Source organism: Miscanthus floridulus, chromosome 11 (assembly GCF_019320115.1).
Source record: "Miscanthus floridulus cultivar M001 chromosome 11, ASM1932011v1, whole genome shotgun sequence".
Taxonomy (NCBI): Eukaryota; Viridiplantae; Streptophyta; class Magnoliopsida; order Poales; family Poaceae; genus Miscanthus; species Miscanthus floridulus.
In genome coordinates this window covers 89,490,292-89,561,552 of record NC_089590.1, presented here as the reverse complement: position 1 = coordinate 89,561,552, position 71,261 = coordinate 89,490,292, and the positions used below count along the sequence as shown (strand labels likewise).

The 71,261-nt window shown below is 46.8% G+C and overlaps 4 protein-coding genes and 3 pseudogenes across 5 annotated transcripts; 4 read left to right on the top strand and 3 right to left on the bottom strand.

Annotated features, from left to right (window-relative positions):
- Positions 1-7,393: 7,393 nt before the first annotated feature.
- LOC136492419 (peroxidase 55-like) lies at positions 7,394-7,708 on the bottom strand. The gene is made up of 2 exons (XM_066488437.1): positions 7,562-7,708; positions 7,394-7,504 (listed from the first exon to the last, which is right to left on the bottom strand). Exons 1-2 carry the CDS (start codon positions 7,706-7,708, stop codon positions 7,394-7,396), a joined length of 258 nt encoding a protein of 85 aa, XP_066344534.1.
- A 483-nt stretch (positions 7,709-8,191) lies between these two features.
- LOC136492095 (protein MIZU-KUSSEI 1-like) lies at positions 8,192-9,560 on the bottom strand. Its single transcript, XM_066488233.1, has one exon. It carries the CDS (start codon positions 9,375-9,377, stop codon positions 8,379-8,381), a length of 999 nt encoding a protein of 332 aa, XP_066344330.1. The 5' UTR covers positions 9,378-9,560; the 3' UTR covers positions 8,192-8,378.
- Positions 9,561-14,246: 4,686 nt separating this feature from the next.
- LOC136492097 (uncharacterized) lies at positions 14,247-15,592 on the top strand. Its single transcript, XM_066488236.1, has 2 exons — positions 14,247-14,898; positions 14,999-15,592. The coding sequence occupies exons 1-2, from the start codon at positions 14,455-14,457 to the stop codon at positions 15,092-15,094; spliced, it is 540 nt and encodes a 179-aa protein (XP_066344333.1). The 5' UTR covers positions 14,247-14,454; the 3' UTR covers positions 15,095-15,592.
- A 13,259-nt stretch (positions 15,593-28,851) lies between these two features.
- Positions 28,852-30,416, top strand: LOC136492096 (uncharacterized). 2 transcript variants are annotated; one of them, XM_066488234.1, is made up of 2 exons: positions 28,852-29,410; positions 29,493-30,416. In XM_066488234.1, exons 1-2 carry the CDS (start codon positions 29,021-29,023, stop codon positions 29,592-29,594), a joined length of 492 nt encoding a protein of 163 aa, XP_066344331.1. In that variant the 5' UTR covers positions 28,852-29,020; the 3' UTR covers positions 29,595-30,416. The 2 variants fall into 2 exon arrangements, with proteins under 2 accessions (XP_066344331.1, XP_066344332.1); XM_066488235.1 differs by having other exon boundaries at positions 29,508-30,410.
- A 3,245-nt stretch (positions 30,417-33,661) lies between these two features.
- LOC136492092 (glutamyl-tRNA reductase, chloroplastic-like) lies at positions 33,662-37,009 on the top strand (annotated as a pseudogene).
- A 29,150-nt stretch (positions 37,010-66,159) lies between these two features.
- On the top strand, positions 66,160-66,945 carry LOC136492098 (uncharacterized; annotated as a pseudogene).
- A 4,251-nt stretch (positions 66,946-71,196) lies between these two features.
- Positions 71,197-71,261, bottom strand: part of LOC136492099 (anthocyanin 5-aromatic acyltransferase-like) — a 1,631-nt pseudogene continuing 1,566 nt past the window's right edge.

The window sequence follows — 71,261 nt, the reverse complement described above, 5'->3', positions numbered from 1 at the left end:
GTCGCCGCCCTACTATGTGCGCGCGTGGTCTCCGCGCCACGGACGCCCGCAGGCATAGAAGACGAGGGCAGTAGGTGATGTAGACTAGGCTCGATCTTCCGAAAGGTATGATAGCATCGATTGGTGGAGACTCGACGTTCATGATCTAGGCTTCGAACCAAGACTGATTTGGACCCTCGCAACCGTTACACCACTGCTCCATTGGTTATCAACCACACAAACACGATTGACCTCGCCGAGAAGGCTTTCCTGCAAGAGAATCGAGAACACAAGCAAGAACGGGATGAACGCAATCTGAAATTGTAAATAATTATGAGGCTTATGATAGCAAGGAGTTCAAGTTTTTATTTGAAAGGACTAATCGCCACAGGCGAACAAGATCAAGAACTAGGGCCCTGGTTCCCAGCAAGCAGCCTTGCGGCACAGTTGCAGTAAAACGATGCCTGTTTCACGAGGAAATCAAGAACTACACAAAATCCAAACCCTAAGAGAGTGACGGCTGCTATTTATAGAGTCTTGGGCGTCAACCCCCTGGAAGCGCCCACTAATGGGCCCAAACATGATACACGGTCCAACGGACCAAAAGACGGTGTCGTAGCACCCTAGCAGATTCTGGATGCCGACTTGTTTCGATGATTCCTGTTGATTCTAAAGGTATTTTGATGTGAGACTACTTGGATTGGCTTCCTTATCAAATTAGTTTTCCAACCATATATGGATCGTCAAAAACGGAGTCCAGATGCGTCTTGGATGATTGGTTTAAGACAGACTGGTCCTGCAGGCCGAGACAGACTCGAACTTGAGTTGCTTTGGGCCTCCACCTCGGGGACTCGAACCGAATTAGCCTCAGACCTCCTTCTTGACTTGGACACCCTTGTTGGCCTCCTACCCCTCCATACCATGTGCCAAACATGGTCATATGCATGGATGTCATGTCCTCATCATCCTCCCCTTCTTGACGAAAAGCCATCATCGGCGTCGATTGTGCTTGAAACTGATCCTGCACAACATAAAGGAGAACGGGGTTGCGAAAACAAAGGAAACTAAAATAATTGTGAGAAGAAACATGACCATGTTTCCAAGTTTGTAGCATGTCATCTCGCATAAAAATTTCAGCAAGCGTGTAGACTCCATGATCCGAATGCACACGATGTATGTCAATACTATCCTACAAAAGATTAAAACTAACCAAAGACAATGTAGGAATAGATGGTCTAGCAGACATAGGTAGCAACCAATAATGCTCCCATTTTTTGAAGTGAACTTGTTTCTTTGAGGAACATGAGAAAATGTTTGTATTATTATGGCTACCCTCTAAATGGTCATAATCTTGTACAACAAAAGAAAAATTCATATTACTACGAATGTATACTCGATGTATCATATATTATCCCTTGTTATTATATTTGCCAATAACATGATATGTGTGTTTAGAAAACCAAGGCAAATCAGCATATTTAAAAAGACTCTTCTCCAAACAATCAAGGTTACACAAAATATCAAATTCAATGTAACCCAAAGTATGTAAAGAAGACAACAATTTGAACTCGTCAGTTTGAGTAGCAATACGAATAACATGTTTATTTTTAGCACGAGTGACTAGTTCCAAAACATGTAAAACTGAAGCATCATCAACCAATGCATCTTTATCACAAGGAACATCAAGCAAATTATCATAGGATAAAGATAAATCAAAAAAGGGTTTCACTAACAATTGCTCTATGATAGCATGGTTTGTGAAAAAATTTAGTATATTAAGACAATTTTCACCTTCCGTGAGTGTAGCAACATGGGCATTGCCTGTGTTTTCAGCAGGAGTAATAGGTGCATTGTGAAGTGATGGTTCTGAATTTGCATATGAGGTTGTGAGCTCATTTTCTTCCATGTCATCCTGTCGCTTATGTACATTATCCTGCAGAAGGTTAGTCATAGCAAGAGGAATAACAATAGACTCTTCCTCTAAATGGTGCACCTCATCATATGAAGTCAAAATAGGAGGTGGATTAACAAAGGTTTCTCGCATAAGAAGTTTCATATCATTCCAAGTTTGAGGTTTATCAGAAGGATCTAAAAACTCCACCGAGATAAAGCAGAATGTCGCAAAACACTAGCTGCATTTTTACCTTCCTCCTTGGACACATAAAGCGAGTAGCAAAAATGTTATCGATGGCAATTTCCTACTCTATGTACTCATCAGCACCTATACCATCATAAGTCGGTGGTTACGAACAACCTGTCATTGTTAGAAGACTGCAAAAGACAACACAAAATGTATTATCCCTATCAACTACTTAGGTTGTCGACAAGGAAAACCAAGGCACTCAACTCTCAAGCGTCTTACTACGGTCTTACAAGTGTTCTTACCAAAGCAATAGGCGGTGTAATCGGTCGGTGACTGTAATACCGTTGTAGCTTGAGTGTAACAGTTGCAAGGCGAACCTGTACTTGGTTAGAAGAAAGTGCAACTTGGACAGGCACAATATAGTAGCAAGGTATAGTAAAATTCAGAACTGAATAGCAAAGCTGAATAAGTATCCTAAGTACTTGTCTTAGTTGCTGGTCTACTCACGTTCCAAGTACTAGATGTATCAAGTGATGTGAACAACTGGAATATGATTAGGAACAAGGCAAAAATCAGCACACGCAAACATAGCTCAAATGGCGCTCTCTATGTGCTCCTCTGGATATTGTTCCACTTTTGCCCCTATCTTTTTTCTCTATTTTTTATTGTCGTTATTTTTTTGGGATTCTTTGACTTTTGCTTTTTATTTTTTTAATATTTTTTCTTCACTTAGGAGCACAAAAGAAGTAACCACAGAAAATATGAGCTTAAACAAGTGAAATGTGTGGCCTGTGGAAATTTCAGAAGACGTGCTCAAAATCGACAAAAAGCTTGTGACCATGAAAAGAGGATCTTGTGACCAGTTTTTGACCAAAATAAAAATCTCTGACCTCGACAAAACAAGGGATGGATGGATTCGAAATTCTTTTCTGATCGATTTTGATATATGGAAGGTCAAAATCTGAGTTCGTATGCGAAAACTAGACCAGTTTTACGAACTGACTTCGAATTAGAGGACGAAACATGAACAATGCGCACAAAATTGGCCACGACAATAAGAATTTGATGGAAACAGTGAAGACAAGTATAACAAATTAGATGGCGTGGACTAGGGTTTGATGGATATAAAGGAAACACAGCAAAACTTGAAAGTGTTCACGGATTATGATGAAAAACAAAGGAAAAACACAAACTGGACTAAAAAACGATCTAAAACCAGCAACCAGAGCTTGACCTAGGGCACAAACTCAACCACGCGACACAGAGACGAAATTGCACGGCACAATGAGGCTATAGGACAGAGAATATGTGGTGGTGTATTTTTGGCTTTTTGTGGACTATAGGTAATGCAAAAACAGTAACAATCTAAAGGGAAAAATAAAGTTATACCTAACGGGCAATAAAGTCTCTAATACCACTTGATGTAGACTAGGCCCGATCTTCCGAAAGGTATGATAGCGTCGATTGGTGGAGACTCGACGTTCACGATCTAGGCTTCGAACCAAGACTGATTTGGACCCCCGCAACCGTTACACCACTGCTCCGTTGGTTATCAACCACACGAACGCGATTGACCTCGTCGAGAAGGCTTTCCTGCAAGCGAATCGAGAACACAAGCAAGAACGGGATGAACGCAATCTAAAATTGCAAATAAATATGAGGCTTATGATAGCAAGAAGGAGTTCAAGTGTTTATTCGAAAGGACTAATTGCCGCAGGCGAACAAGAACAAGAACTGGGGCCCTGGTTCACAGTAAGTAGACTTGGCGGCACAGTTACAGCAAAACGATGTCTGTTTCATAAGAAAATCAAGAACTAAACAAAATCCAATCCTTAAGGAGAGTGACAGCTGCTATTTATAGAGTCTTGGGTGTCACCCCCCTAGACGCGCCCCTAATGGGCCCAAACACGATGCACGGTCCAACGGACCAAAAGACGGTGTCGTAGCACCCTGGCAGATTTTGGAAACTGACTTATTTCGATGATTTCTATTGATTTCGAAGGTCTTTTGATGTGAGACCACTTGGATTGGCTTCCTTATCAAATTAGATTTTCAACCATATGTGGATCGTCGAAAACGGAGTCCGGATGCGTCCTGGGTGACCAGTTTAAGGCAGATTGGTTCTGGAGACCGAGACAGAGTCGAACTTGAGTTGTTTTGGGCCTCCACCTCGGGGACTCGAACCGAATTAGCCTCGGACCTCCTTCTTGACTTAGACACCCTTACTGGCCTCCTACCCCTCCATAACATGTGCCAAACATGGTCATATGCATGGGTGTCATGTCCTCATCAGTAGGTCCATATATAGAAGTCGCTTATTTTCCTAGTGAAGTAGTTTAATATGTCTATTAATGTTACTTTGAATATATATATGTGCTTTCATATTATGTTCGTATTGCATAACAAGCAGTTCAAATTATGCAATGATACATAATGCTAATTTGAATATTGTTAATTTGAATACTCTAACCCTTTGTTTATACATTTGTAACAGGATGGCCCCTCCCACGTAGCACCAGTTGTACCCCTTCTTGAGGTGGAGTACGACGAGCCATACCGAGCACACTTCTTGACTGACACCGACGCAGAGGTGCCCTTGCCTCCTTTGAGGCCTCGCACGCACACCAGGGCACACCAGTGGGACGAGCGTTATGCGCCGTACATACGGCGTGCTGGCTTCATCGAGCTTGTCCGTATTGTCAACTACGGTCTTCCACCCCTTGACCCAGCACTACTTACTGTAGCTGTAGACATGTGCGAGTGCCTTCATTGTACGTAAACATTCTTATAACAAATTTGAGGTAACTAACAGTCGTTCTATTCTTATAACAGGTGGAGGCCTGAGACCCACACGTTCCACCTACCTTACGGTGAGATGACCTTGACCATGCAGGACGTGAAGGCTATCTTTGGCCTTCAGTTGGGGAGACTTCCAGTGACAGGTATAGTTGACAATGATCACTGGAGGGAGCTGGTGGCTCAGTTCACTGGCTTTCTTCCACCAGATGACGAGGTTTCCAAGAAAAATAAGTGAGCAATTCAAGCCTATTTAATACTTGCATTGCTTTCCTGCAGCCATCGGGTCTCATTTTCTTTGGTGGATTTTAGGAAAAGTTCTGGTGTTTTGTTGTCGTGGATCACAGAGCGCTTTGATTACTTGGACCCATAGGCTGATGAGGCTCAGATCGATAGGTTCGCTAGAGTGTGGCTCTGGCACTTCCTTGGTGCTTTCCTTTTCCTAGATGCCTCGGGCAACACTATCAGCTGGATCTTCCTTGACATACTACTCCAGCCGTGGGATAATATAGCGGCATACAGCTAGGGCAGCGCAGTCCTGGCATGGACGTATCGACAGCTATACGTTGCCTGCTGTCGCACCTCAGGGTATGCGAACCTTTGGGGTTGCTCCTACCTACTCTAGGTTTGGTGTTGGGAACAATAGCCCGTTGGGAGGTCCCTTGTTACTGGTTTACCGGTAAGTACTTCAGTTCACTATATTCTTCGAGGCAGTTACATATGATGAAATTATTAATGGCTAACTCATTATCGTGTTTAATGCAGCATTGGAACGGGCAGGATACACTCCCTACAACTCTGTATATCTGGACACAAGCAGAGTTAGTTAGAGGGAATGCGAGGCGCAAGTATAGGGAGTACATGGACTGTCTCGACGTCCTGACACAACACTAGGTTATGCTCTCTTTACTATCATACATGTGTCTTGTTCGACGTACACTATATCACAACCTAACTCAATTACAAAATGTTCAGGTGCATTGGTGTCCTTAGGATGCTCCGGAGCTTGAGTACTATCTGAGTCCTGTCACTAGGGATAAGTCAGGCGAGTGTCGCTGTAACATCCCTCTTATTTTCTTTCACGTGGTCGAGATTCAGTTGCCCATCAGGGTTTGCAAGCAGTTTGGAAGAATGAAAGGCTACCCACCACAGTTTTACTCCGCCAACCAAGAATTACACGGGTGCGTTATCGATTAATAACAAAGCTACAATTCAGATGTGTTTATGGTACAACTAACAATCGTTTTGTTGCAGGTATGACCGCAGGAAGAGGTACAAGACCAAGGATTGGCGCATGACACATAATGTGTACATCCAGTTGTGGTAGAACAGGGACCGACAGTCGGTCGATGCGGGTCCCCCACACAACCAGCACACCTTTCGATGAGTACCTATGGTGGCTTCACAGCTCTATGAGGACACATATCAAACCCCCATACACTGAGAAGACGATTGACAAGGACGACGAGGAAGATGTGATCGAAGATGTGTACGACGTTGCCACTAGGGACAACACACAACTACAGAGACCCCCACTTCAAAGATACGTGGTAAGATACTCGAATGGTATAATTTGTTATCCATTTGGTATTAAGTATGTGTACTAAAACTGTACAACCGCGTTTCTGTACCCAGGCGACACAATTGTCAAGGATGTCCAGCGAAGCAGCGTTTCGGCTTCACGAGTCTAGAGGGCAGGGGCCATGCATTCTCAAGGCTTTTGTGGAGGTAAACATAAACTTATCCGTTCCAAAAATGTTTCTTTAGTGTATATGCGTTTGAAAAATACACTAACTTTAATGTCTATTTATACAGAATGTGAAGCGGAGCTGCAGGAAGCTAGCTCAGAAGTTGAGTTGCATGGACACTCCTTGGGTGGAACCCGATTACCCAGCGTGGTCGGGTGGCACATCTTCTGGCTCTTTGAGGACACTAGTCGGCTCTTCTCAGGCGGTGACATGTGCCGCTTCCGTATTGCGTACACCACCACATCATAGCACTAGGAAGGCCCCTGCAAATGAGGACGACGAGGACGACGATGATGATGACGACAACCCCCTGGGCTTTCGCATACAACACCACCAGTGGAACGATTGGCAGCAGGACGAGATCAGCATGTCTCAGCTAGGTGGTGCCCTGCTTGGTACCCAAAGAGCCTCACGGATAGTGACAAAGGTAGTTTCTTTAAATACGTAGGCTCGATGAACTAACGATTATAAGTAATCGTGCATATCATATACCTGCAGGGTACGAGCCGTACGCACCGGCAACGCGACCACACCAATGTTGGCTACACTCTGAATGTGTTGCCTACATATCCAAAGAGAGAGGCATACGAGGGATCCTTACACTCCTAGGAATTAGTTGGTTATGTCGAACTTATGTCGAATAAATATAGTCGTCCGAAACTTGCAGACTCATGAACCAATGAAAATATTATGTGACAACTTGTCAACTTGTGCATTTACTCTATTTATTTGCTTCATATTCATTTCAATGCGTCGCGGCAGCACTGCCGGCGAGATTAACTAGCAACTAGTTCGAAAACTGGCAGTCCTGGCGTATCTCGCCGCCGATGGCCGGCATCTTGACCCCGATCCTCCCGAGCTTGGTCATCGCCGCCACGAAATCACCGAAGAAGGCACCCTAGTTGGACGTGTAGTAATCGACCGTGCTGCGCGACCTCATGTCGGAGTAAAACACCTGGTCGGAGCCCAGGAGGCCGTTGCCGACCTGCAGGTTCCTGTAGAAGGCGTTGTCGAAGCCCACCGGCGAGGGGTCGAGGAAGGCGAAGGCATTGGGGTCGGAGCTGCAGGTGCTGTTCAGCTGCGACGCGAAGTCGGGGTCCATGGTCGCATCGCTGCCGATCCTCACCGACAGCGGCTCCCGTTCAATTGCAATAGAGGCTGGTCTTCTGTCTGCGTCCAGGTCTTGCCATGCCGTGGGCCTGAGCGCGTCAGCGCCGCGCCGTGGGCCTGAGCACGTCAGTGCCGCGCCGTGGTCTATGGCGCGGCAGATCCTGCCACGTCATCGGTCAGCGGCCCGATCGTCGCCATGTCACCCCTCTCGTCGTGCCACCATGCATAGCGCGGCACAGGCATTTCGCCGCGCCATGACAATAGACACGGTCAAAAGGGTTAGTTTTGAGAAAAAAAAATTAAATAGTATTATATGTAAAATTAGTCTAAAAAAGTGTTAAAAAAATCCGCAGGGAGCAGGCGACTGCTAGTGCTAGCCGATGGCCCCTGCTGCGGTATGCAGTGCTGCTGCGCTCTGCAGGTTACATGTATGTCCGTGGTGGTCGATCGACGACGTGACCTGTCATACCAGCGATGAACGTCCAGATTCATTCGTGTTCTGTTTTTTGCGTGATACAGTAATCTTTTGATGGGGCAATGAATATTTCTGACGACGCTAGCTGCGGCTGAACAACGAACGAGACCAGACGAGAGAAAGAGAGAGAGATTAGACACCACGAGCGCGACGTGTACACTATAGTTCGTTCGTTCGTTTGGTTCATTCATAGCCTAACGAAGAAGATGGCGAGCTCCGGGCAGTCGCCGCCGGGCGGTCCGACCATGTAGAGCGACTCCGAGTCCCGGGACCCGACGGTGTGCTCGAAGCTCCCGCGCATGTACGCCATCTCGCCGTCGGGGCCGTCCACGTCCGACCTGCCGGGGAGCACGCCGCCGCCCATGGTGACGGCCCACAGCGTCTCCAACACGGCGATGTCCTCCTCGGTGGGCTCCCGCCGCACCGCGTACCCCACCCTCTTGCCGTTGCAGAACATGGTCCACATGAGCTCCTCCAGCACCCACCCGTCGTCGTGGCTGTGCCTGAAGCCGTTGGCGCCGCCGCCCTCGCAGACGACGGCGATGGCCTCGTTGCCGTCGAGGGCGCCGGAGGCGCCGTCGGCCTCACCGCTCTGCTCCGCGCGCTTCTCGACCTCCAGCACGATGCGAGCGCCCGCGTGGGCGCCGAGCTCGCGGAGCAGCGCGTGCGTCGGGAGCGCCAGCTCCACGATCAGCGTGGGCTGGCACCGCGCGTTCTGCTGCAGCGACAGCGACACGCGGCCGTCGCGGTAGCCGAAGAGCGTGCCCGTGAGCCGGTGCCGGGACGACGCGGCTCCGCCGAAGGAGGAATGCGCGATGAGCTGCGACAGCAGCGAGCTCGAGTCCGACGACTGCGCGGTGGCGGGCCGCGACGACGACGGCGGCGCGATCCGGCACGCACCGGGATGCATCTGCGCCCCGCACCGCGGGTTCAGCAGGGGCAGCGACCGGCACATGCTCTGGAACATCCGCACGGGACGGGACCGGCGGTGCGGCGCCTTCCGCCGAGGGGGCTCCTCGAGCGCGTGCCCCGCGGCGTGGCGCGCCGGGGACGGGCACGGCGACGCCTGGCGCGGCGGGATGGGCGTCTTGCCGGCCGCGTCGTTGTCGTCGGCCTCCGATGATGACGACGATGCGCGCGTCCTGCGCTCGGGATCGTTGTTGGCGTCCACGTCGACGTCGGCCATCACGGAGGAGGGAGCAGACGAGCTGGGCGGCTGCGGCCTGGGCTACCGGTGGTGGCGCGGCAGCCGGCGCGGCCCGCCTGCTGCTGCGCTCCCCCGATCGGCCGGCTTCGAGCGCGATGGATACCAGGAGGCTGTGGATCTGCGCTGCCCATGGGTGGAGGCATGGCGAGGTGTTTTGATGCGGTCGCGGTTGCTGCCCGTCTCGTTGGCGTGGTTACGAGCCACTGGCGCCAAAAGCGCCACCGCGGCGCGGCCGAGTCCTCCGCCGCGCTATTCTGGGCTACCCCCTCGACCAATTTGAGCCGCGCTATTTGTTGGATCGAGGCCCAAAGGCATTCCTCGTAACCGAGCCCAGTATTGGATTGGCGGTTTCGGCCTAGCCCATTGGAAACACGGTTGCCTCGTCACAACGCCGCTTTTATTGCTTCTCCTTCTCCTTCTCCTTCTCCAACCACTCGACGACGACGAGGAAGGACGTGGCTGGAGTAAACGCTGGTTGCCATTGCCAGGAAGACGAAGGCAGCTACTACCGGTATCCTGTGTACCCTGCCTGGTCCGCATTCAATCACTTTCACGTACGTATCGCTGTCAACATGAGCACTGTTGGTGCAGTGCAGTCAGATCAAAACCTACACATGGGACGTATACTGTACACTGATCTGCGATGGCAATTGGCATGCAGGTCTTGCATTGCAGGGTGCAGGCCAGCTAATAAAACGGTCTCCGACAGCCCCAACCTAGATGCGAGACACGTCTCATAAATTGGGTCACGCACAGTAAAATAGCTAGCACCCAAAATTTCTCTTTTTCCAGCAGAGGACGCAAAAGAGAAACGAGAACGCCGCGCACCAAGCCTTGCCCCACCGCGGACCCGCCTCGCCGCGCCGCGCGCTCCTCCGTGCGCCTCTCCACCTCCTGCGCCGCGGCGCACACCGTCGCCTCGTCGTCGGTCCCGGCGTCCAGCGCCGACGCGAGCCTGCGGATGCCCTCGTCGAAGGCGCCCACCTCGGCGGCGGCCGAGAGCCACCCGCGGGGCTGCTCGAACAGGAGCGAAGGGAGCAGCACCAAAGGGGATGGGGATGCCGCTGGGCGAGGCGCGCGCGCGAGCCTGTGCGGACCCGGACGTTCAGGAGGAGGAGAGGAAGTGGAGCGCGAGGCGCGTGAGGAGGTGGCGTCTGTGGAGGCGGTCGAGGCGCACGGCGACGGCGTCGCAGGCGTTGAGGAGCGCGACGCCGGCGTCAAGGTGTGCGGCGACCGCAGCAGCGGACGTGTCGCCCTCGCGGGCGCCGGCGAGCGCGAGGAGGTCGACCGCTGCGTTGAGCCGGCTTCGGTGCGGCGACCCCGAGGCGTTGCACTCACCGGACCAGGCTCTTGTGCGGATCTCGGGGTGGTGGGCCCTACGTGGAGACGCAGAAAGACGAAGAGAAGACCCTTATTTGCTTTCGGCTTAACCTCCCACCAAAAATGGGTCACGTGTTTGCCTACCCTGTTGGAGGCTGTTTTTATCGCGCTAAAACACCGTGTACAACTGTCGGGGACCAATACTAGGGTACCCAAAGAGGAAGAGCTAATGACCATCAACATTGACTCATCCGAGCAGTCAAGAGCGCGACTATAGCTCCAACCGACCCCCCGGTGCGCAAGCTCCGCTTGGCCCGGCCTCTAGGAGAGGGCACCGCCTCGCCCAACCTTTGGGTCTGCGCTCCGCCTCGCCCGTCCTCTAGGGGAGGACTCCGCCTCGTTCGACCCCAAGGCCACGGGCTCCTCCTTGCCCGACCCTTGGGTCTGCGCTCCGCCTCGCCTGGCCTCTGGGGGAGGGCTCCGCCTCGTCCGACCCTTGGGTCTGCACTCCGCCACGCCCGGCCTCTGGGGGAGGACTCTGCCTCACCCGACCCCGAGGCCACGGGCTCCGCCTCGCCTGACGGAGACCCATACCGCCGTTGACCACTCCAGGTCTAAGCGTATAGGTCTGAGTCAAAGCTCTGACACCAGAGAAGAGACCGGCATGCCCCGATGTAACCCGTGGCTTTGACGGGCCATACCGTAGGATTCACATCAAGAACAGCGTCGGGTGTACCGGTGCTGTTCTGTCTAACCCCCGTACGAACACTGACGAGCGCGTCAGTTTACCACGACGTTCGCCAGGACGGAGTGGAGCGCCATGACCAACATATGACACCTGCGCATGGCGCTAGTGACAAACAGGACCGCGACGCGAAGCCGTCCCTGTTGACATTTATAGGATCGGCGGGACCCGCATGAAGGAGAAGGACTCAGCGATCCTGAAGGCATTCGGCTCTCTCTCTCTCGTTCTTCTTTTTCCTCCACTGTAACACATGCTTTTCCTTGGCCTATAAAAGGGAAAGCAGAGCGTCCCATAAGGGGCATCGCAACACATCACATCGATTCAGGTTAGATCCGATCGAACTGTCACGAACCCATCGAACCCCGAACACACAGCTAGGGTAGCAACCGAGCTCTCTCAGTACCCGTTCACTCCTTTCACTAGAGATTTGGGACCTGTCCCTCTCTCGTCCGTTTGTAACCCCTACTACGAACTTTCAGTGCTAATAACACGAGCAGCAATAACGAACTGAACGTAGGGACATTCTGTCCGAACCAGTATAAACCTCGTGTCCTTTAAACACATCATCCGAGCCAGACGCACAATATTAAAAATTTACTGACAACTCAAAACACCAACAACATATTTTAGGTTTGGGTCATGCTGTGCTACTCTATTGGAGTCAGTCTAGGATCGGGTAGCAAGCAAAGAGTACTAAAAAGGCATGTTGCAATGCAGCTAGCAGTTCATAACGAGACACGTATGACATTGCCACGAGCTAATAACCGATTTTTGAGAGATGGTGATCAGCATTAAGAGAATATAATGTGATATTGGTACCGCCAGAAGAAGGTACTGCTAGTAGTGGTTATCTTTTCGTCGAACACAAGTCTTTTATATATATATATAATAATAATAATAATAATAATAATAATAATAATCCTCCGGACTGATTGATCGTGGGACCAAAAAGTAGAGAGCAGGTAGTTGCTTTGCTCACAGCATCTCGGTCTTGTTCTGTCGCCGGCCAGATTCTCGAGCCTCAAGAGATGACAAATAAGATGGACAAAACTCCTATCTGAGCGCGTGTTTAGTCGACGGGATTTTGGAATTTAGGTTACTGTAGCACTTTCGTTTTTATTTAACAGTTAGTGTTCAATCATAGACTAATTAGGCTCAAAACGTTCGTCTCGCAATTTCCAACCAAACTATATAATTAGTTTTTTTTCCGTCTATATTTAATGTTCCATACACGTATCGCAAGATTCGATGTGGTAGGTACTATAGCACTTTTTAGAAAAATTTTTTTGAAACTAAACGAGGGTTGAGTGGATGAGCATGCCGATTAGATCAATCAAGAATATAATCCCAGTGATGAATACTCCAACTTACAGCTTTACTACTAGGGTCCTGTTTAGTTCCCTCCAAAACGTTAAATTTTTCAAGATTTCCCATCACGTTGAATACGAAAATGCATGCATGAAGTATTAAATATAAATAAAAAATAAAACTAATTATACAGTTTAGACGAAATCCACGAGACGAATCTTTTAAACCTAATTAGACTATGATTGGACACTAATTGTTAAATAACAGCGAAAACGCTACCACATCGTTTTGCCAAATTTTTCATAATCTAAACTGGGCCTAGGTGTAATATAATTCTGACGAGATGTTGACCGGTCAGGCCTCGACTGAAACCTCACGTCCTCGTATGGGTACTACGCTGTAGAGAAATTAAACATGGGTAGGTGAGGTGTGTTTCAATGCCCTCGGCAGCTGGTTATCGCCTCTGCCCGCGTCGGATTCCTGGTGTTGCTTTGGAGAAGGCCCTACCAGCGTCTACCATGGCTACCAAGGCTGGCCATTTACAGGATTGCCCTTGTATTGCTGGTTGCCTTTCTGTTGTTTACGCTCTCTCAACGCATTGATCGCATGCATGGTGCTGCTGTTGGCAAGTGTAGTGGCTGACTGACTGACTGATGACTTGGATGGTACAGGAATCCAGGCACAGACTCCTGTATCATACACAATGGAGCACACTGTACACTGTACACCGGATCAAGCCAACTCTGAGCTTACGAAAACGAGATATCAGCAATGCATAGGAGTAATAATTTGCATGTACGTACCTGTACTGTACGATGTACCTTCCGGTCCAACTTTCAAGGGGCATTCCGGGCAATGCTTTGTGGCCCTCACCTGACGCCGTGTGACTCTGCCAGAGTGCCACCTGCCACGGAGGGGATCGGAATTGGAGCTGGGGCTTGTTTAGTTCCCTAGAGTTACTCCCTACCATTTTAGACATATATATATATATATATATATATAGAGTATTAAATATAGACTAAAAAATAACTAATTATATAGGTTAAGACTAATTTGCAAGACGAATCTTCTAAGCTTAATTAGTCCATGATTTGATAACGAGGTGCTATAGTTACACATATGCTAATGATGGATTAATTAGGCTTAATAAATTTGTCTAGCTGATTACCGACGGATTATGTATTTTATTTTTTTATTAGTTGTCCTGTTCGCTTGACTGATAAGCCATAGCTGAAAGTACTGTTGGCTGATTTGTTGTGAGAGAAAAATATTATTCGTTGACTGAAAAAAGTACAGCTTATAAGCCAAGCGAACAGGGCGAGTATCCGAACACCCCATGCAATACCCCATATAACAACCGATATGACACCCTAAACTTTACGCCATGAATTTAAACAAATCCTTAATACCCTGAATGCATCATCAGCATCCTCTCAGCTACAGTAGCTGATAGCCTCACTGCCTCAGACCAGAGACCTCAGGGAAGGGAGACCTCCCGGAAAGTAAAGGGGGAGTGCACAAATAAGTCGACGAGCAAAGGGAATCAGGAGAGTGTCACTGACTTCCCAACTAGTACGCTCTCCAGAAACTCCCAGCGTCTAGCTAGAGTGGCTGCGCGCTGAGAGCTGGGGACAAAGACAAGAAGCACAACTGAGGTCAGCGTCGTCAATCTCCAAAGGCGCAATGGATCAGCGGGTGGGGGAGAAGGAGGAGCGCAACTCCGAGGATTCGTCGGGTCATCGGCGCAAAGACGACGTCGACGCGGCGGCGGAGGGGATGGCGGGCATGAACAACCACGGAGAGTCCATGGATCATCAGCGCGACGGCGGGTACGAAGCGGAGGAGATCACGGCGGGTGTGCTCAAGGAGGTGGAGGTGGAGGTGGTCGGCGGCTCTGAAGAAGCCTCGGCGTCTCCGCTCGTCACGCACCCGTGCTCGCTGCTCCAGCTCCTGCTCCGCGCCTGCGCCAGCTGCCTGGGCCTGCGCGGCTACTGCAGCGACGACGACGACCCGAAGCCGGCTGCCGCCACCGGTACCGACGACGTTGCTGCGCCTGGAGCGGTGGCGGCTGCCGCGAAGTCGCCGCAGGAAGGAGATCGTCAGGGCGACGGCGACAAGGCGGCTAGCGTAAGTGTTCGAGACCACCGCTTGATTTGTCGGTACACGGTAACCGGTCGGAGCTCGTTAACGAGCTCGCTCGTGCAAATATGCAACCTTGCGCATGCAGGAGGTGGTCACTCAGGTGTGGGCAGTGAGGAGGAGGCCGCCGCCGCCCGGCCGTCCGAGAGAAGGTTCCGGTGGAAATGGAGGGAACCACCACTAGGCAAGGCAACGGTGATCTCTTGCCTTCGTTCTTCGCTTGGCCGATGTATGGGCAGCTAGCTTTGGTGGTGGCCAAGTGACGAACATCGGAACATGCATATGCCCCTCTCTACTTATTCCAAGTACGTACGTAGCTTTCTTGTAACTTTCTACAAAGTACGTTAGCAAATACGTGCTGCTAGTACCCCTGTGGGCGCATGTGGCTCTGAGGTTTAGGTAGGCTTCGATGATCTGAACTCCAAACAAGACTGTGTGTGTGAAAGTGTTGTATAGTTTTCTAATTAAATGTGTTTGTAAAAATGTGTTGATACGTGAGGCACACACCAAGCCGGAAGAATTTACTTGACGAAGCAAGGCTGAAGATCCGTTTGGCTTAACGTAGTACCAGTCGACCCTGTGGATTCCTTCCGAGGGCGTGCCAGTCAATTTGACCTGTAATTGATAAGAAGAGAAAGTTTATCAGTAATTTAAGGTGGAACGTGCCGGTCTTGCCCAGACAGTTCTAAGTGTGCCGCTTCGGGAGCAGCCAGTGTTAGCCCACTGGATCTTCAGCACGGAGATGTCCGACCACTCACTAATGTTGCCGAGCACGCACCAGTAACGCCGACCACGAACTATTGTTGTCCTTCCTCTAGTGATAGTGTGTAGTTGGACATCGTTAGTCGTGGTCGGCAACACTGGTGAGTGGTCGGCAATACCGGTGATCCAGTGGGCCAACAGCCGGACGGGAAAAATATAAGTAAAATCATTAGCTAGACAAAATATAACCAGAATGAAGCATTGGGCCGATGAATCTAACGAGAAAGGGCATAGCATACGAACGAATTGACTGCATAGTACAAATGGACTTACAAACGCTCTGAATCTAATCTGTTACCATCAACAATGAGGTTCGACCGGATCGATGGCAGCTATGATGATAATAACAAACTAAAACCGAAGAATTCGTAAAACCGTCTATACGTTGACAGGCTCTCCGAAAGACATGCTATGTGTGTGAAAGCTCGAGGGAAATAGCCGATTCAGGTGAAAATGGACTACAGCATGTGAACAATCAACTATTTAACATGGATAAACTTATAAACTCATCAGACCTAACCTGCTATCTCTAACAGTGGAGTTCGACCAGATCGATGGCAGTCGTGATAAAGACAACTAATCAAACATTTAAAGTAAACAGATCTATTCATGTTTAACAGAATCATAGAGACATACTGTAGACTTTAAAGCATAGGTGATCGGCTATTTAGCCGATGCAGGCATAGCAAACAGTTAAGGTCACGCCTGATAGAGAACAAATCTACCAACTAGCATCTTCTGATCTAAAGTGCTATCAGTGGGGATCGACCGGATCGTTGTAGCCATAATAACGAACTATAGACCAGATTTAACTAACCAGCAAACCTCTTCAAGAGCATACATGCCTTAACCGCGTACTATGCACGATCAAGATCAAAATAGAACAGTCGATAAAACGTAAACCGTCGCTCATTGTAAGAGACGTCATGTTGTAACAAAGCAAACGGCGAACTAAAAGGATGTGAGGCCGATCTAGATCGATCTCGATCGGGCAGATTGATGTTGCTGAAAACTAAATAACAATAAGAACATCAATAATATCGGTAACTTAATGAATCTACCTGAAGGACACCACCCATAGGTAGAGCTGATAACTTGACCTTAGCCTAATTCGAGCAGTGGAGGTCGACCGGATCGATGCAGCCGTACTTGAACTAGATAAGGATTGATAACTAGCTTATACTAGAGCTTGCAGTGGATGTCGAACTTAACCGATGCAGCCATACAAATAGAAGTATAAGCCATGATGGTACTTACAGACAAGCCGAAGGTCGGCCGGACCGATGCAGCCCTGCTTGTTGAAGAACTCGTCGAAATCTACTCTACTCCTACTCCTAAGGGTTAGCACGGAGTCGATAACGTAATTTGTATTGATTGATTGGATGTCCTTTTTACAATAGCCGGGGTCCAATATTTATATCCAAAACTTAAGCATGAATCCTACTTAAATATGACCCATTACAACCTCTGGCATAAGATAAAACATTCCTAATTTAAGATAACTTAGACCCTAATCTTTCCCTTTTTGTAGAGTCCGACATGTTTTTCTCGCCGCCAACCGTAGCTTTTTGTCGTTATCTGCTGGCGTCATCTGAAGAGAGTCGATTCCAGTGCTGCATTTGAATCAGCTGGTATCGACCCTTATGCAATCGATTCCTTGATGACATGATCTTGGAAGCTTCGAGTTCCCGCGTTCTTCTTCCTAAATTTTGGTGTAAACACATGCCCCCCCAATTTTGGGATAAAAGTAATTTTCTTCCAAAATTACCAAGCATGTGCCTCCGATAGGTCCATAGTCACGGGTAGAGAATCTTGATCTAGGGTCTACTATCTGTCACCGTCTTTGCCAGCTTATGAGCCCATGCTTCGAAGCTTTACGAGAGCATCATTGTTTTATGGGTGCTTGGATCCATCTTTCCAGACCGACTATAAATGTCTATCCGACTCCAGCAAGAGCAACTCAACAACTCAGTTATATTTCTCTTCTGCTTACTTCCTCGAGTGCCCTTGGCTCCGCCAGATCCTCCATGGTATAATTCCTTGCTATGAGGATCTTGAGTGGTTAGAAGAATTCTTGTGCATAGGGTGATCGTGTTGCTCATTTCAGCGCCTTGTCGAGTAAGAAGATCAGCTACTGCAGTTAGAAGAATTCTTGTGACATCACCTGAGTTTTCTCACCATGATCGCAGAACCGTTCTAGTGTTTGCAAGGGCTAAAATATATGAACGCCTTCCCCATGGTTTATTTCCATTGGGGAAACCACAGATTTATTTCCCATGGTTTCCCAGCCACCGAAAAATAGGCATCTTTTAGTAGGCGGCTTTCTTTCCCATTGATTCCCAGTCATTGAGAAATCGGTTGGGTATATGAGCATCTTTTAAGCAGGTGGCCTTTCCTCTTCCCCTGATGTAATTTTATCAGCGGGCTGATATGACTTGGTCCATGATGACCTTCGGTCTTATGGGGATCCAGACTCCCTTCAATCCAAAGAAGTCTTAGTGGGTTGATCGTCAGTTAATGTAAACCTTTCGTATCAATCCCACGATATTTTGTAATTATGGGAAGCAATAAGTCTGAATCTGTTGTCTCTTCGTGATCCATCCTCTGAATTTCCAGAGTGTCGATCCATTTCCATATCTGACTTTAATTCCATAACCTTGACTATTTTATAATATAATCGATCATCTAGCAAGACATACTTAATCAATTTATACCTCAGCCTCCTGGTAACCTTCTGTGATGGATTCTTAAGGTAATCGGCTATTTCAACTCTCCAATCATTATTCGAGGTCTCGCTACTTAAGATCTCTTGAAATACTCGATAACCTGACGCACTTTGAGCTAAACAATTAGCCTCATGATTCCGTGCTCTTGAAATATGTTGAAGAGAGACATGAGGAAATTCCTTGAGCAACCTTTGGCACTCATCATAATATCTCCTCAGAGTATCTTCTTTGCACTCATATAGGCCGATCAACTGATTAATAATTAACTGTGAATCTCCAAATACTTCAATTGCCTCGGGCTTTACATCATGAAGAAGTTGAAGCCCCTTAAGAATAGCTTTATATTCTGCTTGGTTGTTGGTAATCATTGGCTCAGTTAGAAAAGCCAACTCAAAACTTGCCCCCGAGGTGAGATAATAACAATACCAACGCCACCACCTTGCTTGCATGATGACCCATCAAAGAACAACGCCTAAGGTACCGGCTCTATGTAGCCAATACTTGGCTTATGATGCTGGGTGACAAAATCGGCTATTACTTGCCCTTTGATTATTTTAGCCGATTCGTACCTCAAGTCAAATTCCGACAACGGAAGAATCCACTTCCCCATTTTTCCATTTAATATTGGCATTAATAGCATGTGCTTGATCACATCAGCCTTGGAAACAACTGTACACTCAGCCAATAACAAGTAATGTCGCAACTTAGTGCAAGAGAAATATAAGCACAAGCATAACTTTTTGATGGGAGAATATCTTGTTTCTGGATCTAAAAGTCTTCTACTTAGATAGAAAAATAACTCGTTCTTTCCCTTTAAACTCTTGCATCAAGGCCGATCCAATTGTTTGGTCATCAGCCGATATGTACAACTTAAAAGGCTTACCTTGCTGAGAAGGGACCATCACAGGTGGACATTTCATATATTCTTTTATCTCCTCAAACGTCTTTTGTTGTACGTCACTCCACTTAAATTCTTGATCATTTTTTAACTTCAACAAGGGAGAAAATGGCAGAACTCTTTCCGACAAATTTGAAATAAACCGCCTGATAAAATTAATCTTACCAAGCAAAGATTGTAACTCTGTTTTAGTAGTCGGGGGCACTGCCTTATCAATTGCTTTCATACTTTTTTGACCAATTTTGATTCCTCTCTCATGGACCATGAAACCTAAAAATTGTTCAGCTGACACTTCAAAGGCACACTTATTAGGATTTATCTTTAGACCATGTTTTCTTGTGCACCCCAAAGTCTCCTGCAAATCAGCTAGATGTTCCTTGTACCCCTTGGATTTTGCCATCACATGGTCAATGTAGATTTCAACAATCCTGCCTATCAACTTATGAAAAATATAATTCATTGCCCTCTGATAAGTTGCACCGGCATTCTTCAAACCAAAGGTTATCACAACCCATTCAAATAAACCGATTGCGCCAGGGCATCTGAAAGCTATTTTTGCTATATCTTCATCAGCCATAAAATTTTGGTTATATCCTACATTGTCGTCCATGAAACTGAAAACCTTGTGCCCGGCTGCTGCATCTACCAACATATCGGCTATCGGCATCGGATAACCATCCTTGGGTGTAGCTTTATTCAGATCTCTGAAATCGATGCAAACTCTTAACTTCCCATTCTTCTTATACACAAGAACAACATTCGATATCCACTCTGCATATCGGCACGGTCGGATAAATTTCGCTTCTAATAACCTTTCAGTCTCCCTTTTGATATCATCAAGAACGTTTGGGTTGAACCTCCTCGGAGCTTGTTTAAACGATCGATATCTAGGTTTGATTGGCAATCAATGTTTAACAATCGATCGGTCTAGACCAAGCATCTCATAGTATTTCCAAGCAAAACAATCTTTAAATTCCATTAATAGATTTACTAACTCTTGCTTATACTTAGGATCCAACTTGGCACTTATATACGTCGGCGTAGGCCTATCTCTAGAACAAATATCTATCTCTTCTAATTCATCGGCCGACGTAAAGCCATGTAAGAGTTTACCATCTATTCCATCTATTGGATTATCCATTAAAATAAACTCTCGGAGCCGATTGCTTGGATCGGCTGTTGGCTTTCATCACTGATCTTAATAAAGCCTCCTTCCCATAGTTTGCCAAAAAAACACTCAAAGTCTTCTAGCTCTCAATATACCGGATCGACTGTTGTGATACTCACAGATTCATCAGCGTGAACCAGCTCAACATCATCTCCATACCATTGAATAAAACATTGATGCATGGTTGATGGCATACAACAGTTTGCATGAATCCAATCATGACCAAGGAGTAAACTGTATGACCCTTTCCCATCAATGACAAAGAATATGGTGAGCAAAGTTTTACTTCCGATTGTCAATTTGACGTTCATTGTCCCCCTGGTTTTGGATGTATTACCTCTGAAATCCTTAAGCATCATATCAGTTTCAATCAAATCTCCTAGTCCCTTGCCAAGTTTTCGAAAAGTGGTATAAGGCATAAGATTGACAGAAGCACCTCCATCCACCAACATCTTGCTCATCGGCTTCCCATCAACAAAACCTTTTACATATAGAGCCTTTAAGTGCTGATGTTTGATTGGCTTATCGAATATAGCCTGTTGTATCACTGTTAACTTGTCAACTATTTTCTCATACTCCGATTCATCAAAATCTGAATAAACTTCTTGGTCTGCTGAAGCTATAAATTCCGATGGTAACAGAAAAGTCATTTGAATATTAGCCGATGGTTGACCCCTATCGGCTGTTTGTTTAGCACGCCACACTTGAGGTCTACCAAATGCCTGAGCCTGTTCTAGCTCTCTATTCCTCAGGCGTTGCACCCTTCTTTTCTGGCTTCTTGTCAAACCTCCTGGACACCATTGCCCTTCCTGCCGAACGTATTCTTCTTTACTATCCATAATCAGCCCAATTTTGATCAACAACTCGCTTTCCTAGCCGATCATGGACACTTTTATTTTTTAAGCGCCGATCCATATTATGATGATACTCATCTCGAGCATGGATAGACCGGCGGTTGGCTTGAGATTGCCTGAACTCCCAATATTGCTCACTGCACTCTGGGCAATTATTTCTAGTAGATAATTTTAAACCTTCATTCCAATAATGTCTGAAGAAGGACAATTCCAATGTGATTCAACTTTCTTTCTTTCATACCTCTTCTCTTCTTGTTGGCGCTGATATTTTTTCTCCTTTAACCAACGCTAATAATCCTTTTCCTTTTGTCGCTACCATTTATTCAATAGAATTCGAGATGTAACATGCGGCCTTGTCGCCCCATCCCTTGATGTCTCTCCTGTTCATATCAGCTCTTTTGTTGGTCACGACGCCTCCTAATCTCTCTATATTCATCAGCCAATATTTGTATCTCAGGATCGATTGTTCCAATTTCTCTTGATCTGGTTGATGTCAGGACCTTAGCCTTTCCTTTGAGCAACCTAGCATCAACCATGTTCTGATCTCTTGGGAAATGATTATCATCAACTTTCATCTTTCGAGGTGTATCAAATTTGAGCCTTCCTTGCTGAATAGCCATATATGTTGTCGGAAAACTCTACACTCATTAGTAGAATGGGAAGTGGCATTGTGGAATTTACAGAACTTCTTATTCTTCAACTGATCGGGAGGCAATATAACATGGTTGTCGGACAACTTGATCTGTCCCTTCTCAAGTAGGAAACCAAAGAGCTTGTCTGATTTTGTGACGTCGAAATCATAGCTTTCTTCGACTCCTCTTCCCCAAGGATTTGACACTATTACTGTCTTCTTACCCCAATTCTATTCAGCTGCGGCAATCTCTTCTTCTTCGCCGTCTTCATAGCCATCATCAACTGAATATGGATTATAAGTTTTGGCAATTGCAGTACTTTTCTAGAATCGGGTATCTCTGCGCATGTCCTGAAATTGGCTATTGAGTGCTGCCACTCGTTGAGCCAACCGACCTAAGTTATCAAACTCTTGTCCCAATAGATTCTATCTCCATGTTGGCAACATTCCTTGAACGACCAATGCAGCTAGCTAATCATCAGTCAAATTCAATGAGAAGCATAAATTTCTGGTCTCTCGGAACCTCTGAAGAAACTTAGTGCCCGATTCACTAGTTCTCTGCCTTATAGTCATCAAATCAGTAATTTTTTTCTCCTGTCCCAGTGTAAAAATATGTATGAAACTTCTTCTCTAGGTCTACCCAGTTGGCAATGGAGTTAACTATGAAAGATCCTAATGGCTAGAGGGGGGTGAATAGCCTAATAAAATTTCTACAACAACACTTAACAAAGTGGTTAGACAATTATGAGGCAAAGTGAGTGTTGCGCTAGCCTACTTAAAATGCAAGCCACCTACCACAATTCTAGTTTAGATAGTGTCTATTCACACAATAGCAAAGACACTATCCTATGTTAGTGTGCTCTCAAAGACTAACTAAAGAGCCACACCAACTAAGCAAGCAATCTCTCACAACTAGCTACACTAAAGACTTGTCAACTAATTTGCAGTAAAGTAAAGAGAGTGATTAGGATAGTTATACCGCCGTGTAGATGAAGTACCAATCAATCACAAGGATGAATAACAATGAAGACCAATCACCTCGGAATCAATGATGAACACAATGATTTTTACCGAGGTTCACTTGCTTGCCGGCAAGCTACTCCTCGTTGTGGCGATTCACTCACTTGGAGGTTCACGCGCTAATTGGCTTCACACGCCAAACCCTCAATAGGGTGCCGCACAACCAACACAAGATGAGGATCACACAAGCCACGAGCAATCCACTAGAGTACCTTTTGGCGCTCCGCCGGGGAAAGGTCAAGAACCCCTCATAATCACCACGATCGGAGCTAGAGACAATCACCACCTCCGCTCGACGATCCTCGCTGCTCCAAGCCATCTAGGTGGCGGCAACCACCAAGAGTAACAAGCAAAATCCACAGCGAAACACGAACACCAAGTGCCTCTAGATGCAATCACTCAAGCAATGCACTTGGATCACTCCCAATCTCACTATGATGATGAATCAATGATGTAGATGAGTGGGAGGACTTTGGCTTAGCTCACAAGGTTGCTATGTCAATGAAAATGGCCAAAGATATGAGCCACAGCCGGCCATGGGGATTAAATAGAAGCCCCCACGAAATAGAGCCGTTGTACCCCTTCACTGGGTACTCTGCGCTCTGACCGGACGCTCCGGTCCACTTGACCGGACCCTGGACCTAGCGTCCGGTCCACAGATGGACGCCACGCGTCATCAGCTTCAAATGCTGTTCGTCAGATTCCAACGGCTATGACGCTGACCGGACGCTCCGGTAAAAACTGACCGGACGCTGGAACCTCAGCGTCCGGTTAAGTACAGTACGGGTCGAAACCTGGTTTTCCTCGACCGAACGCGTCCGGTCCACCTCGACCGGACACAGCCCAACGTCCGGTGGTAAACCCTAGCCACTGTACCGACAGTCAACGCGACCGGACGTAGGCAGTCAGCGTCCGGTGCTTCTGGATCCAGCGTCCGGTCACTGGACCGACGCTGGCATCAGCTCTGTTCTCACTTCTGTCTTCTCCACCCTTGCTCCAATGTGCCAACCACCAAGAATTTGCATCCGGCGAAATAGAAAATAGGCATTCTATTTTCTTGAAAGCGCCGACCCATCTCAACCCTGCAAACACCACCTTCTTTGTAGATGTGCCAACACCACCAAGTGTATCACCTTGTGCACAAGTGTTAGCATATTTTCACAAACAATTTCAAGGGTGTTAGCACTCCACTAGATCCTAAATGCATATGCAATGAGTTAGAGCATCTAGTGGCACTTTGATAACCGCATTCCGATACGAGTTTCACCCCTCTTAATAGTACGGCTATCAAACCTAAATGTGATCACACTCTCTAAGTGTCTTGATCACCAAAACAAAATAGCTCCTACAAGTTATACCTTTGCCTTGAGCTTTTTGTTTCTCTCTTTCTTCTTTTCAAGTTTAAGCCCTTGATCATCTCCATGCTATCACCATTGTCATGTTATGATCTTCATTTGCTTCTTTACTTGAAGTGTGCTACCTATCTCATGATCACTTGATGAACTAGGTTAGCACTTAGGGTTTCATCAATTCACCAAAACCAAACTAGAGCTTTCAAACTGGCAGCGATGAAAACCAAGTAAAGGCTGGCTCTGACAGAGATAAGGAGAAGAAACGAACTCGATGGGCCTCTTTAATGGATGCTTCGCCCAGCTGTGTAATATACCGACTGACATGTTCTATTGTGCTTGTGTTATCTTGGCCAGTGAACTTAGCAAACTCCGGGAGCCTATAATTTATAGGAAGAGAGACCAAATCATACCACTCTGGATATGTGCGTTTGTATGAGAAGTTCTGTCCTTTTGGCTGCAAACCGAACTGATTCTTCATTATCTCGGTCACTCTAAGCAACAATTCATCAGCATTTGAATTTGAATTTCTCTGCAATTGTTGACCCATTTGTTGATTAAAATTTTGGGTACCTTGATACCCTGGATTTAGAATCATGTGAAGGGTGTTGTAATCTGTGTCATAATGATACCCTTGTGGAATCTCTATCTGCTGGGTCCTTTGCTGGTTTGCTGCTTGACGTCTCTGGTTATAGATATTAGGATCTATATCTCTACGAATCCTTTGAACTGACGGTGCTATTTTTTGAGCCGACGACGGTATTTGGCCTGATGTGCCAAAATTGACCATCTGATTCTGAACTTGCCCCGTTGGCTGTTGCACGCTGCACTGACGATCTAGGATTATGTTGTATCTGATTAGTAGTAGCACATTGGATTTGCTCAGATGAGCTCTGAACTGCCTGGACATTATCATTACCAGCTGGTGCTGCTTCTTGATGACTAGTACCGGCTTGATTAGTCTCCTAAGTCGATGGATGTAGAATATTATAGTAAACCGGCCCAACCTGATCAATCGAATATCCATAAAACACCTCTTTCATGGTGTTGTGAAATGTGTTCAGTAAAACGGTATTATGGTTCAATATGGCATCATGAACAGATTTGTTTATAGCTTCTACAAAGAAACGTCTATCTTCAGCTTTATCTGCATCTGTCTGCCCATGCAACAGAACTCTTGGTAGTGGATATTTCTCAACAATTTTATTGTCACATGTCTTGGTGTAGGACTACAAACACTTGTTCTGAAATTCTTCTATAGTTTTGCTGATGACATCTTTGTCTTCATCACGTAGGTCTTTGTAAGGCACCATAAGGATGTCATCGTTGTTGTAAGTCGCCATGACGATTGTGGGGTCCCACTAGGTGTGCCACAACGTGTGTTGGCGCAAAAACGTATCAATGCGCCGAGTCACACAGCAAGCCAGAAGGATCTGCTTGACGAAGCAAGGCTGGAGTTTCGCTTAGCTTCAACGCAGGACCAGTCGACCCTGCGGATTTCTCCCGAGGGTGTGCCAGTCAATTTGACCTGCAATTAACAAGGAGGGAAAGTTTATCAGTAATTTAAGGTGGAACATACCGATCTTGCCCAGACAGTTCTAAGTGTGTCGCTTCGGGAGCAGCCAGTGTTAGCCCACTAGATCTTCAGCACGGAGATGTCCGACCACTCACTAATGTTACCGAGCACGCACTAGTGACGCCGACCATAAACTATCGTTGTCCTCCCTCTAGTCATAGTGTGTGGCTGGACATCGTTAGTCGTGGTCGGCAGCGCTGGTGAGTGGTCGGCAACACCGGTGATCCAGTGGGCCAACAGTCAGACGGAAAAAATGTAAGTAAAATCATTAGCTAGATAAAATATAACCAGTATGAAGCATTGAGCCGATGAATCTAACGAGAAAGGGCATACCATACGAACGAATCGACTGTCTAGTACAAATGGACTTACAAACGCTCTAAATCTAATCTGTTACCATTACCATCAACAGTGAGGTTCAACCGGATCGATGGCAACTATGATGATAATAACAAACTAAAACCGAAGAATTTATAAAACCGTCTATACATTGACAGGCTCTCCGAAAGACACGCTATGTGTGTGAAAGCTCGAGGTAGCCGATTTAGGTGAAAAAGGACTACAACATGTGAACAATCGACTATTTAATATGGACAAACCTATGAACTCATCAGACCTAACCTGCTATCTCTAACAGTGGGGTTCGACCGGATCGATGGACAGCCGTGATAAAGACAACAAATTGAACCTTTTAAAGTACACAAATCTATTCACGTTTAACATAATTATGGAGACACACTATATACGTTAAAGCATAGGCGATTGGACTATTTAGCTGATGCAGGCATAGCAAACAGTTAAGGTCATGCCTGATCCAGAACAAATCTACCAACTAACTATCCTTTGATCTAAAGTGCCATCAGTGGGGATCGAACGGATCGTTGCAGGCCATAATAGCTGAACCGTAGACCAAATTTAACTAACTAGCAAACCTCTTCAAGAGCATACGTGCATTAACCTGCGTACTATGCACGATTAAGATCGAAGTAGAACAGTCGATAAAACGTAACCCGTCGCTCATTGTAATTGATGTCATGTTATAACAAAGCAAACGACGGACTAAAAAGATGTGAGGTCGATCTAGATCGATCTCGATCGGGCAGATTGATGTTGCTGAAAACTAAATAACAATAAGAACATCAGCAAGATCGATAACTTAGTGAATCTACCCGAAGGACGCCACCTCTTAGGTAGAGCCGATAACTTGACCTTAGCCTAATTCGAGCAGTGGAAGTCGACCGGATCGATGCAGTCGTACTTTGAACTAGATAAGGATCGATAACTAGCTTATACTAGAGCTTGCAGTGGATGTCGAACTTAACCGATGCAGCCATACAAACAGAAGTATAAGCCATGACGGTACTTACAGACAAGCCGGAGGTCGGCCGGACCGATGTAGCCCTACTTGTTGAAGAACAAGCCGAAATCTACTCTACTCCTACTCCTAAGGGTTGGCACGGAGCCGAAAAAATAATTTGTATTGATTGATTGGATGTCCTTTTTACAATAGCCGGGGTCCAATATTTATACTCGGAATCTAAGTATGAATCCTACTTAAGTACGACTCATTACAATCTCTGACATAAGATAAAACATTCCTAATTTAAGATAACTTGGACCCTAATCTTTCCCTTTTTGTAGAGTCCGACATGTTTATCCCAACACCAACCGTAGTTTTTTGTCGTTATCTGCTGGCGTCATCTGAAGAGAGGCCGATTTCAGTGCTACATTTGAATCAGCTGATATCGACCCTTATGCAATCGATTCTTTGATGACACGATCTTGGAAGCTTCGAGTTCCTGCGTTTTTCTTTCCAAATTTTGATGTAAACAAGAAGCATATTACATTGGCAATTTATTTGCTGCTGGGTGTGGATTGAAACTGTTTTCTTTTTACTTCTGTGAAGTTTGGTGCCCCGTGGGAGTGTTTGAGCATTGTTCACCGAATGATTCAGGGAACCTGGGGCTAATTTGGAAACTCAAATCTCTTTGGATTTCATGACTTTTTTCAGGGCCCGGACGAAATCCATAGAGAAATAATTTGAATAATTATTTAGTTCTTCAGGCAGTGTTATTCATCTCTGGGTGTGGCTCCCCTTGCCAAATTAGCCCTCAAGCTATAGATGAGCAGATGCGATAGTGGATAGGCCGGTTTGGTTGCATCCATGCTGCACGTGGCACACACATTCGAGTAGAAAAAAAGAACTGAACTAGGTAAGGATGATGTTTGAATTATGGCTATATGAATATGAATATGTTTGGATTCACACCTGTTATTTCTTGGCAATGATCCGATGAAATCACCTTGGGGCAGGTCAGATGTTTTTAGAAACGGAAAGGACTGGAGACCAAAATTAAAATAAAGACACAAGGTAAGCATACCGAGGGCAGAAATAGGCAAATAGCAGAAACGACAGCGCCAAAATCTCCTCCCAACGACCGGGCTCGTGAGTCGTGACCTTGCATTTGCGCAAGCTTTGCCTGCTGGTACGTGTGCGTACATACGTAGGTCTCGGCCACCAGCCCACCCGACCCATGCATCGTTCGATACGGCCTTGCCTTACCGGCCATTGCCGTCTTGGCCGTTGGCACGCCCCATGACCGAAACTACTTCTGAACTACACGCGCGCATGCACAGATTGCGCGGGGCGTACGCGACGACGACGTACGTGCGCCGCTACAGTCAGCAGCCGAGCGCCAGAAGTCCCAGAACCTGTACTGCCCAACGAGCGCCACGCCGCCACGGGTGTTTAATTTGTGCGGAATGCGACGGCGGGCGAGGGGCAGGCGCCCGCGCCCGCAGGCCGCAGCTGCCTGTGCTTCGTTGCACACGAGGGCAAGGTGCACCGTGCACCTGCACGGACGGAAGCGTTTCCGGACTGCAAAAACGGTCGGGCGAAGAAGAACGCGCGGGTCGAGCCGGCCGTCTGGGCCTTCCGTCACAAACCTAGCCCACCGTCCACCGATACTTCCCACCCGTCACGGAACTGGGGAAAGCAAAGGGGAGTGCAGTGCACACAAAAAAGTTGATGAGCAAAGGGGAAACACAAGGGTGTCACTGACGAGCTAGAGACACCGTCTCCAGAAACTCCCAGCGTCTAGCTAGCTAGAGCGGCTGCAGCATGCAATGGATCAGCTCGAGGAGGAGGAGGAGCGCAGCTCCCAGGAATCGTCGGATCAACGGCGCAAGAGCAAAGACAACTCGGCGGCGGCGGTGCCGGAGGGCGTCCACGGAGATCAGCGCGACGGCGGGCACGAAGCTGAGACCGCGGGTGTACTGATCAAGGTGCGGGCGGAGGTGGTTGAAGAAGAAGCCTCGGCGCCGCTCCTCGCGCGCCCGTGCTCGCTGCTCCAGCTCCTGCTCCGCCCCTGCGCCGGCTGCCTGGGCCTGCACGGCTACTGCAGCGACGACGACCGCAATCCGGCTGCCGACGACGTTGCTGCTGCTGCTGCTGCGGTCTCGGAGTCGCCGCAGGAAGGAGAGGGTGGCAGCGGCGGCGACAAGGCGGCTGGCAGCGTAAGTGTTCGAGATCACCACCTATTGATTTGTCGGTACTGTAACTGTAACCGGTCGGAGCGTAGATGTGCAACCGTTGCAGTACTTGTACGTGCAGGAGGTGGCCACTCAGCTGTTGGACCCGCCGCCGCCGCCTGGCCCTCCGAAAGAAGGTTCAGGTGGCCATGGAGGGAGCCACAACTAGGCAAACGGTGATCTCTTGCCTTGCCTTCGCGCCGCGCTTGGTCGATGAACAGAACATGCAGCTTAATTATACGTACGGAGTATTTTGGTGCCCAAGTACCGTGCCGAGGCCCTCTCTACTTCTAACTTCTAAGTACGTAGTAGTATAGCTTCCTGTAACTTTGTACAGTAGAGACGTACCATACGTTAAAAAATCTAGAAAATAAATAAGTACACGCGTGTGGGTGGCTCTGAGGTTTAGGTACGTAGACTTCTCTGATCTGAACTCTAGCAGCAATGTTACCGGAAAAACGGGCTATGCCCGATCGCGTAAAAAAAAAGCAGCAATGTTACCGGAATGACATATATACTTTTAGTATTTTTTTGCACTATATTGATTGTTCACGAAACGAGAAACGAAATGTTCCCGGAACACGTTCTCGATCAGCTGCTAAGCTCCAAACAAGACTGTGTGAAAGTGTTGTATTATTGCACAGGTACTTGTGTGTTCAAGACATTATTAAGCTGCAGCACTTAGGAAGCATGCCAGTACATTCGGTAATTTAGTGTTACTGGGTGTGGATTGAAACAGGTGCCTCTGTCAAGTTTGGTTACTTTGGTGCCCCGGACTCTACGCAGGAGTGTGCTTGAGCATTGTTCACTAAAATGCTTTCGATGTAGATGAACACATCTGATAGACGATATACCGCTTCACTTTGTATCCGGCCCGCCCTGCTGCATGCATGTTGCATGCACACACCTGTAAAGGGCCGAGTAAAGAAGAGAAAAGAATTGAGCCTCGCGTTTGGCGACAAGTTCTCTCTTGGAAGCAATTCATTTTGAGCAACACGACCCAGCTAAATAAGTGAGTTGCTATATTTCAGGTGTCTGATTTTTTAAGAATTTTCAAGCAACAACTCACAAGAGATAACTATTACTACCAAAAGGACAACTCACAAGAGACAAAGAACAAATTTTTCTATAGCCAAGCAATGACAAAATTGCATGTTGCATGAACAATAATAAAAAATCAGGCACCTGAGATATAGGAGAAGTGGCTAAATAATACCAACAAGTCCATAGCTAATTGGTGGGAGGATCGACGACATCTGGAGGCTCAACGCGGTATCTTCAATAGGGATAGTCGTTTATATCATGTGGAATATTTAGAAAGAGGAATAAGAATAATAGTTATTTATATCATGTGGAACATCTGAAAAGAACAGTCATCTTCTAAATTGTATATCTTGTCACCCATTAATATATAGAATTGTTTGTTCCACATTTGGAAAGAGGAATAAGAATAATAATTATTTATATCATGTGGAACATTTGAAAAGAACATGCATCTTCTAAGATTGTATCTTGTTACCCCAATAATAGGACTTTTGGTTTAAGGAATCCCTCTATCCTAAATGAGGTGGTGCATTATGAGTCCATTCTTCAAATTTGGTGGAATATCTCCATTTTTTTATACTAGTGCTATTTATTAACTTATTATGAGGAATCCTCCATCCTAAATGAGGTGGATGATGCATCAACCTATTTCATTCTACAAACCAAATAAAAAAGTGAGGATTAAATAGATAATGGACGTACTCACTCATTCCTCAAATGTAAATGCCCACTAGAGCCAAAGAGAGGATATTCAAAAGAAGGAAGGCTTTCCTAAGACATTGCTAATCTTGCAGTTGCTTTGGTCCTATGTGTTTTTCAATGGGGGCTTTTTATTTGCTTGTTGAATCCCCTTGTGTCCTGTTTCGGCATGGTGTGGACCAACTTAAACTTCATTTCCTCCTTAATTGCCATCGTTCTTGCCCTTATGTTAAAAAAAACTGAAATAGTATACGCAAATAAAGATGATGCTTGAATTGTGACTATATGAGTATATGTCTGGATTCAGCTTGTAATATAATTTCATGGGAGGACCAACGGGTTTTCACTTTTCTGCGGGATGGTAATGCTCAAGGTAAGTTATATTCCACGCACTCCTGTTCCTTGGCAATGATCTTATGAAATATAATCATCTTGGGGCTAGAAAAACGCTAAGGACAGCAGGCCAAATAAAGACACAAAGGGAAGCTGCATGCCGAGGGTAGAAATACTGAAATAGCTAGGCGTAGCTGAAACGACAGCGCCAGATTTAAACGGACAGGAAGCTTTTTCGGACGGGAAAACGGACGACGAACGGATGGGAAGAACGCGTGGCGGGCCGAGCCGGCCATCGGCACGTAGCAGTCCATGGGTCACCTGCGTTGTGCCTCTGGGCTCTGGCCCGCTGTGGTTGCGGTGTGAGAGGTGTGTCCGCTTCTGGGCCTTCTATCATAAACCTAGCCCACACCGTCCACCGATACTTCCCACCCGTCACAAAAGTATATATAATAATAACCGGATAATTTTCCAAACCGTCCTCTTGTAGACTTGTAGTAATGATATAATGGTCGTTTAAAAAAAGTAATGGTATAATGGTGTAGGTCTGTTGTCTTTGGCTTTGAGCCTTCAGAAATGCTGGGGTCAGGGTATCCGAGGCTCCGAACGCTTCACTCACCCTATGTGCCATCACTATCGTGTCCACCCGTCCTTTTTGCCACCGTGGCCCGTGCCGCCACCATCCCGCCCTTTGTGCGTCGTCACCCAACTTCACGTTGTCGGCGAGCTCTACATCGCCGGCGAGCACACGTGCCACCCATCCGCCCTTTGCGCCACCGTCGTCCGTGCCGCCCCTAACCCGCCTTGTGTGCGCCACCTATGAGCTCCGCGCCACCGGCAAGCACACCGATGACCTCAACGAGCCTTTATTCGCAGAAGCGGCAAGGAGATGTTTGTGCTGAAAGAGCATGTTGCAAACGTATGTTTCAAATATTTTCGTTGTTTCAGAGATATGTTGCAAATGTTTTATATCGATGTTGCAAAAGTAAATCAGGATGTCACAAAAGTTGATCAGGATGTTGCATATGTTACAATGTCTATGCATAAGTGTATGTTCCAAATATTTCATATGTATCAGACGTAGGTTTCAAGTGTTTCATTTCAATGTTGTAAAAGTAGATCTGGATGTTGCATATACATGCATGTTGCAAGCGTATGTTTCATGTGTTTGATACATATGTTGCAAGTGTTTTATCTAAATATTGTATATGTTTGCAATGACTTTCAAGTGCTTTTTCAGGTGTTTTGTAAGTGTTTCAGACTAATGTTGCAAGTGTTTTATCTGTTTCGGATGTATGTTGCAAGTGTTTTATTTGGACGTTCAAATAATGGATTTGGTATTGCACATATTTGTAATAGGACCCACTTGCCACTGCTTGAGTGACGTCCGGACGGCACGGGCCCGCTACTATAGCGCAGACGAGCGCGTGAAAAACCGAGCGCAGGCGTGGGAGCCCACGCTATGGGGCATGCAAAAAAATAGGTGGTATGGGCTCCGTTTCTCTTACACGTGACACAGTCCGACGCTAGATCGGACGTCTGGCTGCTAACAGGTCCGTTGAGCCTTTGACAGACGTGCGATCCAACAAGGTTACAGCCTGTTCGTTTCGTCGTAAACGATCGTGGATTATTTACTGCTGGCTAGTTTGGCTGGTTTATTGTTTGAGAAAAATACTATTTTAACTTATAATTCACGATCATATACGATCGTATAAGCCCAGCCGAAAAGGATTTTGAGTAGTTCCGAGGCCTGAGAAGAGCTCGAAAGGAATGGACTGCACGCGGTTTTTCTTCTTTTAGCATATATTTCTTTTTAGAACAGACCTTGCATTTTTCCATCCAGAAGTATAAAATCTGTGCCTGCGCGTGAGGTAGCGAGGAGAGTGTGGCCACCACGTCGACACGCTTCGCCATCAGGCGCAGGAGGCTGCGCCCGCGCGTGAGGTAGCCACGGGAGCTCATGTACGGAGCAGCAGTCCCCACCTCGCCGTCGCAGGCCATGCCATACAAAATCGAAGCCGCTGCATCCGGTGTCAGTGACGAGGGGAGATAAGGGTTGTGGATAGACCGCTGCCGCCGCAGCCAATCACAGGCCAGAGGACGCCACCACTCCCGCTACGCTCTCATCCTCCGGCTCATCTCCTCCCCTGATGCCACCGACTCCAACCCCCCACCACGCCCAAGCCCAACATGCCGCATAAAAAATGGGTACGCATGCTAAATAAGAGGAGCTTGGGAAGCTTCCAAGGCCTCCGATTTCGCCAATGCTGCGGTGAAATCCCGCACCTCCATCCTTCCTCTCCCACCGAGGACCCTCGCGCCAATAACTGAGCGGGAAGAGTGGTAGAGAGGGAAGCGCACAAGAGTGTTTCCCCTCGCCTCTGTCTCCTTTCCCTCTCTGCTTATCTGCGATTCTCGTCGCATTGGTTTGGTTCCCTCGAGAAAGGAGGCGGCTTTCTGTCTTCCCTGATCTAGATGATGGCGAGCACGACGTCAGCTACCACCGCCGCCGCCGCTGCCACCACCAAGCCGCGGGGGTCGTCGTCGGCCCTCTGCCCGAGGGTGGCCGCCGGCAGCAGGCGGCGCTCCGGGGTGGTGCGGTGCGACTGCCGTCGGCGTCGAGGCCCAGGAGCAGGCCGTGGCCAAGGCGGCCGGCGTCGCCGCGCTCGAGCAGTTCAAGATATCCGCCGACCGTGAGCCCCTTGCCCCTCTCGCCTCTCAAATCCGCCGCCGTTGCTGCCTCCGTGTAAGCTGTATAACCCTGGGATGCGGGGATTGTGCCGGTCTGGTGAAATGGATTCTGGTGCGCGATTTGAGGAATCTTTTGGCGTCGCGTCGAGGTCACTGCTGCAGTTGGGATTAGTTTCGGTTTGGTACAAGCCAAAGCTTGTGGGTGGTTTGGGTAAGAATAAGGAATAGGTGTGAACTTCGCATTGCCCCGTCGCAATTTTGCCTTAATCAAGCGTTTGAACTTTCATGTTACTGCTGTTCACTAAAAATGTTCAGACTAATTGGTTCCTGAGTAAGATTAGTATGTGGAGGAGGAACTTCTTGGTTTCCCAATTAAAACATTGATTAGTTTTCTTTCTGAAGTGAGTCAGGCAGACGCTAGGGAGTGGCAAGTTACGTTTGGGGGATTTGTTCAAATGTTTAACTGGTTGTGCAGATATAAGTTTCAGAGACTCGTGGAGCTTTTGTTTGTATGCATATGTTCGTTTGTGTAAAATTAAACGGTTATCTTTATCTATATCCACCAAAATAACATTTTGTAAGAAGCCAAATGATAGTGTATGCATACAGAACTGTGTAGTCCCTTTTAGGAAGGAGGAATCTAATTTGACAAAGATGCCAAATAATTATATTCGTGTACTGCAGATTGTTCATACGCTTTTGGCATCAGCTATTGGCCAAACATTTTGCATTGGTTTTGTTTGGGATTTTCTTGTTCCAGTCATAGTCATCTAGTGTAAACATGCTATTATTGCCCCTTAGAATTTTCTTTAATAAACTTCTCCAATTGAACTTTATAGCAATAGCAACTAAATTGAGGAAGCTTATATTGACGTGCATTATATCCAGTTTCTTTCTTTCAGAAACAAATAGTCTCTGTGCAGCGTTTGACAATGTTTTAACTATTATATTCGCTACCAGGGTACATGAAGGAAAGGAGTACCATAGCTGTGATAGGCCTCAGTGTACACACTGCACCAGTGGAGATGCGTGAAAAACTTGCTGTTGCAGAGGAACTGTGGCCCCGTGCTATTCAAGAACTCACTAGTCTGAACCATATTGAAGAGGCTGCTGTTCTTAGTACCTGTAATAGAATGGAAATTTATGTGGTGGCCCTATCATGGAACCGAGGTATCAGAGAAGTAGTGGACTGGATGTCAAAGGTGAGTGCTGTTTGATCAACCCTCTTTGTTCAGTCTGTAGTAGTATTTTTCCCCAGCTTTTTGGTTGCTCAAAGACACAGTTTAGGAAAGATTCCCTAATGTGTTTATTTTTGTGATTTTGCAGAAAAGTGGTATTCTTCCTTCCGAGCTTAGGGAGCACCTGTTCATTTTGCGAAGCAGTGATGCTACACGCCATCTGTTTGAGGTGTCAGCTGGCCTCGACTCTTTGGTTCTCGGTGAAGGACAAATCCTTGCTCAAGTTAAACAAGTTGTGAGGAGCGGACAAAACAGTGGAGGCTTGGGAAAGAACATTGATAGGATGTTCAAGGATGCAATCACTGCTGGAAAGCGTGTCCGCTGTGAGACCAACATATCATCCGGTGCTGTTTCTGTCAGTTCAGCGGCAGTTGAATTGGCCCTGATGAAGCTTCCAAAGTCTGAAGCCCTGTCAGCCAGGATGCTTTTGATTGGTGCCGGGAAAATGGGAAAATTAGTGATCAAACATCTCATTGCCAAAGGATGCAAGAAGGTTGTTGTGGTTAACCGTTCAGTGGAAAGGGTGGATGCCATTCGTGGGGAGATGAAAGATATCGAAATTGTGTACAGACCTCTCTCAGAGATGTATGAAGCTGCTGCTGAAGCTGATGTCGTGTTCACAAGCACCGCATCTGAAACTCCATTGTTCACAAAAGAACATGCAGAGGCACTCCCCCCTGTTTCTGATACTATGGGAGGTGTTCGCCTGTTTGTCGACATATCTGTCCCCAGAAATGTCAGCGCATGTGTGTCTGATGTTGGCGCTGCACGGGTATACAATGTCGATGACTTGAAAGAGGTGGTGGAAGCCAACAAGGAGGACCGGCTCAGAAAAGCAATGGAGGCGCAGACAATCATCACGGAAGAACTGAAACGATTCGAGGCATGGAGGGACTCGCTGGAGACCGTTCCGACCATCAAGAAGCTGAGGTCATACGCTGACAGGATCAGGGCCTCGGAGCTCGAGAAGTGCTTGCAGAAGGTTGGTGAAGACGCCCTCACCAAGAAGATGAGGAGAGCCATCGAGGAGCTGAGCACCGGCATCGTTAACAAGCTCCTCCATGGCCCGCTGCAGCACCTGAGGTGCGACGGCAGCGACAGCCGGACCCTCGACGAGACGCTCGAGAACATGCACGCCCTCAACCGGATGTTCAGCCTTGACACAGAGAAGGCGATCATCGAGCAGAAGATCAAGGCCAAGGTGGAGAAGTCCCAAAACTGAGGCCAGGAAACAATTTCCCTACCCCTTATCTATATATATCCTCTTCACTCTGTTTCCACTTTCCAAGTTTTTTTTTTATCCTTTCGCTTACTGAGCCCCTCCCCCTACTCACTGAGATCGTCAACTGTGTCGTGAATTAGAGCCATGGCAGGGTATCGTGAATAACAGCTATGTATCCCAATTCCCCACAGAAGAAAGACTGTATATTTATATGCATTTATTGGAGCAAATAGTGCTGTAAAATACTAATACAATCATGGGCTCATGGCAACTGTAGCTAGACATCTGAGCTAAAGTTGTTATACTGTATTTGATAGTATGTAGATGAGGATCATGGAATTACGGATTTACAGTGCATACCATCAGTACACTAGAAGTCTGCATTTAATATTGCTTGGATTGTTTGAAACTCATGATTCTGAGCAAGGAAGCTGTTCAGTTTTATCAGGAAACATTTGCTGGTCTGGGTTAGTACTTCAGTTATTCGCTTCTGCAGTTCTGCTCCTCGACACCACTCCATGGCTTGTGGTCATCTCGTCGCCGCCGTGTGGGGGCCGAGATACGGATCTGACGGTAGCTGATGCATTGCCAGTCAGGCCAGTCTTGTCTACAGCAAGGGTAAATTTGCTAGAGAACGCCCTTGGCCCTTCGATGTGAAGTTAAAAATCTGAAAACATATAATTTCAGATAAAAATTTAGAGCATGTTTGGAACACAGAAATTTCAATGGAATAATGCAGGAATTAGTTTGATTTCGTAGGAAAAACGCTAGAATAAAAAAATATCGTGTTCCAAACATAGCCTTATCGACAACAAAGTAAGAGATTGCATCGACAACTGCAATTTTGTATGGACCATGTCAATGTCCGAAGTCGTTCAGGAATTCTAAGTTTTGAATTTCAAAATTTGAGAATTTAAGAAGAACGTTTGGTAATTTAAATAACTTTTTAAAAAAACTTATCAACTGCAAAGTTGTAGATCTTATTGAGCTCTACTATTTTGATATAAAGTTCTGTTGACACCGTTTTTTGCACGTGTCAAAATAATCGGAGTGGACTAATCGGCAGGGGGAAAGTTATTGAATACTTTGATAGCCGATGAAAGCCAGCTTGTAAAGATGGTTGCCGATGGCTGGTAATGGTCGATGGAAAGGTTGATTTGGACTCGGGCGTTGCCGATGAGGTTGGAGGTGTTATTGTCGATGCCGATGAAGGGAGGATTGAAGACTACTGCCGATGAAACGGGGAGTATGCCGATGAAGGAAGACTTGAAGACTACTGCCGATGAAATAGGGAGTATGCCGATGGGAAGGAGGACGGTGAGATTTCCATCGTAATTGAGGCGGACAGGGAAATAGATAGGAGTTGATTTCCTTTTCTATATTTGTTGGAGTATGATTCATGTAAGAGTCACGTGTTTCCTTAGATATGGGATTGGTGTCCTAGTTGTGTTTGGTTGTGTCTCTTTAGATCAGGGTATAAATATAGAGTAAGGGGCAATGTAATAGATATATGAATCAATATCAAAACCAATTTTCACTCCTATTTGCATCTACTTACTTTTCGGCGACTTCGTCAATTTGCATATTTTTCCTTTTTTTACGAGTTCTCATTGATTCGGCGAGCTGCATCGTTTCAGTACGACCTTCGGCGATTCTCGAGTTCCGCGTGAGCACCTCTTGGCCGTGACTTCTGGGCGTATCGCTGTTGTCAGGACCAAAGTGTTCGTATCTTCATCCTTGTCGATTAGCAGGTCAAATCGACTGGCACGCTTTGGATATCGATTCGGGTATTAGCCCTTTGTGTTTGCAGATCCACTTTTTGCATCAACACATCTTTTGGCACGCTCGGTGGGACCAATCAATCAATATGTTCAATCCCGAGATCGATTCAGGGAACATTATCGCAGTATCAGAAGAAGATCTCAAGGAAGAACAGAGGCAGGCTATGGAAAAGGCTGTAGAAGAATACAAGCAGCTTTGTCTGAGATCGTTTAGCTTGAACAAGAGTGGACAAGTCATCCAGAAGCAAGATTTGCCGTTGCCTCGGCAGGTTACCTTTGACTCCAATCCTGGTAAACTTCAAGAGATGGTTAACTCTGCAGTAAATCATGCTTTGATTAATCACTCCAATGTGCTGTCCAATACTGTTCATAATGCTGTGGTTCGAACTCTCAAAGAAGGACAAGCGGCACCACATTACGTTGGGCCTGCCTATCATCAACCAGAGCCGGCATCTGTCAAAACTCCATCGGCTCCTTCGGCCGTTGTGGGTACGGAAGTTACTTCCCCTCCAGTATTGGCAGGTTCACCTAATATTCAATCTACACCGATACAATCAGATCAGGTACTACCAGGAGGGCGAGTTCAGCTTAATACAGATCTATCGGCATCGGCTATGTCAGGCCCTGTGTCCCAGAATAACCAGATTCCTACTAGTTGGTGGGGATATGGCATGCCTCCAGAGTCATCTGCTTTCAATCCTAGATTACCTCAAGTGTTTGATGCAGTAGGAAGAGCGCCTATACCATCGGCCGTTTCGCCGATGGCTCAAGTGCCTCAATATGCCGCAGCTACTTCTGTGCAACCAACTCCAGGAGGTTTCCATATGCCTATGGTTCAAACATTCAATTCAAGTCCATCGGCGAGCTTACTGCCGATGCAGCAGAAAGCCCCTGCTATGAGTCAAACTGGGGTTCAGTTCATACCTCAAGCCGGTTATAATTATCCAACAATATCAGCAAATTATCAGCCATCGCAGGTTGCAGGGATTCAACAAGGTCATATGCAAGCTGGTTTCCAGAATCAAGCATCGGCAGCCCAGCCGATGAATCCTTTCCAACAGGCTAATGGACCACAAGTAACGGCAAATATGCCGATTGCTGGAGATCGTGGGCCACAAAGATATGTGGAGGGATGTCAGCAGGCACTTCCTGTAGAAATTCAACCAGTTCGTCAGCAGGAGGCTGATGCTTTTTGGGCCGATAAGATAGCAGAAATTATGAAGGATCAGTTTGGGATAAAGCCCAAGGTCAATACTTATTCTTATCGGACTCCATACCCTCCTGCATACGATTTAATTCCTCTCCCAAATCGGTACAAGGTACCGGATTTCACTAAATTCTCTGGGCAAGATGATACATCAACAATGGAACATGTCAATCGCTTCATTATTCAATGTGGAGAGGCAGCTAACAGAGATGAATTAAGAGTTCGGTTATTTTCATCATCTTTGTCTGGATCAGCATTTACATGGTTCATTTCATTACCACCAAATTCTATTATTACTTGGGTTGATCTAGAAAAACAATTCCATAAGTATTTCTTTGCTGGAATCCATGAAAAGAAGCTTACCGATTTAGTAAAGTTGAGACAGCGTAATGATGAATCGGTAGAAAGCTTTGTACAAAGGCTACGAGATGTAAAAAATAAGTGCTACAGCCTGGTGCTGGATGATCGGCAGCTTGCCGATCTGGCTTTCCAAGGGTTATTGCCACATCTTAAAGGCAGATATGCTTCTCAGGAGTTTGAAAGCCTCAGTCATCTCGTGCAAAGGATCTCTGATCAAGATACTAGGGTTTTTGAACCTAAAAAGAATTGGAGTAAAAAGGTATCATTTGTTGAAGAAGTAGGAGATTCTGACTCTGATGAAGAACCAGTTATCGGCTTAGCTGAGTGGGTTAAGAATAAAAAGCCGATATCATGTCCCTTTGGTCAAAAAGAGCCAGAAAAGTTTACCTTTGATATCACCAAGGCCGATAAAATATTTGATCTTCTGCTTCAAGAGGGCCAAATTAAGCTATCACCTAATCATGTGATCCCATCGGCAGAAGAGTTGAAGAAGATCTTGTACTGCAAATGGCACAATGCAACTTCACACAGTACAAATGAGTGCAAGGTATTCAGGCAACAGTTACAATCGGCTATTGAATCTGGGAGAATTAAGTTTGGTACTTCCAAGGCCCAGAAGCCAATAAAAATTGATCAACACCCTTTTCCAGCAAATATGTTGGATGCCAAAGGAAAGACCAAGGTATTGACGTCAGAGGCTGCTGAGAAAAACGCGTCAGTGGACCCCCAACATCGGATAACTACCGATGATGCAAAAAGTAAGGGTTTGCTAGGAGAAAACAGTAGTTCCAAAAAACCTCCTCGACCTGGCATTATGATTACTCATCGAAGGCAGCAGGAGGGTTGGCGTCAACGTAATGACCGATATCGACAACAGCAAGAAGTGAGACGTCAAGAAGAATGGAATCGACATAAAGATCATTGGAGATGTCCGTTTTTCATCCATTGCTGGGAAGAAGGTATTAAATTGCCAACTGTTGAAAATTGCCCTGAGTGTAATGGTTATTACGGAGTCAATCGCTCAGAAAGGAGGTTTCAACTTAGTAATCAGGGTTTGTCTATCAATGAGCCGATCAGAGGCAGAGCATCAGTGCATGATCGGCTGGGGGGCAGACTTAGTGTACATGAGAGGCTTGGTAAACGCGCTGGATATTTTCCAAGAAATCAAGAGGATCTTGAGGAGATGGCAAACGCAAGAGTTCCCGATGAGGAAATATTCTACAGGGACCCTAATATACGTCGTGTAGAACCAACTAGGACTTGTTATCAGCCGGTTTGGAAAACCAAGTTTCCTCGATGGTGCCCAGAGGGTCTGACAAAGACGCAGAGAAGGAGGATGCAACGTGAGCGTCAGGAGGATTTATACCAAGAGGAAAATTCCTCCAATGAAAGGCCTGGTCATCAGCAGTGGCAGGTAAAACACAAAAATAAGGGTCCATCGGCAGATGTTAATATGGTATTCATGTTGCCGATGGAGTTTTTGGCACTATCTGATAATGAGGAAGAAGTTGTTCTTTCTGATCAAGTAGCTCAGTTAACACTAGATCCAATGATGGCTGTTTTTGAGAAACCTACCGATGACGAGAGACAGCATCTTAAGGCTTTATTTGTGAAGGGCAGAGTTGATGGGCAGCCTGTGTCTAAGGTACTTATTGATGGAGGGGCTGCGATTAATATTATGCCTTACGTGATGTATCGGAAGCTTGGTAAGGGAGATCAAGACTTGACCAAAACCGATATGATGTTGAAAGATTTTGAAGGCAATGTGTCACCAGCTAAAGGGGCAGTGTGCGTTGAATTGACTATCGGCAGCAAAACCTTGCCAACGACGTTCTTTGTTATTAACGGCAAGGGTGCATATAATCTGCTTCTAGGGAGGGATTGGATTCATGCTAATTGTTGTGTTCCTTCTACAATGCATCAATGCCTCGTACAGTGGATTGGGGATAAGATTGAGGTCGTCCCTGGTGATTCTTCTTATATCATCGCATCGGCAGAATCAGATACTTATGAGCGAACTAAATGCATATCAGGAGAAGCTTGGGAAAAAGAGTTCCTTAGAGTTGCTGACTATGAAATTCCACCGATCCAAGCAGTCGGTTCTGAAGAGGAGTTTTAATGGATAGGTTTGCCGATGATGGAAAATTAGGTCAAGGGTTCACATCGGCAGATGATTTAGTAGAAGTAGATATTGGTGATGGTGATAGGTCAAGACCTACTTTTATTAGTGCTAAGTTAGATTCCAAGTGTAAGCAGCAAATAACAGATTTGTTAAAAGAATATAAAGATTGTTTTGCTTGGGATTATACTGAGATGCCTGGATTAGACCGATCGATAGTTGAACATCGGTTACCTATCAAATCTGGATTTCGGCCACATCAGCAGCCAGCGCGCCGATGCAACCCTAATGTACTTCCTGACATTAAGGCCGAGATAACTAAATTAATTGAAGCAAAGTTTATTCGGCAATGTCGATACACAGAGTGGATCTCTAATGTGGTTCCTGCTTATAAGAAAAATGGAAAACTTCGTGTCTGTATTGATTTCAGGAATCTCAACAAAGCCACACCGATGGATGGCTATCCAATGCCGATTGCTGATTTGTTGATTGATGCTGCGGCTGGACATCAAATTATCAGCTTCATGGATGGTAATGCAGGTTACAATCAAATATTCATGGCTGAGGAAGATATTCCCAAGACTGCTTTCAGATGTCCAGGTCATGTGGGGTTATTCGAGTGGATAGTCATGACGTTTGGTTTGAAAAATGCCGGTGCTACTTATCAAAGAGCTATGAACTTTATTTTTCATGAATACATCGGCACATTAGTGGAGATCTACATTGATGATGTAGTGATTAAGTCTGGAGATATCACAGCACATTTAGCCGATCTGCGAAAGATACTGGAGTGCACAAGGAAGCATGGATTGAAGATGAATCCTAATAAATGTGCATTTGGTGTATCGGCAGGACAATTCTTGGGTTTTATGGTACATCAGCGGGGCATTGAAATCAGTAGGAAGTCTATTGATGCAATTAACAAGGTGATTGCTCCTGCCAATAAGACTGAATTGCAATCTTTGATCGGTAAGATTAATTTCATTAGAAGATTCATATCTAATCTGTCGGGTAAGATCAAGGCTTTCAGCCCACTACTTAAATTGAAAGCTGATCAGGAATTTGTATGGGGAGTTGAACAGCAATTAGCCCTTGATGAAATTAAGAAATATTTATCAAATCCTCCAGTGCTAGTTCCACCTCAACATGGGAAGCCTTTCAGGTTATATTTGTCAACTGATGATACAGTTATTGGTTCAGCTCTTATTCAAGAATTTGAAGGGAAAGAACGTGTTATTTATTATTTGAGCAGAAGATTAGTGGATGCTGAGACGAGGTATTCGGCCATTGAAAAATTGTGTCTGTGTTTATACTTTTCTTGTGTCAAATTAAGGCATTATTTGTTATCTGCCGAATGTACGGTCATATGCAAAGACGATGTGGTCAAGTATATGCTGTCGATGCCGATATTAAGTGGTAGAATCGGCAAATGGATTTTAGCATTATCAGAATTTGAACTACGTTACAAATCAACTAAGGCAGTTAAAGGGCAAGTGATGGCTGATTTTGTCACTCAGCATTGTAATACAGTGGACTCTCTGGAGATTGCTCCCTGGACACTTTTCTTCGATGGGTCCACATGTGGTGAAGGAGCAGGTATCGGCATTGTGTTAATTTCACCTCAAGGAAGGAAATATGAGTTTTCATTGCCGATTGTTGCTACAGCGACAAACAATCAAGCTGAATACCAAGCCTTGATAAAAGGGTTAGAATTGTTGAAGGAGATACGTGCCGATGTTGTTGAAATCTTTGGTGATTCTATGCTAGTTATAAATCAATTGGCTGGAACTTATGAATGCCGAAGTGAAGCTTTGATTTCGTATTATGAAAGATGTTTGCAATTGTTGAAAGGATTTAGAGATTTTCGTCTTGAACATATCTCTCGATTGCATAATAAGGAAGCTAATCGACTAGCTCAGCATGCTTCCGGGTATCAGCCTATTCAGGAAGTGCTAACATCGGCAGTTGATACCGATGACTGGAGGAAAGAGATTGTCGATTATTTAAAGGATCCATATAGAAAGGTTGAGAGACGTATAAGGTTCCAAGCTACAAAATATGTGCTCCTCGATGATGAATTATATTATCGAACTATAGATGGAGTTTTACTTAGATGTGTTAGCAATGATGAATCGAAAAGCTTGATGGGTGAAATTCATGAAGGAGTATGTGGGGCACATCAATCGGCTTTCAAGATGAAATGGATGATCAGAAGGAATGGGTACTATTGGCCGACTATTCTTAAAGATTGTTTTAAATATTTTAAAGGATGCCAGGGGTGTCAAAAGTTTGGTAATATTCAAAGAGCGCCTGCATCGGCTATGAATCCTATAATCAAACCGTGGCCGTTCCGGGGATGGGCTATTGATCTCATTGGTCAGATTTATCCGCCATCGAGCAAAGGACATAAATTTATTCTGGTTGCTACCGATTATTTCACAAAGTGGGTTGAGGCAATTCCTTTAAAAAAGGTGACATCGGTCAATATGATTGATTTTGTGAAAGAGCATATTGTTTACCGATTTGGTATTCCTCAGACTATCACTACCGATCAGGGCACTATGTTTACATCAGGAGAATTTGATGAGTTTGCTGTAGGTATGGGAATTAAAATTTTAAATTCTTCTCCATATTATGCTCAAGCTAATGGTCAAGCTGAGGCTTCTAACAAAGGGATTATCAAACTCATTAAGCGCAAAATTGAAGAAAATCCTAGGAGGTGGCATACAGTATTAAATGAAGCCTTGTGGTCATATCGGATGTCATGTCATGGTGCAACCAAAGTAACGCCTTATCAGTTAGTATATGGGCACGATGCAGTATTGCCTTGGGAAATTAAGGTTGGCTCTAGATGAATACGTTCTCAAAATCAGCTGACAGCCGATGATTATAATACTCTTATGAAAGATGAGTTGGAAGATGTGGCGGGTCATCGGTTAAGGGCTTTAGTTAGTATCGAAGAAAATAAGAAAAGAGTAGCTAGATGGTATGACAAGAAGGTGAAAGTAAAAGAGTTTGCCGATGGAGATCTGGTCTGGAAATTGATTTTACCGATTGGGACTAAAAGTTCAAAGTTTGGAAAGTGGTCTCCTAATTGGGAAGGTCCATATCGGATAAATCAGTCTGTTCCTGGTAATGCATATATTTTAGAAACTCTCGAAGGGGTTGTGTTTCCCAGAGCGTTAAATGGAAAATATTTAAAGAAATATTACCCTAGTATCTGGATAGATGCATAAAAGTATAAGTGCCGATAACAGTACTATCAGCTAGAATTATGCAAGGATGTCAATGTCTCATAAAGTGCCGATACAATAAATAAGATTACACGTTCAACAAGGATTGGATAGCTAATATTGCACGCAGGCGAATCTGGTCGGCTTCCTCCATTTCTTTGATATCATCATCGGCAGCACCTTCCACAGGCTTGAGTTTTTTCTTCATGGCTAAAGCTTTGCGAGCTTGGATATCTCTTTCTTGTTGAAGGGCTTTGACGGCATCGGGTAGCTGGCTTTCTTCTTGTTGAGCATGAGTTAAGGCTGCATCAACTTCTTTCAATTCAGCCAATAGAGCTATCTTCCTTGCTGATAAATCCAAGATTTTCTGCTTAAGTGCAGCACCCGAAGTCTGCAAGTTGACGATGCCCTTGTGCTTCTCATCGGCAATTTGTTTCAGTTGTAGCATCTCTTCTTTGAGTTGAGCTTGAGCTGCTCTATCGGCAATACGCTGAGCAGCCCGTTGATATTGCAGTTGGCGGCTTTCTAAATGAGCTGCTGGGAAGAGTACTTCTTCAACATCGGCAGGGACCTGGCCACGAATTGTTTTGAAAATTGCCTTTGCAGGGTCCGAGTCATCTACCAGTTGGGCGGTACCTTGCTATAGCAAGTTCAGGAGGGTTTCCAACTTGGATTTAGTCTCTGCCGATATTGTTCCCAGTGCAAGGGAAGAACTTGTCTCCTCTCCATCGTCGTCAGAAATGTCAATGGCAAAGGAAAATAGGTTGTTCGGGGAATCTTGTTCCTGAGAGAGAGAAAAGGAGATCAGTTAGGGGTAAGTACGAGTATTGTAAATCAGCTAGGTTGATCGGTTTACCTGTTTCAAGGCAATTTCCTGTGCTTGACTGGAGGAAGCAACCTGGAGTATGTCGTGTGGGGGATCGGCTGAGCTTGCCGATGGGATATCCTCTGTGACTTCATTGGTGGTGGGCTCTTGAGGTATGATGACCGATGACATTGGGGTAGATGTAGGGATCGGCATGGACCTTTGTCGTTTTGGCTGTGCTTCAGTATCTATTGAAGCTTTGCGCTTTGCTTGGGCATCGGCAACGATTGGCTGGGGGGCATCGACACTTGTTGGTCGTGAAGCTTGGACATCTGGTACGTTTGCCGATGTACCCAATTGTTGCTGCAAAACAAGTGTAAGATATGATATTTAACAGATAAAATGTAAAGTCAAGAAGCTACCTCTGAAGGTTCATCGAAAGAAGTGGTGCTTGATATCGGCGGAATTGCCGATGACGATCCAGTAGCAGCTCTTACCCCCTGATGATTAAGGTTAATACAGTTTGTGATCGGCATAAGTAAAAATAAACAAGGTTGTTACCTTGAATGCTTTGACCAAGGTTGTAGCAGCGGCCGATGGAGTAGTCCTGGATGTAGCCAATTTGGACTTGGAAGTGATGGTCTTGGTACGAATCTTCTGGTGGGTCAAAGCGGCTAAGGTGGGAGCGTTGTAGCCGATCGGCGATGTTGGGGAAACAGGCCGGATATTGAAGGGTTTCCCACTTTTGCTCACCGATGGTGCTGGGTTGTTAACCTGTTACAAGAGAATCAGTTACTGATATATGAAGGGAAAAGCAGAAGGGAGTTAAAGGAAATTTACCGCGTCGTCAGGGATGGCATATTCAGGGTCGATCATGTGCCGATATGTGTGAGCAGAAGTTGCGAACAGTTGTTCTTTCCACTCTCGCCACCATTGCTTATATGACTCGGTGATGAAAGATATTGGTGTCCAGGTGGATATATCAACATCTGTAGTATCGGCATCGGGGGAGAGTTGTACTACCATGTTCCAATCTGTTCCGCAGGTGATTGTTTCCCTGGGTTTGATCACATCGGCAAAGCAGAGTTTGATTGGCAGTTGCCCAAAAGCCAATTGGCGGGATACTGCCGATGGGTTGTAAAATTCATATGTAATGTTGGTATTTTTCCCGCTGCCGAATGTGTTTACTGGAATTGCCCTGGGAGTGATGATAGCCATCATGAGCTCATTATCTTGATTCAGAGTGTCATCGGCAAAGTTGAAAAGAAGGGGGAATCTGTTTTCTTCGTCAATATAAGGCACCCAGGCCCTATGATCACGAGAAAGACCATTGTAGAAGCTTTGAAAGAATCTGCCGATTTGGTCTTCGTTGGCTTCTGTTCCAGGAAGGACAATTATGGCTTCACCAAAATTGAGGGGTGAGCGTGTTGCTGATTCATCATCCCCAAGCACGTAGTCTTCAGCAATTTCTCGTGGGAATTGTTGAGCAAAAAAGTCCCATTGCAAACGTTTGTGCATATGGGCATTCAGCCACATGTTGATAAACCACCACGGGCCTCCCAGGTTGCCGATGGGTTCGCCAAGCAAAAGTTTTTGAGACACTTGATGAAGAAGATGATAAGTAGAGCTCAGAAGGTATCGGCCGAGAGGAAACCTTACGCCATGAGCCAAAAGTTCAGCTGCAGGGAGGAAGGCATTGGTTGGTCCTACTGATCGACCACAGAAGATAAATTTTTCTAACCACATATTCAGGAATGTGGCATGTTCCCTCTGGCTAAGTGTCCCGGTTTTCTGGTATTCTTGAATATATCCTGTCCAACCGCCGATGTTGCGGGTATTCACCCTATATTCAGACTTTCTACCATAGATGGAGCCTTCATCGGCAGTTGAGATGTCCAAGCCAGTAAGCATGTGGATATCGGCAAGGGTAGGAGTAGCTGGGCCATGTCCAAACATAAAAGCGTTGGTCGTGTCTGACCAGAAATAAGCAGCTGCAATTATCATTGATTCATTTTTCTGCATATCGGCAATAGAGAGCCTAATGCATTGGTCTAACCTTCGTTCTGCCCAGTATACTTGCATCGATCTATTAACCCTCAAGTACCAATCTTTCCACCCTTTGGTGGTTTTGGGCCAAGATCGGAATGTGTCTTTCCACAAATTCAGAGAGAAATTTTGGGCTCTCAAGGGGATTCTGTTAACCTCTGCATTGATCAGATCGGTTGGATCTGGGTTGCCCATTGGTCCAAGGCATTGGACGTGCGGCTGATCGGTTGGGATAACTAATTTGTTGCGCAGTTCCTAAGGTTACAGAATCCAGAGAACAGAAGAAAGGAAAAATCACCAACTGAATGAATTTGCAAAAAGATCAAAGTAAAAGGTAATGGAAGTGGAGCGAACCGCGGGGACGTCGAAGTTGATGGCCATTGTCTTGAGGAAGGTGAAGGTACGAGCCGGAAACTTGAAGTTAGCGCCGGAGAAGGGTTCTTGTTGGTTGAGGTCGCGCGGTTGTTCGTCGGAGTCGCCGCCGGAGAGAGAGAATGCCAAGGATTGGAGGCTGAAGATAGAAAATGAGGGTTCTGGGGAAATCTATTTATAAGCCGCCCGGAATAAGGGTATTTTGGATTTATCTCTATGTCGCGCGCATATAGGTCAAGGCGGTTCAGAGGGATATGATAACTGTTCGCGCGATAATCAGGGGATTGTGCAGATGAGTTGATGACAAGTAATCATGACTTGGAAGGGATATCGATACAGGATATTTTAATTCTGAAAATGGCAGCATTATCATGTTAAGATCTTGCCGATGGGTTATTGTTTCGGTATCTTAACCATGATCAAGGCAAGAGTGGTTGGCGATTGTGCGATATTTACTGAAGTGCGTGAATCAAGATTAGATTTGATTGGATTTGGTAACAAATCAAGTTTTGGCTTGGGGAATGAGTTACGGTAATTGGGCAAAGGCAAGTGTTATCTGGAGTAAATTTCGGAGTATTAATGGTTTTATACTCCGAAATTGGGGGGCATGTGTTGACACCGTTTTTTGCACGTGTCAAAATAATCGGAGTGGACTAATCGGCAGGGGGAAAGTTATTGAATACTTTGATAGCCGATGAAAGCCAGCTTGTAAAGATGGTTGCCGATGGCTGGTAATGGTCGATGGAAAGGTTGATTTGGACTCGGGCGTTGCCGATGAGGTTGGAGGTGTTATTGTCGATGCCGATGAAGGGAGGATTGAAGACTACTGCCGATGAAACGGGGAGTATGCCGATGAAGGAAGACTTGAAGACTACTGCCGATGAAATAGGGAGTATGCCGATGGGAAGGAGGACGGTGAGATTTCCATCGTAATTGAGGCGGACAGGGAAATAGATAGGAGTTGATTTCCTTTTCTATATTTGTTGGAGTATGATTCATGTAAGAGTCACGTGTTTCCTTAGATATGGGATTGGTGTCCTAGTTGTGTTTGGTTGTGTCTCTTTAGATCAGGGTATAAATATAGAGTAAGGGGCAATGTAATAGATATATGAATCAATATCAAAACCAATTTTTACTCCTATTTGCATCTACTTACTTTTCGGCGACTTCGTCAATTTGCATATTTTTTCTTTTTTTACGAGTTCTCATTGATTCGGCGAGCTGCATCGTTTCAGTACGACCTTCGGCGATTCTCGAGTTCCACGTGAGCACCTCTTGGCCGTGACTTCCGGGCGTATCGCTGTTGTCAGGACCAAAGTGTTCGTATCTTCATCCTTGTCGATTAGCAGGTCAAATCGACTGGCACGCTTTGGATATCGATTCGGGTATTAGCCCTTTGTGTTTGCAGATCCACTTTTTGCATCAACAAGTTCATCTTTATCCGATTTCATATGCAAAAAATATAAATTGTTTGGATAACTATTGAGGCTTTGGGTAGGCATTATGGTGACTTTTCTCTCCCCTCTACTCCTGAAGACTATTATTTTAAGAGCATCTCCAGGTGTCTTTCTAAATCTCACTCTCTAAATCATCATTTGGAGAGTCATTTATATAAAAACCACTTTCTATATCTTTTCATTCTCAAACAGTTCTTCTATATCTCATGTATACTCTAGAAAGTCATTCTCGCCTTCTATTTTTAACTAGCGAAAAATCTGGAATATAAGATGGCTATATTTGGATAATCATTTAGAGAAGCTGTTGGAGGGTAGTTTTGCACCAAAATCTCTATTCCTAGCATTTAGGAAGGATATGGAGAATCTTTAGGAGATGCTCTATGTGGCAAAACCGTCCGAAATAACACGCTTTCGGAGGTGCTCGTCTTCCACTAGACACTAAGTACCTTGAAAGTGAGCTACATCGGATAGTTCCATCGAGCACACCCAAGGGAATACTCGAAACAATCCACATTTTACATCTAGAATCCAATAATAAGTACGAGCTTACAATACTTAGTCCATTTCATACAACAAGAGTTCTTGGAAATTATTTATTACAATACCAGAGTTCAGAGTGCGATAATTAAACAGCGGAATAAAAATAAACATCTAGCGGAAACGATACAAGGATCTGTCTATACCCACCAGAAGAATCCTCCACACAAGAGCTACTCCTCGAGCTGCACCTGTAACAGGGGTAAAATAAACCCTGAGTACACAATATACTCGCAAGACTTACCGGACTAGTGGAAATATTTTCTCGACTCTCAAGGATATGATAGGCAATATGGGTTTGCTGTTTTGTTTGTTTGTGGAAAGCATTACTAATAGGTCATCCTTACAGTCAAGTTTTATTAGCAGTCATGATTACTTCCTTAGCTAACCAATCTAGGTAAGCACATGTTCTACTTTCAAGCAAGGGTTAAGCAATCAGAACCATTTCATCATCTTTCATTTTCCAGTTCTTACTACGGTGCTAGACCATAGCCAAGTCGTACCGTCTCATGGAAATGGCCACGAACCAATGTATTCCAGTTGGGTATCCCAAAACACACGCCCCGTTTGTACCCCCGGGCACAAACAAGATCAACCCATTCCACTCCTATCACGGGGTCCAGGTCCCCGTAGAAACTTGGACTCCAAGCCCCCACACTTGAGACCCGGTCTCAAAATAGTGCTTAGACCTCCACCTTTCCCCGCCTCCAATCCGTCGGTCCAGAAAAAGCCGGAACCCACGATAAGAGCGTAACGAGCCTTCCCGCTCCCATAAGCAAGTATGCTCAGGATAATAAGTCTGTGACATGACTACCATCCACAGCAACGGACGATCCTTAATCGACACGACAGGGAAAACGGTGTAACCAAGCTAAGCCCCGTTGGCCGCGGGACACAACATGTTACACCCACCAATACCCATACCATATCCCTGCCATGTCTCTATTTTTTCTTTCATCATTTTATTATGAGAGTAATAATTCCCTATTGTGAGCAACGGTAGGTTACTCACACTACCGATGACCTAAGCATAGCATCTACTCAAACCTACACTAGTAAGACTCTTAGGACATGTATATCTATGCATGTGGTTTCCATAAAATTTCTGTAACGTAAATGCACAACACATATATATACGGTGAATTATAAAATAGAGGTTATGCATCAGGGCTTGCCTTGGGCAGGCGCGGTGTCAGCTGAGTCAGTCAGTGGCGGCTCCGGGACCTCCTGTACGAGAATCTCCTTCTCGTACTCCTCAAACTCGTGGTCGCCGGTGGTCACGATCTCCGCCAACTCATTCTCTACATGCATGCGATGATGATGATGCACTTAGCATTTAGGCAACAACAACTCTTAAAATAAGAATACGCATACTAAGCTACTAAGACAGCTCTAATGACTAAGATACTAAGGTAACTACCATTTTCATCAAGTAAAGTGTTGGGTTCAACTAACAAACCCTTAGCTTGGCAATTTAAGGATATATCTTTATTTCTACTAGTGATTTAATGTATATTGAAACAAAGAGCATTTAACTACCCTAATGCTTAGTCTATTCTAAAGCTACAAAAATTACAGTGAGCACATAATAATGCAATGAAACTGCTATAAAAATTTTAGGATCAAAACTATCATCAATTCACCACAAAAATTCCTACAATAATTAACTTAATATTATTAAGCATTCTCAAATGATTTAATATCTCCTAATGTCAACATATATAAACATAAACTAAATACACCAACAGATAGAGCACAATTTTAGGAACCTAACAAAATTTGTTTCACAATTTTTGGACACCTACATTGTCGGTGTTTCGAGTAAACACCAATAAGTAATTTTCTAATATTGCGTGTCTGGTCCGGATGGTGTGCTAAGAGGACACAAGGTTTATACTGGTTCGAGCAGAATGTCCCTACGTCTAGTTCGTTGCTGCTGCTCGTGTTACTAGCACTGAAAGTTCATAGTAGGGGTTACAAACGGTCGAGAGAGGGACGGGTCCCAAGTCTCTGGCGGTATGTTGCGATGAGTTCTGATCGGTTCGGATTTGAGTCGAGCTCGGATGTGTTTGGATGCCGGATCGGTCCCCTTAATGGGATGCCCTGCTTTCTCTTTTATAGCCCAAGGGAAAGCAGTGGTTACAGCGAAGGGAAAAGAGGGGAATGAGAAGGAGAAAAAGTCTTCCGGGATCGTCGGGTCCTTCCTTTCCTTTACGTGGGCCCTGCCGACCCTGTAGACGTCAATAGGGACAGCTTCCCATCGCGTCCCTATCCATCACTAGCGCCATGTGCGGGCATCGTCTGCCGGTCATGATGCTCCATTCTGTCCTGGCGGACGTCGTGGCGAACTGACGTGTCTGTCAGTGTTCGTATGGGGGTTAGGCAGAACAGTACTGGTATGCTCAATGTTGTTCCTGACGTGAACCCCTAGGTATGTCTCGTCGTGGGTCATGGGCTACATCGAGGTGTGCCAGTCTTTTCCCTGGCGTCAAAGCCTTGACCCAGACCCATACGCTTGGACCTGGAGTGGTTGGCGGTGGTATGGGTCTCCATCGGGCGAGACAGAGTCTCCGGCCTCAGGGTCGAGCAAGATAGAGCCTGCCCCTAGAGGTCGGGCGAGGTGGAGCTCGTTGCCTCGGTGTCGGGCAAGGCGGGGCCAACCCTAAGGGGTCGGGTGAGGCGGAGCCCACGACCTTGGTGTCGGGCGAGGCAGAGCCAACCCTCGGGGGTTGGGCGAGGTGGATCCACCCTCAAGGGTCAGGCAAGGCGGAGCCACCCTCAGGGGTCGGGTGAGGCGGAGCCCGTGATCTCGGTGTCGGGCGAGGTGGAGCCAACCCTGAGGGGTCGGGCGAGGCGGGTCCAACCCTCAGGGGTCGTACAAGGCAGAGCCCATGGCCTCGGTGTCGAGCGAGGCAGAGCCAACCCTCGGGGGTTGGGCGAGGCGGAGGCACCCCTCGAGGGTCAGTTGGAGGTGTAGTCACGCTTTTGAATGCTTTGATGAATAAATGTCGATGGTTATTAGCTCCTCTTCGGGTACCCTAGTATTGGTCCCCGACAGTAGCCCCCGAGCCTACAGAGGAGTAGAATACTCCTTTAGAGGTTCTTCCCAATAGGAGGACTCTGAAGGCCTTACGTTCTTTCGTCGCCCACAGGGTGACCTGGGGACGGTGATTCCCCTCCCTTAAGCGATCTCTTATAGCAGGGGCCTTGTCGTGGATCGGTTCGTCTTTGCGATTGTCTTCCCTCAAGCGTTTTTTTTCGATAAAAACAAAACGGCTGAGTCATACCATGATTTTCCTCTAAGGACGAATCATGGCATATGGTGAGCTGTTTAAAGGGTTAGTCTCAGTGGGGCCCCCGGCATCCTGTTCGTGGGGGTCCGGCTTGGTTCAGCTTGGCGACTGGCCCTAGATTCTTAGCGGTCAATCCATATAGTTCTCGGGTCCGTTCGATCGGTCCTAAGGGCTCTCTGCCTTTCTTTAGGAAAAAACATGGATTGTACCCAGTCAAGACTCGATCGTGGGCCGAAATGCCCGTGGCGCTCGTACGCCTGGGTACTAGCCGCTTGCGGGCCCATCCCTTACTCAAAGGGCATCTAGAGTGGTTGTCGAAACCGTTGATGGGCCAACCTTCGAACTCTTAGGCCTAGACAGGCCGTAGAGGTATTTTTTATCCGTATTCCTCTTACTTGTGATGAGTCATGGCCCTTCCGGAGATGAAATGTCCGGCGAGCTTTCCGAGGGAATGGACAGAGATTGCGTGCGTGTGTCGTGTAGTGGGACGTTGTGGTAGATCGTGGTAGGCACAGAGATTTAGGTGGGCGGTTGGTTTCCTCGCACCCGTCGCCCCTATAAAACTAAAAGGTTCGCCCCCAGGGTTCCATACCTTGCATCCTTACCTCCACAGCCACGACCGCCGCCGCCGCCAACCGCTTAGGTCTCTTGCCTCTACATCTCTACCGCCGTCGAGCCCGCATCCATCCGCCCTCACCTTCAATGGATCTATGGTGCCGCTCCGACATCACCTTCTAGCGCATGGAAGGTCTCGTCCGTCGTGGTCTTCTCCATGCACGAACCTCTGCCGAGGAGTGGCTGCTGCTTGGCGAGGAGGATCTGCCGTCGCCGCCTGATGGCTATGTAGTGTCGTTCGCCCACTTCCATGAGCGTGGGTTCACGACCCCTGCCCATAGGTTTCTTCGGGGGCTGCTGTACTACTACAAGATCGAGTTGTAGCACCTCAATCCCAATGGGATCCAGCACATGGCGGCGTTCGTCACCCTGTTTAAGGGATTCCTAGGGATCAGCCCCCACTTCTATCTATGGAGGCACTTCTTCACCGTCACCCTCTAGAAGAAGAGGGAGAAGAGCGGCAAGCAGGAGCTGCACATGCCGATGGGGTGCATCAGCATCCAACTCAGAAACAATCGAGTTGGTCAATACCCATAGATGTGGCTCTCGATGTCCAACAAGGGGTGGCACTCGCAGTGGTTCTACCTCAAGAACGACGCTGCTGCCTCTCTGCCGGAGTTCACCGGGCGCCTGATCGAAGAGGCCCCAGAATCATGGAGGAAGTGGGGCGTCCCGTAGAAGGACAAGAAGAAAATCCAGGACCACATCGCCGCCATCCACATCCTCAAGGAGAATGGCCGGAAGGGGTCGGGCGTCATCAGAGCCTACCACGCAAGGAGGGTGGCGACGTTGATGATGCATGCGCTCCCGCTATATGCAATGGCGCTTGAGGCATCACTCGACGGAACGACGCTTGCCGAGGGAGCGCTCCCCCACTCTGAGGTCGCGCAACGCATCAAGGAGGTGATGGAGCCTTCATGGGACGACTCGGGCGCCCCCGTCCATTTCATCTTCCCGGTGCCGAGACATCCTCCGATACGGCTAGAACCAGGCCATGTCATCTTCGTAAGTTTCCTCTCCTCCTACCTTCTCTTCAATCGATTTCCTGACCTCTTGATACTAACTTTGAGAGGGGTGGGACCAGCTGAGGGACCTCATCTTCATGGATCACCCAGCGCCGTTGCCGAGGGATTCATCCGTGAGGGTGGTGAATCACGCCGAGGGCGAGCGGCTGAGGAAGGCAAAGGAGGGCAAGAAGAGGGAGAAGCAGCGGAAGCTGTAGGCGTGGGAGCAAGGGGAGGACATCAACAACGACGACGACAATGATGATGGAGGAAACGACGAGGTAGTCAACGACATCGAGTGGGATGACCTGCAGAACAAGGATGTGCTAACAGGTATTGGTTCGTCCTTGTAGGGGTCGGGACCCTTCCCGTCCGACGGAGGGGAGGGTATATCCAGGGAGCCGATGGAGACGGGCCGTACCATCGGCCTGCCCTAGGAGCCAACAGGGGTGGGCGGCTCTGCCGCTATGCTCAAGGTACCAGCGAAGGCGGGTGGCTCCACCGTCATGCCCCAACATCCAAGGGGAGCGAGCTCCTCTGCCCAGGAGCAGGGGGCGAACTTGAAATGTCCTCACCCTGATGAGGCAGAGCAGAGGTCCGGGGGGTCACCCCCCAAACATATCTGTCGCTCGACGACGTAGAGGTGAGTTATTAGCTCCTCTGTTTTCCCCTATTTTGGTCGGATTTCATCGTGACTTATGCTTTTCATCTCTTGCAGCGTCGGGAGGCAGCGTAATACTTTGGCGATGGTGCCAAAAAAGAGCGTCGTCCTTCAAGTGAGGTGGCAGCCGTCGGTTGGCGTCGCACCCATTTTGGGCGGGAGCGGCGCCAGTGTGACTACACCGCCGGTCGATCAGGCACCACCCACGGTGGCGCGCATGCCGTCGGTGGGCTGGTGGACGCGGGGGCTCAAGGGACGCCTTCAGAGGTCATAGAGCAGCCGGCGATGGCAGTGATACCGCTGTCGATGATGGGGCGAACGGGGCTATCGACCACGCTCATAGCGTCGACTGTGGTGAACGTGATGCAGTCGGTATGGACCCCGCCGACGTAGGCGGAGATGACGGTGGCTGTGACTGGCGGGTCACATCTGGGCGCTATCGTGGCGGTGCCTGAGGAACCGACGCAACCCACGCCAACGGTGGTGATGACGTCTGGCGTGGTCCATACGAAGGGGGACACGACCAAGGGGTCCCCGAAGGTCATGGTGCTAGGAGAGGAGTCAGCATCCGTACCGCTGACCCCTTCCATCGCCGGAGGGAGTGTCCCGGTGGGGACGTCGCAGCGAGAAGGGTCAGCGGTGATTGGAGCCGGCGGGGAGTCATCCCTGGCCCTGACGTCGGTGGGCAGTGACTCGCCTGCACGGGGCGAGCCCCTGCTCCGGTGGGTGAGTCCGGAGGATCCGACGTTGACGCTCTTCACTCTCAACGACGTCACAGAGAGCATGGAGCGGGAGAGCCTCGACGTGGGGGGCGCGTCCGTGCTCGAAGCCCTGGAGCACGCCCGAGGTGCTTTGCGCGATGTTGTCGTTCCCTCCAGCTAGGTATTTGCTTGACCCTGCTTCTCACCCTTTTCTTTCTCTATATATTTTTGTATTTTGACCATCATCTCCTTTCAGTCCCTTATCGCTCGCAGCCGAGAGAAGTCTCAGTTCCTTTGCGACTAGAAGGGAACCTGGGACCTCCTCATCAAGGAGGCATGGCTACGTGGGGAGGTGATCGCTCAGCTTGTTGCCGCCTAACAGAGGGTAGCTGAGCTGACTCCCCTCACCGAGGAGGCGGACAGTCTTCGGCTGTGGGTGGCCGAGGCCCGTCAACACACCAACGAGGCCAAGGGGGCGTTCGAGGCCCTATTGGTGAGATCGCGGAGGGACGACGAGGAGGATGCCAAGGTTAGGAAGGAGCAGGACGAGCTGCTCCAGAAGGACGTCGAGAGTTGCCTACAAATCCTCAACCTTCTGGCCGAGGTTGAGAAGGAAAGGGGGCTAAAGCCGGAGGTCAAGGAGAAGCTCATGGCCCTGGAGAAGAGGGCGAGTCTGGATGCCACGGCGGTCGTCCGACTACGTAAGGAGTGGGATAAGCTGCTCCAAACCACGGAGAGACTCCACTCAGAGCGTGGTGTGGCTCTCGAGGAGCGTGACCTGGCCCTTCGAGAGCATGACCGGGCCTGCCAAGAGCGCAATGACGCGTAGCAGAAGGCCGGCTCCCTCCAGGCCGAGCTCGGAAATGCGATGACCCAAAAGCTGGAGGCCGAGAGTGTCTCTACTGGGCTGGCCGTGGACCTCATCGAGAAAAAGGAGGAATCTTCAGCCAGAGGGCGACGAGCTTGGTATCCTGAGTGCCGCCCTCGGAGTGGTCTACGATGACCTTGAGGTGGTGCGGTCGGAGGGGACTAGCTCGCTCGTGGCCTGTGCCATCGAGATCACGGCTCGGGTGCGCCAGCTTGAGAGGAATGCCCTTCGCACCAGGGTTAATCAAACCTTCGTGATTGCTCGTTCTCATTATGGGGACAACATCGACCTAGAGACGATGAGCCACGGCTTCCCGTCGGGCTACGAAGCCCACGAGCTGGAGGAGATGGAGACGGCGGTGGCTCCCCTTTCGCAGGACCTGGCGGATAGAATAGAAGACATAGTTCTCCCCTAGAGGGGCTAGTTAGTCAGATAGGTCGGATGATCGTTTTTGTCAAACTTGGACAAGTGGTCGACCCCTGTGTATCATTTAAACAAACTCGTCATCTTGTTTCGTTTGATCAAATTTGTTTTTCCTTCCTTTTCATATGTGAAAAGGGGTTCATGTGTTCCGACCCTTCCATTTGTTAATACCATAGGGCCCGAGGTGTAGGAGGGAAACTCTGGTCACGCTGGTAAGCAAGAGTGACGTAGCCACTGGGGCATAGGTTTCTTGCAGTCTAACCAGCCTCGCTCAGTCGTTCGTTTCCGTAGACCTTGCCGCTAGGTTTAACGTGAGGAAGAGGTCGGGCACGGCGATTGTTTCAAAAAGGGTTTATTTATACCCTTATTAGCCCCCGAGTGAGATTCGACCCCTTGCCGTTGCTGGGATCGGGTGTTACTAAAGATCATGGAGAAGATAGCGAAATCAGTAGGAGAAAACATCTCTTGTTTTCGCACGTACCCCCTCCCTATGTTCTGATCCATCATTTTGCGATCGCACGTTCGGTGTCCTTGCGAGTCCAACTTTCCTCGAGCCCCCGCGCATAGCTGGGGTCCGGTCGAGGGTCGGCTCGTCTTTATGATCGTCGCTCCGTCCGTGGTTTCTGCAACCGGAGGGGTTGAGCTAACTTCACTTGCCTCGATGGCTCGAGTGACGTGCTCGGTGAGCTCGCTAACGGGCATGTTTGAGTGGAATCTGGGTCCATCATTTGTGACGGGGTCGGCATAGCCCTCATGTAGCTTTCCACTACTCCTTAACCCACCTTTCAGTAGATGCCCGAGCCGTTCCGAAAGGTGACTCAGGTGGCCGGATGGCCTCCCCTCAATGGGGATTCTGTGGGCTCGGCTAGAGGTTAGGATCGAATGAGAAAGTTAAGATGACCCTGTCTCCTTCTAAGCGGGTCAGGCGAAGGCCGCTGGGGCTCATCTGCGTTTTCTCCCTTGGCTCTGTTCAACGTGAGGCGGCCTCAAGCCCTTCGCGGGTCGGCCTTCGAACCCCGGTCTCCCGATTTTGGGTCGGGTGGCTCGAGCCCCCGAGCCCCGTGGGGGTCGGTAGGGGTTGACTAGATTTCATGCGTCACCCCGTCCTCAGTTTCCACAACCGGAGGGGCTAAGCTAACAACACTTGCCTCGATGGCTCGAGTGTCGCGTCGGTGAGCTCGCTAACGGGCACGTTCAAGTGGAATCTGGGTCTGTCATTCGCTGATGGGTCGGCATAGCCCTCATGTGGCATTCCACTGCTCCTTAACCCGCCTCTCGGCAGATGCCCTGAGCCGTTCGATTGGCTTGGGTGGCCCGCTGGCCTCTCCTCGATGGAGATTCTGTGGGTTTGGCTCGAGGTTAGGATCGAACGAGAAAGGTCTAGATGTCCCTATCCGCTTCTGAGTGGGGTCGGGCAAGGCCGCTGGGGCTCATCTAAGTTTTTCTCCCCTAGCTCTGTTTGATGCGAGGCGGCCTTGAGCCCTTCGCGGGCCGGCCTTCGAACCTCGGTCGATCGCCGCTCATGTCGAATGAGACGACTATCGCTTCGTGACGCGACGCGAAGCGTTGTGATGCAATAACTGCATATGCAATACTTGGATGTGTGAGATGAATGTATGGATGAATGTATGAATGCACGCATGAGGATGGATGAATGAATGTTCATGTATTGGAAAAGTAAAGTGGGGGTTGGTAAAGTTACCTCGACGGCTCGAGTGACGGGTTCGAGGAGCTCTTACCAGAATATGCCCGTGCGGGGTCCGGGTTCGTCGTTCATGATGGAGTTGGCGTAACTTGCATGGAGCATCTTGTTTTTCCTACCCGTCTCTCGGCAATGGCCCGAGCCGTTCGATCGACTTGGGCGACCTACGGGCCTCTCCTCGATGGAGATTCCCCAGGTAGGCCCCTCCAAACCCTTCCGGGGAAGGAGGAGGCTAAAGGTCAGGGGTACGGGGACAACAAACTCTAATCACGCTGGTGAGCAGAAACGTCGTTGCCGCTGGGGCCACTACAAGAAAAAACCTTATACATGACGGTTTACCCATGACCTTCTAGCAAATCATCATATAATGAAGTCATCTGTGATGGTTCAACCTAAGGTGATAGATATATGACGATTGGTTAAATTATCGTCATGGTTGGACGTCACCAATCATTTTGGCACTCTATAGTAAATCTATGATGGACTAATGGGGGAGGTCACAGATCATACATCCAACATGGCGCTGATGTGAGCGTCCACATCATTCCTACATGTCATGCTGATGAGAGGCAGGGGTTGGCGCTGATGTAAACAGGGAAGGTGGGACCTACCTGTCGGTGGGGGAGCTAAATTCGTTCTTACATGTCATGCTGATGAGAAGCAGGGGCTGGCACTGATGTAAACAGGGAAGGTGGGACCTACCTGTCGGTGAGGGAGCTAAATTTGCAAAAAAAATTGCGGCTACTAGGAATCAAACCGTGGACCTCTTGGTTGCAAGAGCATGGACCTAACCACTAGGATACTGGGTTGTTTTCATATGGTGTTGATCTTTTTTCCTTTAGTCCTGTCTCAAAGAAATTATAGTGCTACGTACCACCAAATCACACTAAGCAAGATAAGTTCGAGTCGAACATTTATATAGCACAATACGATGGAGTTGATTGATCTAGGTAGGTAGAGAACCTCTAGGGATTAGTAGAAGTTATTTGGTACTTACTATATATATAATCACCATCAAATAACACCCTAAGCAATTTACGTCCGAGTCAATCACTTCTCAAATCATCAAGGATTAATATAGGTTATTTGATACCTACCACAAAGTAAAATGTGGCCTTTGTACAAATACACGTGAAAGTCTTAAAGTTATATAGATTATTGGGCCTTAATATGTGCCATTAGTGATTTATATAGATTACCGAGCCTAAACAATTTAATTGACCAAATATAGACAATTAATACCAAGCAAGTATATAGTAATCAAAATTTGGTTATTACCGGGCACTATTTTAATATATTGATAGCTACAAAAAAAATAAGGACCATTTCAAGAAAAACAAAGCACCCTGAATGTTTCGGCGGGAAATTCTAAACAGTGTAGGCGCGCACCCTGAAATTTTCGCTGCCAAGCGGCCTTCCCCACTCCACTGATTTGGCTGGAGAATTTACCATTCTGCCCCGCCCGCCTAGGACAGCACTGCATCCGGCAAAGAAAACGATGATGATATTTTGGTAATATGCAGTGCCATATATAATCGGGCTCCACTGTCTCGTAGGCAACGCCGCCCCCAAATCCTCCAAATCTCCTAGCCAATGCCGCCCAAAACCCTACGCCGCCCGCTCCGCCGCAGCCTACGTCGCCCACTCCGCCATCCCGCAGCCTACACGCTCCAAATCCCCCAAATCCTCGGACATCTCCCAGCCTACGCCGCCGCTCCGTCGTCCCGCAGCCACCGCCCCAAATCCCCCAAATCTTCCACCAGCCACTCTGCCATCCCGCAGCCACCGTGGCCTCTTCAAGGGGATTACCTGCAGAGGGTCCTATGTCGCCAAAGAAGAGGGGCAGAAAACCAGCGAAGAGGCCACGACCGGGAAACCAGTTTCAAGGTGAAGTGTCTCTCTTGCATCTTGTATTTTGGGTGATCTCTTGCTCTTGCTTAGACAATATCTGATCGCCTAGATTAGCTCCTACGCACCCTATCTGAGCGGTGGTTCATTAGTGCAAGGTTTAAGATTTCTTTATTTCTGGGTTCAGAAAGTGAGTGCTTAGTGCTTTCAACCTGTTAGTTGCCTAGCGCTTTCAATCTGTTCGTGCTAAAGTTGCTTGGAGTAGTGGCTTTGTCTCTTCGTTTTTTCTCTGTCTAATATAATCTCGGCAAGGCCATGGTGGGTTCAGGCTTGGTGGGGTGATGCTGTGTTTGTTAAAATGAGTGTTCCTACTTAATGGTTATTTCAGTTTCATATTCGCATGTATAATATATTTGTGCTCAGTAATTTAATTCAATTTTTATAATTTGTATTGCAAGATCTGTTGATATTATTGTGGCATGGCCCTAATTAGCTGAATAGTTACACATGGCTGCCCTATTAAAAGAAAAGCTGGCATCTGATGTTTTGCACTTGTCCATGGCTGTCCTTGTCAATTTGCTGTTTTGTAGTAATAGAAAATTAGCTTAGTTATATAATCAATAACCCTGACTGATCATATGAAATGACTTCACACCTGTTTACACATTGGTCATTCCTTCTATATGTTTTGTAATTATAGTGTGCACTTCCTGAGTAATACTTTTTTGACAAAGTAGTGCACATGTCAATTCTTAATATCTCCTTCTAACGGAGCTGTCAATTTGGCTTATATTCACCTAGGCTTATGTGAACTTGTTCTCTATTGTTATATTTGCCCAGACTAATTTTCTCTTTGTTCCTTGTGAATGTAGAAGCTCCGCTTACTGACTACGAACTTCAAAAGATGAGGCGTTGTTTGATTGGTTGTTTGTAGAAGAAGACAACAAAAAAGGTTGCCAAGAGAGGTGCTCAGAAGGCGCAACCTGTGATGCAATCTGGTGTTCTCACAAGGTCCAAAAAGAATTGTCCAACTGATGTTAATGCAGTGATTAATTAAGCTGAAATCTGCAATAAGGTTACAGAGGAAGGTTAACTGACTACATTTCCTATAACAAATTGAACTCAAATTCTAGAAACAGCGTTCCAAAGTACTATTACTAATTCTATCTTGCATTGTGACCTCAATGACTGATGAGCAATGGGATAAACTTGTGGAACACTAGAAAAATGAGCAAAAAATGGTAAGTTCATCCAACTGTTCCACATCTCGTCATGTTGATGTCATATGTGCTTAACAACAGAACTGTGTTGCGGTTGAGCCATGCGGCGGCACACTGCGGTGGCAGCGGTCGCAGTTAGCGGCGACTGGGAGGCGGTAGCGGTTCCACTGGCGTGTGCAAGGTTGGAGGGAGGCAAGGCAAAGCTAGTAGTGTAGGTGAATTGGCTCGGGAGGGACGGTAGGAGGGCTGCCCTCGTCAATGGTCGGACGCGGCCTTATCGGCACGACGGCGGGAAAAGCACCAAATTGGAGCTTGGCAGTGCCTTCTTCATGGCTAGGTGGGGTCGAGCAGCGAGGGAACTTGGTGGTGAAGCCGTAGACGAGCTGAATTAAATGGAAGTGATCACTCGGTGGCCAATTGGATGGCCGCGGCTCGACGGACGGCAACAGAGGGACAGAGAGAGACTAGGCGGCAAGTGGGCTCGTCTCGGTCTCGCCTTGGCGGGACGTGGCCGGCGTGATCGAGGTGCAACGCGCAAGTAGACGCAATAGACAAGCACGTGTGTCCACGATCGGCATGGCCCGGCAGCCATAGTGCCATAAATGACAAGGCGATGGCGAGCTCAACCACAGTGCACGCGGCAGTGGCGGCATCGAACTAGGCTGGCAGCGGCGCAGAGGTGCAGAGGGAGGCACGGACACGACGGCGATGCGACGGCACCAGCAGCAGCTGTGTCGTGGCGTGGGGCGGATCGGCGGTGCGGCAGCGCAGCGAGGTAGGCTGCAGCGTCGCCCGGCCGTGCGGGCAGCGACGGTGGCTCCACGCGGCAAAGCCAGTGGTGGCCAGGCCAGGGCAGTCGCAACCGAACACGTGCGCGTGCAGAGCAAGCAGGCCTGGCGACGTCGTGCCCCCAAGACATGGTGATCGTGCTCACCCGGTGAATTAGCCCGAAATCATGTCTTGCACGAATTTTAAAGCGCCTATAAAAACTAAACGGTTGCTCTGGAACCTAAACCATCTTCACCATGCTCTAGAGGCCATATCACGCTACCAACCCGACTAAAACACGACACCACCTCCTAACTCGATTTCACAAAATAAATCGCCAAATATTATATTGTCTAGCTGTCAACATACTTGAAAATATTCTAAATTTTTGAGCTGAACTTGATTCCAAATTGCATTTCTAGGCTATTAGAAATGTTGGCTAGCACTGTTATTTTTCCACGGCAAGTATTTCATTGTCATCTATAAAGTTCATATTCCAAACTTTATTTAGCACCACATATATGTTCTATAATCATTTTTGCTCAATAAAAATTAGTTTTAAACCCTACTTGATACATATGAGTTATGGAATAGCTTATCATTTAATATTTTTATTGATCATCTAAAGTTACAAAAATGTTATCTACACATTCTATTACATACATTATCACATAAACATGATGCTCATGACATGATTTAGTAGTTTGTTTAGGGCGTAACACCGAGGGTGTTACACTCTAATAACTAGAAAATTGCTCAACTGAAAAGTGAAAGGGTCGATATATGGCCTCAAGAGGAGGGGGTTTGAATTAGCGCATCTAAAAATTCTTTTACGGTTTAAATCAGCGGAATAGTTTAGGCTTATGATATTCCTCAAATTTGTTATGAAGAAATCTTAGGAAGTTCTCGAGGTTAGCAAGCCTTTGAAATGAAACTAGGCGCCTAGAGAGTTATAGCTCAAACAAGCTTAGAGATATACACAAGCAAGTTCACGAATCACCTGCACTCATAAATACGCACAACCAAATAGATCAAGCGGGAAACACAAATTAAAAGCAAGAACTCAAAAGTAACCAAACCAAAGTGGAGACACAAGAAGGGACGGATCTAGCGGTGGGGGAGGGCTCAAGCCCCCCTACCAGCTGATCCCATAGAGCCTCCTAGGGCCTCTCTAAGAATTTTTGCCATGGTTGTTTTGAAGAGGAGGCTGGAGATTGAAGATGAACTTTCAGCCTCCCCTGAACTTTCATCCTAGATCTGTCACTGGACACACGGATTTGTTTTTCGAAGTTTGTCTCCTTCTAAGAAGGACCTACGTCTCTGTTGAAGAAGCTCCAAGCGACCAAGGATTTTACCAGTGAGTCTCTTTCAACCACTTTCCTTGATCCACTAAGTTGATCTCTTCCCTCACAAAGGCGAAATCAGGGGACTTCAAAAAAAAATTCGGTGGCTCACCACAAGCACAAGGACTTCACTGAGCGATGCTAGGCGTCAGTAGTTTCACCTCAAGAGTAACAAATGCTTCATGAATACCTCCAAGAGTAACAAATGCTTCATGAATTTCTTGACGAAGCCCATAAGTGTTGGATTGCTATTGTGCTCATAAACTCCCAAATTGCTTACACTCTTAACCCAACTCATAAGATCTGACTTGAATTCTCACAAAAAGAGAATGGGAAGAGCTAGAGAGGCTTTTTCTTTGCATCCAACCCTTCAAATGAGGGGGAGGAGGTATAAATAAATACTTTAAAATCACGAACCAGCCGTTATGACTGTCAAGGTACACTGAAACTTCCAGACGTCGAGAACGTCCTGATAAGAGTCGGCTAGGGTCAACTTAGGTGTGTTAAGGACACCAAAAAGAATTTTATTAATCCCAATTTCTGTTGACCCGAGTGTTGATGACTTGGTGTGTCTTTCGTGTTAGCACTCTGGTTGAGTGCTTAATAATGTCGAGTAGTGGAGATGGATGGATAAAACCCGAAGAAAAACATGCTTGGAGGGAAAAAAAACCGCGTGGAGATGGATGGATAAAAACCGGAAAAAAATCACGTGCTGAGGGGGGAAACCAAGGGTGCTTGTGTTTAGTTTTGCCGGTTTTCAATCTTTTTAGTAGATAGAGATACAGAGATTAAGAAACAAATACCGCCTTCCGCTTCTGTAAAGATTTTTGCGTGCATCGTCTGATCGATCCGCATGTACTGTTAGCAGATTTTGTTTATTTTATTTACAAAACTTTAAAAAGGTTTGAAGTACTACTATCTCTATCCCTAAGAATATCTCTAGTTGGAGTTATCTCGTAGAGAACCGATTCGTACATAAATTTCAACAAAGGCCTCGTTCGTTGATCTGAAACTTAGCTAAAAAACACTGTTTCGACTGGTTTGTTACGAGAGAAAAACACTGTTCGGTTGGTTTTGATGAACAATGTATTAGGAGGGATCAGCTGGCTGGCTGGTCTGATAAGACTAGCGAACGGCCCAAAACTCCAACGTCCAGAAGCTCCGATCCCGGCGTCTAGAGCGGCCACACCGCAATAGCAACAAAGGCGATGGATCAGCATGGGGAAAAGGAGGAGACCAACTCCCAAGAATCGGCTTCGGCCGCGGATCAGCGCGAAGAGACTGCGGCGGCGGAGGGCGAGGACACGTCCGAGGAATCCATGGACCAGCGCAAGGAGGACGGGTATAAAGCCGACCAATCGACGGGTCTGGTCGAGGACGACGTGGTGGGCTCTGAAGAAGCCTCGGCGCCGCCACCCTTCGCGCACCCGTGGTCGCTGCTCCGCGCCTGCGCCGGCTCGGCTGCTGCGGCGACACGAAGCCTCCGCCGGCTGCCGTTGCTGCAACTGAAGCCGCCACGGCGGCGGCGGCGGCGGCGAGATCGTCCCAAGAAGAAGAGGCGAGCGGCGAGAAGGCGGCAAAGGCTAACGTAAGTGAATCGATCACCGCCGCTTGATTTGCGCCCACAGTTAGTTTGCCGATCGGTAACCGATCATGTTCATTGACTAGCTCAAGTGAATGTGCATGCAGCCGCCGACGCCGCAGGGTTTCCACATGCAGGAGATGATCGCCCGCGTGTGAGCGGTCTCGGTGAGGACGCCGCGGCCACCGGACCACGCGAGAGAAGGGAGCGGTGGCCATGGAGGCGCACACCACTAGAAGACTCACTCACGCATGGGTTTTCTCCATGCATCTAGCCTGGTTCAGGACGTCTGCGCTGCGCCTGCATAAAAATATTTTGCCCGTCAGATGAGAGGTCTACGGCCTACAAATTGAATGTGCATGTGCGTGTGGCTCTGAAGTCTGATGCCTAGTTATTTGTGATGTTTGAGTCTATTCAAAGTAGTCCAAGTGCCTGTTACTCCATGTTTAGTTCCACCCTAAATTCTCAAAAAGTGCTACAGTACCTATCACATCGAATATTTGCGGCCCATGTATGGAGCATTAAATATAGACGAAAAAAATTAATTGCACGGTTTGGTGGAAAATTGCGAGACGAACGTTTTGAGCCTAATTAGTCCATGATTGAACACTAATTGCCAAATAAAACAAAAGTGCTGCAGTAGCCCTAAATTCCAACTTACTGGAACTAAACACGGGCTTAATTTCTATAGACATTGCGTATAGAAACCATAATTCTAATGAATAGTTTCTACAGAACAAATTTTTTATTCAATCACATACATTCTCTCTTCAATCTCTGCCAATCACATTCATTCATGTATTGGTTCTCGTGTAGACATGATTTTTAACTTAGACCCGGTTTCTATGATTTTTATTCTCTCTCTGATAACTATCTTGTCACATTAGCAAAACGTTTAAGTAACACTACGATTAATGTTCATAAAAACTATGATGGTTTCTGTACTGCAGCACCCAACCCAAGGGTTTTAATTTGGTAACTAACGAGGTCTTTCGGTTTAATTTTGGTTGCTGGCCGGTGTGCATGTTTACAAGTGTTCAAGCATTGTTCACGGAAATTTTCGAGGTATAGATAATGAGCACTAGATCTTATAGATACGTACGGTTGCGTCTCTGCATAAAGCTCATGTTCTGAATAGTTATGACAGCACACTTCAAAGTGCTGATGCCTGAATTATGAATATGCATGGCAAAGTCCAATATAATCAGATAGCGCTGTGATATGTTGCAGTTTAAGGAATAACGGAAGTTTATTTGGTTAGCTCATGTAATCATCATGCCGACGTTGACTGAGGAGTGGCAGCGCGGGGATACCGGGCAAGTAGAGGAGAAGTGTCGGGCGGTGAATGACACCGGAGCCCGCGACGAATCGCGATGAGTCACGGCGGCGGACACCAGAGAGAAGTGCGGATGAGCAGAGAAGAAGCGGCAGTAGCGCACACCGAGCATCGCGATGCCTCGCGCAGGGGCGATCGAGTGAATGAGAAGAAAAAAGATAATGCTGGTTCTTGAGCGGTATCGAAGCTGTATAGGGCCATATCAGATACCTCTATAAATGGATACGAGCTGGCCTAACCAAACACAAAACAATGCTATTGGTTCATGTCGCTAATGGATGACGGGCAAAAATCGTGGAATCAAAACACCTAAGAATGTACTCCATTCGTCTCAAATTAAATCAATTTCTAGAGTTGTTCCGAATTTAAGTTAGATTATTTTAAGTTTGACCAACTCTATAGAAGACAACATCATTATTCGGTGGTCCTGCTACATTTCTACTCCGGCACGAGTTCATCTATATATGGCGAGAAGAATACAAGAGAGGATGACATGTGGCATATTCTCTTCTAGGATTAGTTTAGGTAGACTATTTTACGTAGTATTGCTAGTGTTAGGAGCAAAATATGGATAGTATAAAAATAGGTGGCTACTTAAATAGATAAGATGCTCTAGCATGATCAATTTTTTTTCTTGCCCTGCTTTACCACACGCTGATGCTGGCATCTATGCCAATATACCTAAGGATTTAAAAAACACAGAGGAGCATGACAAGAAAAAGGTTAGCCCTCACTTGAAAATGTATTTATTTACCTTTTTTCCTATTACAATCTCACTTAGACTGACTCCAACAAAGCATGCAAACCGTGACCCAAACGCAAAATAGGTCACTCACAGTGTTTTGCCTTCGAAAACATCGCTCCAACAGATGACCCAATCACCTCACCCATTTTGGGTACGAGGCTTGCCGAACTGCAAATGTGCGTCATCGAGAGAGAGAGGAACGCAAATCTCTGGCGGCGTCGTAGTGGTGGGCCCGTAGGAGCGGGGCGCGGCCAGGCGGACCGCTGCGGGGAGCCGGCGCGGCGAGGTCCGCCTCGAGGCGCGGGGCCGGCAGGTACTGTGTCGATGTGGGGAGTGGGCGCGGCCGTCGAGGAGCGGGGATCCGGGGTCGAGCCGTCGAGCATGATTCCAACAGCAGCGCGCGAGCGGCGAGCCTCGCGCTCGTCCATGGCATCCGTCTCCACGGCGCCGCGCCCGCCACTCCCGGCGGTGGCGTCCTCCTTGTCATCCGCGCGGCAGGTGGATCCGAACCCTAGCGGCAGCCGCTTCTTCGCCGGGCGGCGCCTCCGCGTCGTCCGCCGCCTCGCCGGCGCGGCCCCGTCGCGACGCGCTCCGCTGGTTTGCTGCTCCGCGCGTAGCTCCGATGTGGACGCCGACGATGAGCGGGGAGGTGATGAATGGGGATGAAGAGAGGAAGGTTGGGGAGGAAGAGGGAAAGTGGGGCTGGGAGAGGTGGAAACGGCGCGGGGGAGAGAGATTGAGGAGGGAGGGACGGGATTTTGGGTTGGCTGTTGGAGAACACGAGTTTTTGGTGCTTTGACCTTTTTACTGTACGTGACCTAAACTATAGAATGGGTCTCTGATTTGGGTTGTGCTGGTGGAGATAGTCTTATATAAACATGACACATATAACTTGCTTCTAGGTCTTGTTGTCTCAACCATCACCTAACAAAAGAAATTGCAAAGAAGCTCATCGCAGATAAAAGCACTGGAGCGTTTCCGTGTGGACCGAGTACACCGAATTTGACCGTGTACAATCAGACCATCTTGTTGGTTTCAGCCAGAGCTTATTAGCCGGTCAACAGTGTTTTCCTTTTACAACAAATTAGCACCAGCCGGACTTATCAGCCCAGAAACCAACCTGTGAACAGGCTCCATATAATCTACCGTTTATAGGGTAAAATGCACGCCTACCTATGAGTGGTCTTTACACACTTGTGTAAACGACTGTATAGGCCGTGTAGACGAACACCGTGCGAAAGTATTATTCCCTCAGTTCTAAATTATTAGCCGTTTTGACTTTTTTTTTAATACATAGCTTTTGCAATGTTATATATTTACATATACATTATATCTTACACAGTAAAATCAATGTAACTAAAAAAATCAAAATATCTTATAATTTAGAAATAAGAGAGTAGTTACAATCAAAGCTGTAAGTGTAGGTGACCATTTATCTACATCTCTTATAATCTTAAACCCCACCAGCGACGTATCTCAACAAGACATGCAAGCTATCTACTTTTTTTGCGACATGCAAACTGTCTACCTCAGCACTATGACAAATGGGCCTGTTCAGCTGGTATTAAAGCCAGTTGATAAGCCGGCTGAAGTTGTTTTGTTGTTAGAGAAAAATACTGTAGATTTAAACTGATAAGCCGGCTGATAAATTCAAAGCGAACAGGCCCTAAAATCCACTAGCAGCACGTAATTGTTATGTCCACATCAGTAAGACACATAAGTATTTTGTTGTCCACGTCAACATGCTACGTAATTCTATAGCATTAATTTATAATAGTTTATTCCTTCATATAAGTAATTGTACATAGCCTAATTTATTCTAAATCATCCGTAATTCCCGCAGCAACGTGTGAGGTATGCTTCCAATTTTTAAAATCTCCTTACACACTGGAGACCTATGTGACATAACCGCTCCTCGCCAAGTCGTCCTAGCGTCTACTCTCTCTTAATAAAAAGAGTATCGTGTCATGCTGGTCAAACTTTATTGGGTTTGACTAAGGGGTGTTTGGTTTTCTGGACTAAATTTTAGTCCATGTCACATCGGACGTTCGGATGCTATTTAGGAGAACTAAATATGAGTTAATTATAAAACTAATTACATAGATGGAGGCTAATTTACGAGACTAATTTATTAAGCCTAATTAATCCGCCATTAGCATATATTTACTGTAGCACAACATTGTCAAATCATGGACTAATTAGGCTTAAAAAATTCGTCTCGCAAATTAGCCACAATCTGTGCAATTAGTTATTTTTTCGTCTATATTTAATACTTCATGCATGTGTCCAAACATCCGATGGGACATGGACTAAAATTTTCCTGTAGAAACCAAACACCCCTTAAGTTTGTAAAAAATATTAGCAACATCTGTATGTATAAACAAGTTTACTTTAAAAATATTTTCTATAATTTATCTAATGATACTAACTATATATTCACTTCGTTTTAAATTATAAGTCGTTTTAACTCTTTTGATTCATCCATTTTATTTGAAACAGAGGAAGTACTAATTTTTTATGTATTTGAATAAGGTTGAAAATAACTCGGAAAGGGAGAATGACAGTAACGTCGGGAGCACAGAA

Bases quoted from the DNA above. Each gene is read 5' to 3' on its own strand.
- LOC136492419 (XM_066488437.1), bottom strand. From the start codon at position 7,708: ATGGACCCCGACTTCGCGTCGCAGCTGAACAGCACCTGCAGCTCCGAC. The intron at 7,505-7,561 runs GTGTTTTACTCC...ACGTCCAACTAG, and splicing joins GCCTCCTGGGCTCCGACCAG to GGTGCCTTCTTCGGTGATTT.
- LOC136492095 (XM_066488233.1), bottom strand. From the start codon at position 9,377: ATGGCCGACGTCGACGTGGACGCCAACAACGATCCCGAGCGCAGGACG.
- LOC136492097 (XM_066488236.1), top strand. From the start codon at position 14,455: ATGGATCAGCGGGTGGGGGAGAAGGAGGAGCGCAACTCCGAGGATTCG. The intron at 14,899-14,998 runs GTAAGTGTTCGA...TTGCGCATGCAG, and splicing joins ACGGCGACAAGGCGGCTAGC to GAGGTGGTCACTCAGGTGTG.
- LOC136492096 (XM_066488234.1), top strand. From the start codon at position 29,021: ATGGATCAGCTCGAGGAGGAGGAGGAGCGCAGCTCCCAGGAATCGTCG. The intron at 29,411-29,492 runs GTAAGTGTTCGA...CAACCGTTGCAG, and splicing joins GCGACAAGGCGGCTGGCAGC to TACTTGTACGTGCAGGAGGT.